Genomic DNA, 71,797 nt, shown 5'->3' with positions numbered 1-71,797 from the left:
TCGGCAATCTCCACTTTCTGTGACTCACCGCCCAGAAATCCACTCTGGTGGGTCTGAGCATACACACATAAACCAGACAAAATGACAAATCCTGGGCTTCCACTATTATGAGCTCATTGAAAAACAGCTGCCATAAACTCATAGGGGTCAAATGAGGGGGGAGGCCAAGGCCAACTCAATGCCTCCTCTCTCCCTATCTGACTCTTTTCCAATATGCTTTATGGCTACACACCCTGTGTAGCTTATTACTCCAGTTTTCTGTTAATTAGAAAAGAATAGTTGTGGTTTAGAATGCTTTAATCTAATTTTTGTAGCTGTGGGAATGGTTCAAAGGGGACGTCTCCACAACAAAACCAGGCAACAACAAGGGTCTTAACAGCCCAATAGATGTGCCAGAACATAAATGTTTAGTTAGATTGTAAATACAAAATTAAATGTATGCAATAATTACTTAACAGAGAGTAAGTAATAATAATCAGTTGTTTGTTCTTACCATACATATTGAGATCTAAAATGATCTTTCTTTGCATCTTTTGAGATTTTTTTACTGTGGAATTATAAATTTTAAAACAATTCTGCATGCTGGTTTTGATGCTGTGCTGCTGTAATGATTTATGTAGGTAACTCTGACACACTTTACATATGTTATCATGTATTACCATGGTAACAGGAAAGTTGTTTGTATGATGAAGCACCTGATTGAGCTTTCCAATTCCCAAGTAATGCCTGGAATAAGATCCCAACTCCAGATAAGTTAAAGAGCTGACATCTAGGATGCAGAGCACTGACAAAATGGAGAGAAATAAGGAAGAAATTTAAACCACTTCTTCCTTTGATCATCATGGGAAGTGTGAGATCACTGCCGGATAAAATAGATAAAGCTGAGATGAGGACACAGCTATAATATCAGGAAGGTGATATTTTTTCAATTACATGCCTGCAGGAACAACTCAAACATCTCTCTACTCAGCTTTATGACTTTACAGCCAGACATAGAATGCAGCCATGAAGGTAGGAGGGACTGCAGTGTTTGTTAACAACAGATGATGTAATCCTAGATATGTGATATTTGATAGAAAGCGTCTCTATACCCCAGTTGAACTGTTGGCTGAGTTTTAGTCAGCCAACAGCCAACACCAGTGGAAAGCAAGAGACTATGAAGTGCTGCTGTGGTTACACAGACACTGAGCAAAATTTTGCATCACCAGATAGTCCATTTGCCTTTCCCACTGTAAGCGAATCGTATCAGGGTTCACTTGCAAGTGAACCAAGACCCACATTTTCAGCAGGACCAGAGTTCGCTTGTTTGGTCCGTACCACAGTTTGGATAAGCTTTCACACCTGCCCGAACGAAGCATACTATCCAAGGAAACGAACTTTGGTTCATTTAACGAAGACCAAACAGCTCTGGTATGAAATTTTCCTAAATGTTTGTCTGCTCAGTTTTATTTTTATTATTTTATCTACCTATAACTGTCACAGTTTGCTCATCTCCTATCTGCTGGTATTTTTCCACTCACCTGTCACGAGTTCTGCCTGTTCCCTATTGTTTTTTTGTATGCTCGGCTCTGTGGCTACACGGCTCTTTACTGGACCTGTCAATAAGTTAAGCCGTTACCAACTTACTACCTTTCTGCTGCGTTTGGGTTCAAACCATATCTGTGACAATAAAAGTAGTATAATTTTAATAATAATTTATAATGCAGTAATATATTTCACACTGGGCATTAATAAAGTATAATTTAACTGAAATAAACTGAATACCCTTTACAAATGGCAGGAAAAGAATATAACACTTATGAGCTTTTCAACATCAGAGCAGTATATCTTTATACATCTTACATATCTTTATCTTTATTAGCAGTATATCTAAGTATGTGCACACACAATATACTGATAGAAAGCTGAGTTTCTTGCAATTTGATTGATGCAGAGAATTTTACAAAACTCCACAATGGGTACAATCGACAGCAAAAACAATCAAAGCAAAAATCCCTAAATGGACAGAACTCACATGAAAGGCCTTGAGGCCTATATTAAATCCAGTGATTAATATATTCCCAACAAAAACTTTTTTATTACATTTTCAGATTATTCACAAGCTTTATCAGACAAGAATGTTTGGAGAGCATCTGGACATACATTAAAGTAAGCAAAGAAAACCGTTCAAAGACATCGGGCTGTAGTTTGAGTCATTTATTCAATAGGTCACAACTACAATCAGCTATAGACAAAAAATTGGATTGACAAAAGAAAAAAATATTATCAGACAAACATTTGTAAGTGAGTCCTGGTACTATTCAGAGTGATTCTGACTGTTTAAGAAACAATAAGAGCATCAGCTTTCAAAAGAGACTATCATTTTCACTCCATGTGGTTTTAGAAAAGCTCTGTTTACTTTGGCTATGCCAAGGATAGATCTTTTAGGTAGTTTCCTCTGGAAAGGAGTTTTACTTATCTTTAGTTTTTTTTCCAACATTCTCTACTGCTACATTTATTTTGCGGGTGTATCGCATCTGTGTTATGATACCAAGGTAAGTCAGCGAGTTTCAACCTTTTAATTAAATGATTGTTTCAGATGGATGTCTGTGTATGTTTTCTCCATTGTGACTTTGTGCTCCTGTGTGGGTGTTAGTACGTGTAGATGTTTCTCCACAAGCATTTCAGATGGCTCAGCATCCTATCTGACTCAAAAACGATGCTCCTCCCTTCCCTTTGGGAGGAACACATTAGACACACAAACTCACACACACACACACATACAGAGGTGGACGCATCAAAAGGAAGGCTTTTCCCAGTGTGGTATGGTTAAATGATAGAGCATGAGCTCAACGGCGGTTAAGCGGGGGAATGGAGGGCAAAGAGGAAAGTAGAGTCAGCTGCTTGGACATGAGGGTAGAGAGGAAAAGATTCTAAAACCACATATCAAAGGCCATAAGAAGAACAAGAGTTGAATAGATACAGATGGGAAAGAACAAGCTTGTCTGCTCTTCATATTTCATATTTTTAACTGGCATATCCTTCTATCATGTGAAAAACCTCATGACAGTTCATGTGATTGCTACAAATCCAATTTTTCCTTTAGCTGACACCATTTTTGACAATGTCATCCAGTCGAGGCAATACATTACTTTAAGGCACTTTTCACAAACTTTTGTATCCTTTCTGTATTTTTCGCTCTTTCCCACCACTCTGTAAGACCACAAGAAGGTGTTGATACATGACTTGCGTATCTGAAACCCCCCTGTAATGACCCACAAAGGGATCCGGGTGTTTAAGGCAACACAGAGAGGGACTCTCTGGTTTGTTTTTGCTGGCTATGATTCATAAAGCCGTTCGCATCATAAATGAACCATAACTGGCTCCAGACCTCTCACAAAGATCTCACATTCTCACTGACATCCTGTTGGACTGAAACTAGGTTGAGATAAAGTTTACATGTGTAATTACAATACACTGTAATTTTTTTTTAAATTACAACATCACCAAGAATAAAAAAGCAAGATCTTGAACTCACTTGTTCATGGTGATTCATTCTGGACAAACCCTTGGCTTTGAAACTTCACAGCCAGCTTTATAAGTGCAGCTGCTTTGTTTGAACTCTTATTATCTTCTTTTTGTGTTTTCAATAATTTGTTACAGGATCAAAGCTTGTTGAGCTCTCTGTGAGAAGTGATTGAAAGATTCTCATCTTATTTGTCCATAGAAAGTCGGATATTTCCTTCCCTTTTGACATCTATTGATTTTTATATGGCGCAGCTCTGCAGTGATCTTCATGTTACTATTTGTACGCTATATCTGGGGAAAAACAAAATATTCTGAAACTTGGGGCCTCATTTGATGGACACTACATTTGTTTAAGAGACTGATGTGGAGGGGGATGGTAATGAGATAGTGATGGGGGCAGGAGGAAGATGAAATTAGAGAAGATATGGAGGAGGGAGAGGAGGTGAGAGCAGAGGAAGCAACTGTGGATAAGATAGATGTTTAAAAAAGGGAAAACTAAGAGAGGGAGGAAGTGAGGCATATGAAAGAATTGTAATGGAGGAGAAGGAGGGAGTCTGATATACAGATTGTGGAGAGAAGCTTAGTCTGGCAAACTTCCAGTCCTTAGACGGGGGGGAACCAGGCTCAGGGTCATTCTTTGCATGCAGACAAATCTGCCAGTTTGAATATGGAGCTACATCTCTTGTCTTTGTCCCAACTGCTTGGTAATGATCACATTCTCCTTTTCATCTGCTTCATCTAAAAACAGAAGAAAAAGGTCACATATCCAAGACTCGCAACCTTTCTATTTCTAGCAGGGTAAAAACCTCATAACTTTAAAAAGTTTAATGGGTTTTCTTCTGTTGCACATTAACTGAGATGTATTTGCAGGACAGACTACAGCAGAGTTCACACTTGTATTAAATTTAAAAAAGGATAAAGCTTTGCTTGAGGAAATGGTTTGCCTTTGTTTACAGAGGATGAAGCAACAGAACAAAAAGACAGAGAAATCTGGAGCAAAGGGGAGGAGGCCAGTCGATTAAAAGGGAAACAGTAGATAAAACATGACAAATGAGGACAGCTTCTTTTTCTCTTTGATGTTAAAAAAACTCTCAACGGGGGAAAAAAAGTGTTCTGCCTAGCAACCCCAGCAGAAGGCTAATTAAGTGCTTATCTTTAGCGGTAGTGCCCAACTCATGAGGTGATAGTTTTCCTGTACGAAACGCTCGCACTAACACACATTCAGACCCCACGCTGCTGTTATCATGATGTATTATCTGGGTGTAACCTGCAGACTTACAGAGATAGTTATGGTAGACACACAAAGTGTGCAACCATTCACACACACACAGAGTTCACATCCATACAGATGATCTCTTTTTATAGTGACTGTCATGTAGTTAGCATGATTAGAGGTTTAAGCTGAAGGATGAATAAAACACTAGAGCTCTCAGATCAACTTGGGTCATCCGGGCCGGGAGGAGGATGAAACTAATTACATACATAGAGAGCAAGGGACAATGGACAGGAAAAAAAAGGGTGGAGACAGTGGTTAAATGGAATATAGGAGAGACAAAAAGGAAAAGTTTGAAAGAAATTAAGCAATAGAAAGAAAAAAAGTGGGCAAAGGCAAGTGGTGAGATGGCACACATTAAAATATTTTAAGGTCACTAAAATCTTTCTGCAGCTTTTAATTGAAGTGTAAATATTTGGCAGTGGTGGCAGCATCAAAGGTGAACAAGAAATCAGTAAAAGCCATCATTATCATAATTTCAAACCATTTGTTGTCAATATATCTACAATATTTGCAGCAATGACATCAACTAATGTTACGGTCAAATCAAACGGTGGGGATTGCTGAAATGTGCATGAGCAGAAACATGTAGAGAAGTGAAGTTTGTGAGAAAAACTGTACGTGAGAAACCACACAAGCACGCCTGGGAATCTGGCCTGGAAATGGCAAGAGTGGGATGTGTGAGAGAATTTCCCCCTCAAAATAAAAGAGAGTGCCTCACAATGATTAGCTGGTACAGTGGCATGCATTTATGTATGTGTCTCTTCTTCAGGTTGCTTTAACTGCAGTTCTCTGGTCTTCATCATGTCACCATTAGAGCTTGCATATGATAACGTAATTTGCTCTTCTCACTCTTCTCTATAAAAAAAATCCCAACATTGCATCAGTATCAGTAACAGTGAAAAACATATGAGTTGCCTTGAGTTTCTTTCGTGCTTTACTTTCAGTTCTCTTTTATGAAAAAGAAATTCTAGTACTTTCACAAGAAAATAAACCACTAAAGGATTGCTGGAACTGTTTATATAGCTGCTGTTGTGTTTTTGCTGTCTATTTTGAGATTATACAAGTATGCATTAGGGAAAATAATGTTTTGTAAATCCCCTCATATTTAAAGCTTACTTGAACCACACCAAATGACCAATGTGTGTGGTGTCCTTTTCTAATGGTGAAATGATTTAAGAAACCATAGCTGGTGGATAGAAGTGAGGGGTTTGTTTTGAAAAAGTGTCATTTTACAATGGACATATGTTGTTTGAAAAAACAAAATGTTAATGCTGCAATGTCTAAGGCATGCACACACACACAAACACAAACAAACCGAGCCAGCAGACCATGTCCTTCTATGGTGGGAAAAGGGTCCCAAAGTCTGAAGAATGGGAGGCAAATCGGTCACCGTTTCATTCCCATAACACATAATCAGCTAAACTTTGTTGTTGTTGTTGTATCCGGTCGTGTGTTTGCTGTTTTATTGCAAAAATGATTTTTAAAAAAACAAACAAACAGACATCTTAAGGCTTGTCATGTCTTTCAGGCCAATCAGTTCTTTCAGGTTTAAAATCTATAGCAAAACAGGATGATTTGAATCACATGCTGGGACCAAACAAAAAACACAACTGTCCTCATCCACCACTGATTCAAAATGCATGGCTTTAATTTGAATTGGTGATTGGGGAAGGGGTGTAGAAGTGTGTGAAGTTTTCAAATTTTTTGCAGTTTTTCATCTAATTTTAGGTGCCTCTGTGTATCAATCAGAGATGTATCCAACCAAACCATTTACAGGGAAAATGAGACTAGCTGGGTGGATGTAACACAAAAATTAATCATTGTTTTGTTGCTTAAGAAAGAACTTTTGGGACATAGAATAATAACAAAAAAAATATGACATGACTTTTGACTGAAGACCATCTTTTTATTTGAACTTACTTGACCTAACTGCACTGATAAAGGCTTTTAAGGTAACAATCCAAAGTTGCCACAACAGGACTGTTCATCACAGTTAACGGGCAAAAAAGCTACCCGCCCCATTGTACTTCATCACCATCCTAAGGCGCTAACAACGTACTGCATCGAAATGTCTTTTCTCTGTATTACTGGGTTACAACCCTAACCCTCTTGGCAAAACAAAAACCAAATCTACCAATGTGATACCATACTTTTCCATTTTTGTTTTTACTTTTCAAAGTTGGCTGTCCACAGCCATGTACTGCTGCCTGATTTTCTTCCTTGACAAAACGTGGTTTTGCTGCCACCTGCACTAGTATGAATTATCATTTGTTGACCCTTGACGTACAACTTGCAGCTGTGCTTAAAGTTTTCCCATCTCTCTGCACCGTAAATCATCAGAGGGATTAATAAGGACAGTCAGAAGAGTGGGCTGGATGCCCTGAGTAATACAGTTGCTCTTCTGTTCTGATAGTGGAGTAGATATTTGGGGGCAGGTCAATGCACAACATCAAAAGACTTGACCTGATTCATCTGTCCTGGTTCAGTGGACAGGTAGCAAAGACACAGTCACTGCTAATAATGCAGCTCCTCTAAAAACCCTCTCTTGATCTCTTATTTACATTACACTCTAGCACATACCCTCCTTTGCCTTCATATAAGAGGTTTAAATCCCTCTCTTAAGCTGAGCTCCAACTCCATAGGAATTCAGACTGTTAAATCCAATTCTAACACAATTAGAAAGGAGTCTGTTTTATTTAAATATACAATCTTCATCCAATTATTACATAATTTTGAATTTCCATCCTTCCATTACCATTTACTTCCTCCCATCTCATGCACTTTTTTTCAGCATCATCTTGTCATTCTTTCCCTTTCTTACCAAGAAAATATTTTATTACTGTTTATTGCAAACCCAGATGTGTCCTAAGGTAACTGAATCCTAACAGTTTCATTGCTATTTTCTGCTCAGGAAAAAAAGAAATAAAACATACTTGTGTATGAAATCTTACACAAACAGTCTTGTATTTGACCACATCCATCATACAGTAAATCTGCCCTGATTGTTACATCAGCATGAACACACACAGCGTCTCGCTCACTGGTACCCCTGTCAAAGTAACAGATGTTTTTCCAATGCTGCCAGAGTGGCTGCACAGAGCATCTGGACGTCTGTGTGCCCATATGCATTTATTTCCCAGGTTTGTTTCCAGTGTCTGGTTTCCGCTCAGACCCAGTGGACTCGCGCAGGTTATGATGTAACACTCACATTCAGAGAGAGGAGAAAAGAAAACAGAGCTGCAATATCATCCTCCTTCCACACAAAAACCTCAAATGAAAGAGCTTATTGAACCAAAGCCATAATAAGACTATGGGACACTAAATAAACTCAGTGGCACAACTTAAAAAAATGATTAAAGGATCAGCTCACTCATGTTACACAATATAGAATCCCCTATGGTTTTCACTTCTCTCTACTGGTATTCCCCTTGCATACTTTAAATCCATCAGTCTTTTGAATTTCTGTCTCTACTTCTGTGAAATGGAGGGGAATTAAATCTTTGGGACATACAGCTCTGAAAAATACATTCAGAGCTGTTCACCAATATTCCTGGATCATCAACAGAAACCAGCTGGTAATCCGTCTTTGATTAAAAAAAAAGCACCAGTAATGTGAACACCTATAGAGAAAATATCTTTTGTGCTAAGATGAAAAGGTTACGATTGACCTGCAGCATGAGCATGTCTTACAAATACAGAAACTTCTGCAGTTCTGCATATGATTGAAATTGAAAGCAGTTAAACTATGGGATAAGCTGTGGTTAGTGTAAAACTGTGTCAAGTCTGATCAACTATTTCCATTATTTTAGCAACTGTCTTGGTTTCCTTTTCCATTATGGATGTGAGCTCGGAAAAAAAAGTGATGGAAGAAAGCAAGCAACATGATTCCACGACAGGGTGTTGCAACCCCAATTACTTTATTTTCCTTACTCTTTACCAGAACGGATTCATCAGCAGGTCATTGTCCTGTCTTTTCATACCAGCTTTCCACGATTTGCTAGTGTTTACTTGCCCACAAATGCCATAGAGGAGTGAGGGGATGGTGGCTACTATTATGACGTTTTCAACAGTTCTTGTACTTGCCTCCCTCTAATGATTCCTTCGGCTTCTTGTGTGCTCTCACCTGTGAATTGTTAGACTTAGGAGTAAAAAATGCAATGCTAAATTTAGAATTGCTGCGCATGTTTAGGTCTAAATGTAAAAAAATATATGGTTTGGCGGATAAATAAAATCTACCCGGTTATGGCTTTCACATTTTGAAATTAGTGCCTCGTGATTCCAATCATGTCATGTGAACACAGTCTGAGAGAAAACAAGAGCAAAGGGATTTCTTACCATCTCACATTTTAAAACCACAGAATGTGACACTGCTAGGTTTTGGACAAGTGGATGCATTATATGTTTTCTAGTGAGACTGTGCTGAAACAAGAGGGTTCTGGGTGTAGTATGCTCTTAGGTCATACGTAACTATGCCCACAGACGCACATGTGTCCTTCCAAAACATCTCCATCTGTAGTTATAAACCTCGATTTAGAACATTATGAGTCAGACGCTTGAGGGAATTCATCATTTCCCAGCTATCCTGACTTTCCGTGCCCTCTGTGCTTAGTAACTGTTTTTTAGCGGTATTGTAATGACTCAGGCAAACACTTTTAGGCATTATGGCTGTTGGAGGTTGCCTTCTTTCCTTCTCATGTCTGTTCTCTCTCTTATTCTTCCAAATCTTGCTCCACTCCCTCACAGCCCCCCAAAACACTTCTTTTCTCTCTCCCTGTTCTGGAGAAAAGTTATGACTCTCAAATTCCTCACCAGTGTTATGAAGTTACCATGGAAACCGCAGACTGAATACCCTTTGGTCTTCATAAAAGATTTTAACTTTCATTTAGTTTAAAGAAAACACTATTTCAATTTGACTAACGATAATGTTTAATTTTTAATCCTGGCAGTAAATAAAAATGTGGAACTTGTGATCTGTCATGTTATAGTTGACCTTAAGTTTTGTTTCCAATGATAAATGAAAACCTCATTCAGAGGAAAATACCATTAATACATTGTTCAGAAAGAGGAACATACACATATGGAAATGGGAATCTTAAATATGTGCAGGTCAGTCTGGGGACAGCAGGGCCAGACAGGTCATCGTCTGGCTCATACATCTTTGTTAAGGAGTCCAAAGAGCACCTTATCCATTCAACCACTGATAAATGGTAATGCTTGTCAAATTGCCTCGAAGTTAAGAAGCTAAACCCAGTTTTCAATTTTATTTTATTAATCAAAAGCTAGGAAAAGTACATAATCATATATATATATATATATATATATATATATATATATATATATATATATATATATATATTTATATATAGTTTGTATTTTGTGAAAATTAACACCTAATATGGAAGCAAAAAAGCCAGAAGTAAATCATTGCTAGGGTTGACAGCACCCAGATTTTATGCATGGGCCAGGCTTGTAAAGGCAAGTATTCCTACTTTATAAAGCGATTCCCCTTCAAGGAAATCTTCCCAACCCCTTTCGAGCCAAGAGTGTTTCCCTAGTTCAAGTCTCACCGAGGGATCACATCGGAAACCTCACATTTACACCCTTATATATATTCATCAGTGAAAGCATATTTAGAATCTGGCCAGACAAATTCTGAGACAACCCATATATGGATATCTCAGCCATTAAAAACGTATTTGGACAGTGAGAGGAAACCAAAACACCATCACAAAACCAACAAAGCCACAGGAGGAACATGTTAGAGGAACAGAGAGACCCTGACTGCCCAGCTGCTTTAGACTAAAAGAAAGATGTACTGACTGTTCTCTACAGTGTGGCTGATGTGGAACTGACTTAAAGTGACTCGGTGATGACTCCATATACTATCTTGCTCCAACAGAACCCCATTCAAAAAGCTTCAAGTTTACCCATGAAACATCAGATCAATCAAAATTTCCTCTGGAGCATTAGCTAATATAATAACTCAAAAACTAATTACATAGATAAAAAAGATATTTGGCCTTAGAGACTTGGGATTGGAGAGTGACTGGCTTGAATGACTTGACTGTGAGTCATTTTGGAATGACTGACAAGTGAAATGATGAGACGTGCACATTCACTTGGAACTCTGTTGGCATGCTAATTTGAGTTCTTGGCTGTAATTTGTCATTATTTGTCTTTTGGAGAAGGCAATGATTACCACTGAGATTTTTCTCTTTTTTTCTTAACTAAAAGTGCATTTCTAGTTTGTCAATGATTTCAGATTTGAACTAGGTTTGCAAGCAGTTCTAGCATTCAATAAATTGTGGAAAATGCACTTTGAGGTGGATTTTTACAAGAAAGGAGACAGTTGGCATGTCAGGTATTGTTACAATTACACGATCATGGATTTTAGCCCATTCTCATAAGAACACATTTGTTTTGTTTGTCCACACATTCTTTAGTGTCACAAGAAAGATCTGGAAATGGTGGGATAATAACATTTTACATTTCCTGTTGTTTTGTACAGGGAAGCTTTAAGGTGACCTGATGCAAACTTGTAGCCTATTATCAACATTTAAGTCTAAATATGTATTTATACATACCTAAACATTCAATTTATCATTACATAAACCCAGTCACATATTTACTATGCCTTATTCTAAACAATCATGAGTGGATATTCAGCTTTGCTTCCAAAACCTCAGCTTAATCTCAATAGAATGTCTGGGAGACCATTCCATAATGGGCAGGGTATAGAAATGCTCACTCACCAAGTATCTCTTTCATAACCTTTGGGACACTCGAAAAAGCACAGAGACCACATGACTTTACAAGGTCAGTTAAATATCCTGGTGTTCTGCCATTTAACTTATTTAAAATAAGTTAAAAGCAAGTCTTTAAAATCTTCTCTAACCTGTGAGGAAGCCAAGGAAGAGATGCCATCACAAGGTAGTGTGATCACATTTAAACAAACGTATCAGAATGTAAGCATTCTAAACCACCAGCAGATCTCTAAAGCTCTTTTTAGGCAGTCCTGTCAGCAGACCTTGATGTCACAAAGGCACACAATTTGTAGCTTGCAGCTATCACAACCAAAGTAAGAGTATACACATAGCCAGTGTTAAAAATATGTAGTATGGTGAATAAAAATATAACAGCTCTTGGACTTAGTAATACCAATAGATCTGTCTGGAAACTGCTGCTTTCTTCTTTTATGGTGCTGTTAGGATGGAGCCCAATTCACATCTGTCTGTGAGATCTGCTGGTTTAAACACACACCTCCACCCACACACAGACCACTATCCCCCCTGTGACTCTCCAAACTTCCTCCCCATCAGCCTGGTTCCCTGTGGGGGTTGACAAGCCCTTTGCATTATGGTCTGTCACCATGAGATAAACCAAATGCTGCAGCGATGGCATCATCTGTCTGTTTGCTTGTTGGAGGAGGGGAGAAGGGGGGGTGTGTGTGGGGTAATTCACAGGGGGAATCTAGAGAAGGGATGAAGGGAGAAGGAAAGATAAGGAACCAATGAAGAAAGCTGGGTGTTATAAAAGATGAAGAGAGACAGACTCAGACTGTCATAGAAAAGGGAAGGAATGAAACAGGATGCATAAAAAATCTTGAATAAGCAAATTTAACTCATGTTACCTTCTCGGTTTGTTTAACCCACAGTAGGCTCACTGAATAATCAAACACTGAAAGTTTACACTTACTGACTGTTTGCTTTAGGAGCATAGCTGCTTTGTGTATGGCTTTTTAATTGACTTTTACTTAGATATGTGTATTATTCTTTGAAGTCAATGGACATGTCAGCTCTAACTGGGTTATTGGGACTCTTCAGAAGCAACTCATTCAGGATTTAAAAAACACCAAATGTGTCTTGACATTTTGAAAATGCTGAGTTTGTGTGACATTTACTGACTGACATCTACTCAGTGCATATTGAACTTTTGTAAGAAATATACTGCACTGGCAATACTGTTTTATGATGTTGAATAAAGCAATGGTTTGCTAAACAATACAGAAATATTACTAATACTGGGATAATACAAGGAAATCATATAAAAACAAGACCATATTAACCTCAAATTTGAAATACATATCCATACAGTTATGTGAAAAAGAAACGACACCCTCTTTCAATTCTAAGCCAACATGTAAAGACAGTGGTTAAAAACTTTGAACATCCTTAGTGCTTTCATTAGAATTAAGAGGGTAAGTGGCAGCTACTAATCTTAACTGATTAACTGATCATCTGCAAGTGTAAGCGCTTCTATAAAAGTTGAGGTTGCAGCAGTTTGCTGATCTGGAGCATTCAGGTGTGTGTTAACACAATGCCAAGCATGAAAGACATCAGCAATGACCTGAGAAAAGCGATTGTTGCTTCCTGTCAATCTGGGAAGGGTTATGAGGCCATTCCAAACTATTAGGAGTCCATCGTTTGACAGAAAGAAAGATTATTCACAAGTGGAAAACATTAATCTGCCAATCTTCCCAGGAGTGAACGTCCCACTAAACTGACCCTAAAGTCAGATTATGCTATCCTCAGAGAAACTGCAAAGCAACACAAGAACTTCATTTCAGACTCTTCAGGTCTCAGTTGGCATGTTTAATGCTAAGATTCAGGGGCTTTCTCCTGACAACACTTCGGAACATGTTCATTAATGAATAACATCCACGTCCCACTTTCCAGGTGGTTTAAAAAAAAATCACTGCTTTTTCCCACGACAATGACAGTGGAAGTGGTCCATGAGGTGTACATGATGCATTCACAAGTTTCCTGCTGACAATTACCACCAACCTACGTGCTAACTCACTGGTCAGAGATCTGACACACTCATATTTGTGGTGTGCTGTGGCTAATGTTGAGGCCCTGTTGCTCTCACGCTCTTTTGGGCTATTATTCAATTTTCCAGCACGTCTCCACAGCAAATGACCATGACGGTGGCGATGCAGCAGACGCAGATACTTGAAACTTGAGGTGGTGTGTCACCCACAAAAACATAACTTTTTGTTTGTTTGAAATGAGAAAAGAGAATGCCTATGAGATCTGATACAGTCACATAACTTATGTATACAGCAGCTGCCTCTGGCAACTAATTCAGTTAAGGATTAGAGGACTACTTTTTGCTAACTCAGCTGATTGTTTTATGCAACATTTCAAGTCCTAAGAAAACTTTTGAGTCTGAGCTTCTAATCACTTCATCTTTCTTCAGACTGTGACCTCATCTCCCTAGATGAGACAGAGGGAGGAGGGAAAAAAGCCAAAGGAAAATTAGATGGAAAAAGAGAGATGCTAACAGAGATTAGGAGTGTATTTATTTCCCTTTGTACAATATATCTTTGAAAACAATAAGATTTCTGGTGAAATTTTAAAGGGTCACTAAAGATTTAAAATCAAATGCTTTACATTCTCTGAAAAAAAATGTAGGTTTATTCCACATCTTCCTGTGTCTCCTTTAACTTCTGCTCCTTTTTCCAAATCCCAATGTAAACAGCAAAGGATAGATAGAAGAGGGACAGTAGCAATGATACTTTGTGTAATTTTGATACATTGACTGTCCAACTTTTCGGTGGGTCATACAGAACTCTGCCAAACATGTAGCTCCTCCATGAAGTCAGATTAGTTGACTTTGGAGTAAAATAGTTTAACAACTACATGATTAATTTCTGGATGAACTGTGGTACTGAGACTTTTTATTAGTAGATGGGGAATATTTCATATGAGCGACCATAATATCTGGGTCACAACAAGGTGAGAGCCACAGAAAACTTCTAACTCTCGGCTGTATTTCCAAGACATCAGGACTCAGGAGCAGAGAAGAGGAGCAGTCCAACAGTCTACTTTGAGACGAGACGAATAACTAACAGAACAATAACAGTTCCAGCTGTACCGAGGCTTTTCAGCTGTGACTTCTTTCCTTGCATTTGTTCCCTTTCTCGGAATGATCACCCTGGATGATCTTGTGTGATGAAATCATAAAGCTACTGTATCATTTGCACACGTCAGCATTGAACTTAATTTACTCTGCAAAAACAGTTTTCTGACATAAGCTTCCCTCACTTTTCACTTACTACATCCCCAACAGCTGTTGGGATTATTCATACCTCTTGTGGCCATGTTCCTCTTTTCTTCTCTTCACTGTATTCTTTGCTAACATCAACTTGAGGACTTTGTCTTGCATAATCTGCAACTTTTCTTCTAATTGAGAATTTTATTTGCTTTAAAAATGCTAAAATCAGTCATACATTTTCATGCTGCACAAAAAAAGTCTTACCCTGTCATAGAAACAGCTATTTACTATTAACAGCTACTTGTTCTGAACAGTGTGTCATTGCCACACTGTACCCAAGTTGCAAAATGGCACTCACTGTTGCAATTTTCATTTTGATCATTCTGCGTGATTTGCTCCTGATGGAAAATTACCACTTAAAACCAGAGAATGTGTGTATTTATATGTGAAACCACATCAGGCAGTTAGGTTGCACAATAATGGCTTTACATTGGGTTTTCCAGCTTAATCATCGTCGCAACAGCAGTAGCAGATGAGGTGGTAACCACAGACATCAATTTAGTCTGTGCCCCTCAAGTGAGAATGATAAATTCATATTGTAAATAAATTGGTTGCACTTTTTAAATAAAGGCTTTGTTGTTGTTCTGGACAAACTTGTAATGAAATAGATTGACATTTTGTTGATGAAAAAGCCAAAATAGCACTGAAAGAGCTTACCTCACAGCTGAAGCATTCAATACGATGATTAACGGTTTCCAGTGGTTAGACTCATTTCAATGGATAGCTGCATTTTAATACAAAACATAACTCTCTCATTACATTTCATTGATATAATTATTCTAATATTATAGCATGATGCAGTGATGCATTTTGTTTTCCTCTTCTCTGCCACACAGCAGTTGTTTGTTCTCCGTTGTTGCTGTCATAAGCTCAAAATTTAAGTTCAACACAGAAACATAACATTGTCAACACCTACAGGAACAATGTAAAATTAATTTATAATGTAAAATGCAAAGCCTGACTGATAGCGATGAAAGATCCTCAAAACTGATCCAGCCAGTTGGTTCTGGCTGGATCAGTTTTGGACAATATTGGAAATTAGTGTATAGAGAATGTAAAGTTGATATACTGCCATTTTGAACTTTGGGTAATTTGGAAGTCATTGTTTGGGTTGAATATCATATTGCATAGATGCTGCTTGCACTAAGGCCATCTTTACTATGAAAGGATCCTTATGTATATGCATATATAAATTGTAACAACATGGTGGAATAAAAAAGCTTACAGCACATATGGAATACACAGAGATGTAAAGCTGTCCAATTCACCACCTGACTGTACCTATTTGCCGCTAAATATTTGGCAATTGTTTTGGTCTTTGAGTTAATAAATAAACGGGAGAAAGCCCATGACCAATGAACTGAAAAGGGATATATCTGTACCTATCATAATTGCCTACTCTCACTACAAACCATAACTCAACTTAAGTGTGCATCACGACATACTCACTGTAACTCCCACTGCACTGAGCGTACACATGGCTTTATGAAAGGGTTTAATCAGCTTAACTGAGCTTTTTTTTTAAATGTTTAGTCATATGTCAAAGTATATCAGCATCTGCCTTTAGATAGCATTGCCAGTTTTGAAGATCAGAGGAAGGACAACAGTGCTTGTGTCTAGAATGGCAGTTTTCCTCCCCTACATGTCAGTTTGGCTCTGTGACAGCTTCCCCTGCTTGCTCAGAGGTGCATCAACTTTGACCCCCGATTTCACCTTTGTTGTGTCTCAATGTTCAGTTTGTACAGTACAAACTGAACATTGAGACACAACAAAGCTGCGACAATCATGCCTTGGACAGATAGTTTGAAAAGGACTATTGGCCTTCATCTGGACAGAAATCCAGAGAGACAGTTGCTGGATCATTTTCTTGCCTCTAAGGCCCAATCCAAATTCTTTTCTTGGCCCTACCATCCATTTTTCATGCTGGCTCATTGGGTAATCCATTTTGGAGACTGAGGAGTAGCGGTCATCGAGCCATCCTGTGTTTTGGTTGCAGGGCTAGATGACCATAACTCCTTTATCCCTAAAAGACAGGGGCCCCATACCCTACAAAGCAGAAGGCTAAACCTGAGGGGTAGCACCAAGCGTTAGTGCTAAATGTGGGAACTGAGACTGGGTCTAAGTCTCTGAAAGGTAAATGTTCTATAAAGTCAACATGCCAGCTGACATTTTTCCCCTGCATGAGACAAACAGATGATTCTTTTTTTCTATGGTGTATCAGAATAAGTCCCCTGTAACTAATCCCTGTCTCCTGATGTGGAGCAAATGGTCAATAAAAAAATAGTCTTATGACAGATGTAAAAAAAAAAAAAAAAAAAAACAAGCAAAAAATATCTAACATTTAAAAAATGTGTCTACACTCCTTAGATTTCTTGACACGCAAAACTTGGTGGTTTGAAAGTCTTCTCTCACATTTCTCCACAATTTGATTGCCTTAATTTACCAGCTAACTGATGATTAATCTGTTTTACTGCAGTGACAGTTGAGCTAGTGAGACCACAACGAAAACAATGACACCCATAACTGTTAATGAGCTGTTTTTCATTTCTTGCAGGCTGTACCACTCAGTAAATTGGTTTTAAACATCAACTGTATGTCAAGGCTCAATGATTATCATAAGAAAAGTTAAAAATCCAATAATTTCAACATCAAATCTATCATACTTCTTATAAGTGCTCTCTGTTTAATGATACTGATGTTATTATTTAAAAATTGCAAACTAGAGGGTATTGAATTTTTTCTCAAAGGCCTCTAATGAGTGCCCCTATTTTAGTGTTTCAACAAAATCAAAATGCCTCAGAGAGCACAAATGACTGATTGACTTAAGATGGCTTTACCAAACACAGTTAAATAATTTTAGACAGTAATGTTAAGAGCAACACTAAACGGTTTTTTGTAATGACAAGTTCTGGTGCTGCTTTAAAAAAAAAAAATTTAAAAAGATGTTCATGAGTGTATTTTAGTCATAACCACGGTTGCTTTCTAACCCTACGCAAGCAGTTTTGATTCTTGAACCTAACCAAGTGTTATTATTGCCTGAAGCCAACCAAGAAGAAACAGTTTCTCTGTGACATGTTGTGTTTGTAACAAAGGCAGCAGGCCAAATGGCATCCACTGATGTGGCCGTGTTGTAAAAGGATTGTATTTTAGCCTAAATGATGATCGTTTTGTAACCTTAACCAAGTATAGACTGAGTTGTCATATGTTAATCTTGATCTCACTGTGGTTCAAAGCACTGCACACAGCCACAACATCCACCCCTATCCTGCTCTTCCTATAAAGATTCTTAGATGAATGATTTGAGGATGACATCTGCTCAGATATGGGAACGCTTCTATGAATCGCATGAGTCGTTTCCCTCTGTGGCTCATACAGGCAACACGTTACAGAAAGTCATCACATGTTGTGTCTAAGGGTATAAACAAACAACCTACATGGCTGTACAGTCACTGTGCACGTCCACCGTCTGGGCCAGACATGGTCACGGATAGATCCCCTCATGCTGGAAAAGCTCACAAACTGAAGCAAGAGCTAAAAAGAACCCTACAAAGGAGTTAAAAAAATTAAATCCGCTGCAATTCCTTTGGTGAGGATACAACGGGGGGTTCTTTCAGTATGAAAAGCTTCCTGCAGTCCAAGAGAATCTAAAATGTACAGTCATCCCCATGGGAACTGAACAAAATCGGTAACAGATGAAGAACTCTTTATGCAGCATGCACTGGCCAACTAATAATGGTTAAAAACAGATGCAACATTGTTCAGTCCGAGTTGAATAAGGCATACAAAGGAGCAGGAAATCAGCGGATTCACGTTAAGTGGAAGTACGGTGGGTGAGACGGGAGGACAATGAGCTTGCATCACAGAATAATCATTTCAATAAAGTACACAGACACACTGTATAAACACTTTCCAGACGCACAAACTTAAGGCTGTTGGAGACTTGTCAGACACTGACGCCATTTGACCTAATTCGTACAGATAAATGCTCTATATGTGCGAAATATATAGGCCAATACACATACTACACTGCATCAATGTCTTGCAGAAAAGACGAGTCATCTGAATAAATATGAATCGAATCAATTTGAGCAAAATTATGTGGAAGTAGCGGTCGTATCAAGCGTTTTCTGACAGCGAATATTAGACACACCTTAGGTGTGATTGTAATGGTGAAAGGTGTCATTTTAAGAGAAAGCAGCCGATAGCAGAACTCCAAGCCAGCATGCGGGGTATTTCTAGTTCGTTATAATTTCAGTGGTATTTTAAAAAACACTAACCTCGATGTTGCAGGTCGAACTAACACAACCATGTCTTTTTTAAAAAAAAAGTGTAATAGAAACTAAAATAATGACCACATCGTTTTAGAATATTCAACTTTATTTCAGTAGATTGTCAGTTTCACATACATGCTGCGTGGGTAGTCGGCTCATTGGACCTTCCTCCCTCCTCCGCCTAAAAACTAAGCCATGCCCAGATAAAGCACTCCCAGCCCATAGAGGTAACCTGCACTTTGGGGCCACAGGCTGGAGGGAAGCGGACTGAATGAGGAGGTTGGACAGCGGCATTAGACACATTTGCACTCTGGACTTCTTTCCGGTGATACAATTATAAACAAAAGTCGCACCTGTGACCGCGTTCTGTAGCACCCGAGCCACTTGGTTTTTAACAATATGTCCGGTCACGGCACCATAGCCAGGGTGCTGGTCGCTCTGTGTATCGGGACCGCGGTGAACTGCATGCCCAAAGGGACGCAGCGGGATCGGCGTCAGGCGCATCAGCATCACGTTTCCTCAGTCTCTCAAGGTAAGCTGGAATCTTTGAAACAATTATTCTCGGTTTTTCAACAAACCGCTGGCCATTCACAACTTTTCGATATAGAATTATTTAAAGGGGGAACACTAAGTTGCATATATTTTCGTGTGCTGCCTCTTGTGTTTCACTTCAGTTGCTTGCTGAAATCAAAAGCAATTTGATACCTACTCTGTTCAAGCATTTGATATCATTAACCTAATGATGACATTAAAAACTAATTGGCCTAATCAGTCTCTGAGTGACAAGATTAACCTTTAACCCCAGCTGTCTGCTTGATCCATGTGAAAACCGTAATGATCCAAGTTCACAAAGGGGGAGTGGGCCCTGGCATCCGTTTGAAGGTTGATAAAAGGGGATAAAAGAAGTTCATGGCAAGTCAGGAGATGTGCACAAAGAACGTTCCCGGTGGGGGAGGAAGAGAGTAAAAGTGGATAACTATTATTCTCCACCGTGTGCAAATGATTTATCACTGCCTTTGATGTCATGTTAACCCTGGCAAAGTCAGTTTCACAGATATGCGTGAAGTCTTACTAAAATTTAGATTTAAATTTTTTTTTTTAAATTATAAAGATTTAAAAAAAAAAAGTGTTTGTTTTAACCAGCAATAATGGACTACATGTGTAGCTGTGACCATTTTCCATCAAATGCATGGGTCTATCCACTGTGGTTACCCAAGACCCCCTCCCCCAAACAAACAACCCCACCTTCTGCTGCCTGTTCCAGCTTTTCATTATCTATGCTTTGTTTTCTCTTTGGTCAGATGGCTGTACAGAGAATGGTCACTTCTATAATGTCAATGAGCAGTGGGAGCGTCCATTTTTGGCCGGCACTCTCATCTGTACCTGCCATGGAGTTGCTGGGATTAAGTGCAAAAGCAAACCTGAAGGTAAGTTTGTGTGTAACTACTTGATATTTCTTTTATTCCCTCAAGACACATCTTTTGCATCAGAACACAATGTTTGTTTCCCCACAAAACCTACATGTCTTTAACAGTGTTTTCTTCCTGCAGCGGAGGAAAAGTGCTACGACAAACTCAATCAGAAGTACTACACTGTGGGAGAAACCTTTGAGAGACCCATGGACGGCATGATTTGGGACTGTACGTGTATTGGATCTGGAAAGGGCAAGATCAGTTGCACCATCGCAAGTATGTGCACATTGTTTCGAGGTTTTTGTATATAGTTTAATACGAGCCGCCTCTGTTTGGGACTTGCCGTCGGAGTTACTGTTCTAACCTCAGACCCCACATCCTGGCTCCAGTTTTTCTACTCTGGTCTAACAGACTGATTGCAATAAACTTGTTAATCTCTACATTCTCCCCAGTTGATTAACAACTGGTGCCATGCAGCTGTTTGCAGTTAGTTGCATGGTTAGATAATGGCGAACACTGTCTCAGTTTTTTTCATTTCCTTTGTTTGTTTGTTTTTTTTTTTCATGATTTGTACTCCTAACACACAAGAAGAAAAGTAATCTTTTATTTTTTTTCTTCCTTCTATCTACCCAGATCGCTGTCACGACAGTGGGGCTTCATATAAGATAGGAGACACCTGGAGGAGACCTCATGAAACAGGAGGCCACATGTTAGAGTGTGTCTGTCTGGGTAATGGCAAGGGAGAGTGGACATGTAAACCTGTCGGTGAGTCATTCAGACAGCTGACTAACAGATGACTGTATTTACCTGGTCGGAAAACCCTCTGAATTACTTGTTAGGTTGCCAGAAAAGTTTGACTGGATTCTCATTACGTATTAATCATTTTTATCTTTTGCCATCAATGCTTAACATTATTTTAGGGTTTATCAGTGTTGACACATGGGCATCGATGACTGGAAAAGTGTGTCTGTAATTGGTGAAGTTGTTCATGAGTCTGTATGTTGCAGCTGAACGTTGCTATGACAGTTCTGCGGGGACATCTCATAATGTTGGGGAGACGTGGGAGAAGCCATATCAGGGATGGATGGTAGTGGACTGCACCTGTCTTGGAGAGGGAGGTGGACTCATCACATGTACCTCCAGAAGTAAGGCACAGTTTTATCTTTATCTTTTGAAATTAATAAACTCCCCAATGTGTTTTATTTCCCCTGGCAATAATTCCATGTGGCTAAGCTTCATCTGTGATGCTAAGAGCTTAGAGTTTGAAAGGCCAGCTTTAACTGAAATCATGTGATTTGGGTGGGATAAATTCCTTCTCACTCTTCTGTCAAACGTTTGTATTAAAGACTTTACTTTGTGTATCAATAATGTCTGTGAAACCTGTTGGGCTAAACTGAGTCACAGAGATAAGCAGAAAATCTAATCATTTGCAGCTAAAATCCTACTAATTTGTAATCGCATGTTTATGCACGTGAGCTTAATCACAACCTTCACACACATGCTTTCTGCTGCCAGGACCAACAGCAAAGGATAGCTTGTGATTGTTGGAGGTTTTTTGCTTGATGCGCAGTAAAACGTTTACCAGCTGTGTCGCCAGTTCAAACCATTGCAAGCCTCCTTGATTATTCTGTCTAATGCAATAAATCAGAATGGACGTCATTGTTCTTATTGTTATTGTATCTTGTTGTTGCATGCAAGAATCAGGGTGGTCTTTGAGGCTTTTTTTAAAATTATTATTATGATTTTATTTTATTTTTTGGAGGTCATTGATTTATCATTCCATATGCTCTAGTTGACAGTGAAGTTGCAAGGCACAAACATGGAAACAGCTGTCATTTGGGGGGAATCAATTCCCACAGAGTATCTGAAAACTATACAAAGATTTGTACTAATTGTAAGCTCACATTGTCATTAAATTCATGTTCATTCTTCTTTCTTTTTTTTTCTTTCTTTTCCTTCCTCCTAGATCGCTGTAATGACCAAGAGACTCTTACCTCACACCGTATTGGTGATACGTGGACCAAGACAGATGCCAACGGCCACCAGCTACAGTGTCTGTGCACAGGCAATGGTCGTGGGGAATGGAAGTGTGAACGACATGTCTCACTTCACACCACCAGCCTGGGTGAGAAATGATAATATCCCTGTCCCTTTCCTCACCTCTGACTATGTGTGACGAGAAGAATGTATACCAGAGACAGATGTTGAGAGGAGGGAGAGATAAGAAGTGCCAAGTGTCCAAGTGATGATGTGAGAAAGAAGTTTTCTTGTAAGTTATGATCATGACCTCATGAGATGGAAAGACAGTTATGGCATGTGGGAACAAGTGATGTTGAGGGAGACATCCACATGGGAACACTGGTGAGAAAAATGTGCAGTGATTGAAGTGATTATGGGGTGTGACAGCAGAAACATGTTTTTGTCGTGACTTAAAGTAAGTTTTAAAAAAAAAGAATAATCTGGACAGCAGAGCTGTTGGAAGTTAAACCTTTTTTTTTGTCAGCATTGAACTGTACTGCAGTGGTGTTTATTTAAAGAGCTCATATGTGGCTAATTTGGTGAAGCGAGAGGCAGTCAAATTCTCTCAACCAGCCACAATGCAGGACTTAAATTAATGTTTATGCTTATGATTTAGAAAAATAACAGGATGAACGCCTCGACTGCCAGTACCATGTTGCAGGAGCGGTAAACTGTGTACACCATTTAGTTTGAACTTTGTTACTTTGCTGACCTTTTGCATATGCAAAGATATATGGATATGGTGACTCCCCAAAAGCACTATATTGGATCCTCAAAGATTATTGTTTTGTCTTATCTAAAAGGAGTTCACTGCTAATTTAAGTTTTCCACTCCCATGAAAAGCTGTAATCTGTCTGTGGCAATGTTCTGGTGAGCAAATATCTTATGGGCATCTGATTTAAGCTATGCATTACACTGTAGGCACTGGTTCTCGTGTGGTCACCAACCTTGAGACTGCACTCCAGACACCTATGACCGTAGTTCAGCTTCCAAAAGAGGGAACCTGTAGGACCGATACAGGACTGACATACTTTGTTGGACAGCGCTGGATGAAGAACCAGGGATCTAAGCAGATGATCTGTACCTGCCTTGGCAATGGAGTAAGCTGTGATCCATGGGGTGAGAACTGTTACTTTTTCTGTGCAAATTTAGAGCCTCTCAATGAAACTAGTTATGAGCACAGCTACCCTCAAAAACAGCGATCCTTTTGTAAACTTAAATGTACCTCTGAAGGTGTATGTAATTGGGGGAAAGGATCAATACACACATAATTTTAATCAAAACCACTGTTTAATTATTCTTATTTATCAATGTGATTAAATATCCTCATCCAGATGGACCAGCTCCAGTGTACGGTGGCAACTCTGGAGGCAAGCCCTGTGTGTTCCCTTTTGTCTACAAGAGGAAGACCTACCACTCTTGTACCTCTGATGGACGCAGTGACGGACAGCTGTGGTGTTCCACCTCCTCTGACTTTGAGACGGACCAGAAATATTCTTTCTGTACAGAGAAGAATGGTGAGCAGATGTGTTGGTATTGCTTAAGGTGGGACTTGTCTAAGAATTTTGAGATGTGGTGCTTGGAAACGGAAACGTAAGCTTGAGTTCAGAAAACTAGTAGCAACCCCACACTGCTACAGCTGATTTATAGTGCAAGCCTATCTGTAGTGTGAATATCTGTTTCAGAGCAGGTCTTTCAACTGACCACCTTTTTTAAATACTGAAATTAGGACTGGTGTTACCAGGCATTTTTATTCTGGAGCTACGTTTCCAATCAGTTTTAAGGGAAATTTCAAGCAAGCTTTTTTTAAATTTTGCTTTATAGAAAATTGTCATCAGGCTAGTTTTCATCACTCGGTTTTGAGCGACTGAACTCTGTTGCATAATGTCAGTGGATGGCGGAGACAATGTTGAGCATGGCTGTAATAAATAGTCACTAAAATTTGTCATCTGGGCCATATGTGGGGAAATTTGGAAGTCTTAAAAAAAAAATTCCGTTGTAGTTATTCTGTCAGATCAGATGTGTGTACTTGTTTATTCTTCATTGCTCGTAACATAGAAACATGACTTGTTAAGCTAATATTAGCCCAAACAGTTAAGGTGCGCAGCTGTGGAGTGTATGATTTAGGCCTGTCAGGGAGTTGTTGTTTTTTTTTTATTCATGACATTAGAAATGTTTTTCTGACAGTTTTTCAGAAAAAACTAATGGCTATTGTAATAACACTGTTCCTTTGCATTCTAATTGAAAGCTGCATCAAAGTGTGGACAATTGGCTTTTTCATAGAGAGGGTCAGGATGTGTGTCACACATATGTGAACTTTGGTGTTAAAAGATTCTCCCACAGACTTCTATGCAGGCTTTCTGAGACATCAGTGGCAGTACATTAACAATCTACTGCTAGACTCCCATTTTCTTAATTTGCTGAGACTTTTTCCAAAGTGAAAACAAGTCTTATCCACAGTATATCATGGCGATGACAAGCCTATGGTAATTATTACACTGTGCCTAAAAAAATAAGAGGCTGCGTTGGAGTTTTGGATAATAAATCACAATGATACCAAATTTATGATTTCCTTTTTTCTCCAACAGTGCTTGTGGTGACACGAGGCGGTAATTCTAATGGTGCTCTGTGTCAGTTCCCCTTCCTCTACAATGGGGAAAACTATACTGATTGTACTGCAGATGGACGTAGGGATGGCATGAAGTGGTGTGGAACCACAACAAACTATGATGTGGAACAACGTTTTGGGTTCTGTCCTATGGCTGGTAAGTGGGAGATGGAAAGAAAAGATGGTGGAGCTTAATGTTGTTTTTTGTGTATATGTGTGGTATTTAGAGACACTGTGGATAACTCAGCAGTTACACTTGTCATTATAGTGACATAAGCTGTGATGGTGACATCATTTTTGACCACAGGAGAATTTTCCAAGTTCTTTTATTTCTTTTCCTTCAACACCCCCACCCACCTACGATTTCCACCGCAGGAATCTGGGGCTAAACCAAGGAGATGTTTTAGCCCCAAAACTGCCCTGCGAGGGTGGTATCACTTTTGAAATAACCAGGAACCTTTGAGTTGGGGGTCACACCGATGAACCTCTCTGATTGGTCAATAATTCCTGCCTTTCTGTTGTGGTCATCTCACATTTGAATTCCACTATAGCTCATAACATATTTTACCTTAACCACAGGAATAATTGGTACTGTTGGTAAACACTGCATACAAACTCAACATGCAAACTTCAGTCAGCTAAGGAGACACAGTGAGTGCTGTGAAATGAGGTTTTTGAGCTAGCTTGAATGAATGAAGAGATGCAGCAGCCATCATAAAAATCCATCCATTTTCTATACCCGCTTAATTCAATTTAGGGTCGCTGGAGCCTATCCCAGCTGTCATTGGGCGAGAGGCAGGGTACACCCTGGAAAGGTCACCAGTCCAGACAAACGAGACACATAACCATGCACGCGCACACTCACTCCTAGGGACAATTTAATGTCGCCAATTAACCTAACATGCAGATTTTTGGGCGGTGGGAGGAAGCCGGAGTATGAAAATATCAATGAAAGAAAATAATAAAACATGCATTTCTAATTGTTTCATTGAGACAATGTTGTGAAAGATTAGTCAAAACTCCTTTAACCTGTAGAAATGATTGACATTAATACATTTAGAGTTAATACAGCTGAAGTACTCTTCCTTATTTGACTGCGCTGTGTAGGCAGCCCTGCCTAATGTTGCTGTCTCACAGTTGCTCCACACCTTGAATGAATGAATGGGGGGAAAAAAACAAACAAAGGCTGAAATAAAAAACCTTTTGGCTCTTTGAAATATGCCCTAGGACATTTAAATTCTATGTGCTTCTGGTCAAAATACACTTTAATACCTAGCACTGCTATTTGCAGCATCCTGCCCATTCTTGTGTGAAATGTATCTCCACCCCAGGCTGGATCATCTTATCAGAGAGATGTCTTATTTACATTTTTAACATACAGCCAAATTCACATTGAAGTTACCAATGCATTGTAATGTGTTGATGTCTGGATTCAGCCAAAAGAGGCTTAAGCATGTTGAAGTAGGGGGTCATACAATCCGAAGCTTAAACTGCAAACTGACCTCAATGACACCAAACATAAACTGTTTAAAGATCAGAGTCGACACATGTTGATGTTCAGGGAGCCTACTAGGTCTACACCACAATCATTATATCAGCTGTTTATAGGAAGGTGAATTGTAGTAGGGGCCTTTTAACAATTCAGAACAAGCAATTTATTTTCAAAACTTATTTTATGGCAGTGAATGTCTTCAGTCAGTGCGGTTCCATGCGGGCAATCGGATCGGATTAATGGCTAAATTACAATAAGATTGAGTTATTCAGCTCATGGAACAAGCTTAATCCGACAAGAAATCGGATCGGGTTACTTGCGATCGAATTAAGACCCCGAGATAACTCGATCCGATTGCGCACTTAACATGCCCGGATACGACAGTGGATAGGATCGAGCGTTCTGTGAATGTTCTAGATTTTTTTTCCCGCGATCAAGTCGAAGGAGACGATATTACTGTTGTTGTCACCACCATCAGAAAGAAACAAACAACGCCATGGAGAATGCGCCATTGTGCATCGCGTTTGTGCCATAACCAGCTCATCACACATGTAGAGGGACGTAGCATCATCTTGCTCTTCATTCGCCATCTTTCTTGAATGCCTTAGTTTTGTTGTCCTTGGTGGTGAAGACGTCAACCGGAAGTGGCTCTATTAGCGATAGTTGAAATGGGTACAGCGCCACTTATCTACTGTGGTATTGCATGCTTTGTGCCAGTGATTCGATTAATTCACCGCCATGTAACAAAGGATAATTACCTTTGCTCAGATAAGGAACAAAACCCAACTATAGCTATAATTGAGTTAATCTCATCATATAGACCCACTGACTGGTGGATCAGAGGAATCATTGTATGTATAAATATTGTTTAACGTTAATCTGAAGCAAATTGCTTCTGAGACATCCAGATGCTCTGAGGTGAGATGGCCCAAAAATACTCCACAAGATTCCCTTATATGTTAACTTCATCCTGGGACCACCTTTTGGCTGACACCTTGTTGTTGAAACTATCATGGCAGGTCTTAACAACTTAACTGCCATTGTCAGAGCTGTTTGTGTGTGGTAAACTCAGTTCAGTGATAAAAGTTGCAGGCGGTCTGTATATTGACATTAATTACTTCACAGGCATTCTCAAAACAAACGCAGTTATTGAGATGTTAATGGTGATGTTTAAACAGGTCTGGAGCCCCTGCTTTCTTTTCCATCTGTGGTAATCTTCTTCAAAGGCTCTAGATGGGCCAATCTGTTGTCTGTCATGAGCCCCTGGGATGGTCGAGCAGCAGCCTCCAGGTGTTACCCGACATTCAGGGTTGAATTCCATTATGCAGACTGCATCATTTGCATTATTGGATCAAGTATCCTAATCTAATCACTAACAAAAACAGAGGTTCCTAATTACTCCAAACCATTCTTTGGTTCTGCAGCTCAAGTTTCAGTTGATAGTTGATCTTTTTTGCATGGAAGGAATTATTATATCAGCAATACAACTGTAAGAGCCAGTGACACTTTAAATTGCCACATTATGACTAATTTGTGTCATGTGTGAATTTATTTGGAAACAATGAAACAAGTAGTGAAATCAGTTAGAGAAACTAATATGCTGTTTGAAAAAAGACTATCCAGATGGATTCTTTATGGGTGGGTTCTTTAAAACTGACTGAGTTGACACTGTTGATAACCTTTTGAAAAGATAAGTGATGTAAAGACATTCCATATTTGGAGAAAAGACTATTTAGTTTTTTTTTTAAATGGCAAAGAACCCTCCAGCTATGGGGCAGCAAAAAAAAAAGGGTTGAAGTCATGTCACTCAAAACAACTGAACACAAGCCAGAAGAGAAATGATTATTATTTTTTTTTTTTTTTGTTGCTTTGATGAAAAGGTATATCTTGACATGGGTTTCAAGTTTCCCTTTAGCCATTTATCCAGTTCTTCATAGGTCTAATTTTGGTTCAGCCTGGACATGGCTGCTTGGCTTAACTTGACATTGGCACTTGACTGTCTCATATTATCTCCAGCCCCTGTGTTTCTGCCCCAGCGACAACCTTAATGTGCAGCCATTAAACCAAGTCTGAGGGATTTCCAAGAGTCAGGAGGTCTGGCACAGATTGTACCAGGCAAATAAAAGCCTTGTCTGGACTCCAAGACTTTATTTGTATTTATCTTTTATTTAGCCAAGAAGGTCCCACGGAAATACAAGAAGAGTAAGAGGGGCTTGTCCAGATGGAAGTGCAAGTTCGTCCGGATCCTTATATCATTTATTTCTGTTCTTTCACCTGCTGTAAGGCAATGAAACGGTTTTCAGGCATCTCACCTGTGACTGATCAGTCTCAACAATAAATGCCTCGTTTTATGTTCAGGACTCATTGGAAGTTTTGCTCCTTTATCCCTTCCTTTATGCAGGTCAACACTCAGAAGAGGTTCAAACCTGCACTGAAATAAAGCCAGAGTGCCAATGACATTCTTTCCATCGCACACATGCACACCCCCATTAACGCAAGTCTCTGCTCATCCCACCCACGTTTGCTGGCTTTCTATCTCTCACACTCTTTTAATTAACATGTGGCGAACACACACACAGTCAAGGCAAGACAGCTGTTTCTAACTTTTAATCAAATTTTCTTTCCTTGGGACACAGGTGTTTTATGATGGTGATATCCTCAACAGCCTTCTGTGATGATTATAGGGTAAAGTCAGTGATCTCTTAGGGGAATGGTTCAGTGTGGTGTCTTTTCCTAAATATGTACAATTTTAGTTGATGCATTGTGTGCAGGTCTGTTACAGTTTCACTCTTAAAAATAAGTATTGCTTTCCAAAAGAAACGAGGAATGAAATTACTCTCCACTTGATTTGTGCTGAGTCAAGTTCCTGAAATAATAAATCTGTAATTTTCTGTGTTCAAGCTCATGAAGAAGTGTGCACTGCAAGTGAAGGGGTGATGTACCGTGTAGGTGACCAGTGGGATAAACGGCATGATGTGCTAGGTCACATGATGCAGTGTACGTGTGTTGGTAATGGACGAGGAGAATGGAGCTGTGTCGCTTACTCCCAACTCAAAGGTACGTGTGTGCGAGTGTGAGACCGACTAAACGCACAGGAAGATTGAGAGTGGCAGTGTGTACAGCATAATAATCAGCCACTAGTATAAGGAGTCCCTGAGTGAGGAGGTGAAGGGTCAGATTTGATGTAAGCACTCACCCACAAAAAAGGTCAAACATGAGCCAGAACACCTGTACTTTATATGGCCTCAGCTGCAGCTGAAAGATATGTGTACAAAAACTTAGTGTTCAAAATCAAAGATATTAAAAAAAAAAAAAAAAAAAAAGTTTGACCATGTTGGTGCATGTTTCACTGTATCTCTGCATGCCTGTTGCAGACCAGTGTACCGTGGATGGTCAGACCTACGACGTTAACCAGACCTTCACTAAACACCATGATGAGGGATATGTGATGAACTGCACCTGCATTGGATCAGGGCGCGGTCGCTGGAGGTGTGATCCAATTGGTGGGTTTATTACTTCACAGATTCCCATTGTACAGGCTGCAGTTTGTTAGTTTTTCTTCATTTATCACTTTGACTTATCCTTTTGTATGAAGGGTTAAAGAAAAGACACGCTCAGGCAAATTGAACTGTTATTTCTGCTGGAAACTGCATCTGTGCTTTACTTGTTGAATCTCATGAGTGTTTATTTTATAATTCTGCTCTCAGACCAGTGCCAGGAGCCAGAGACGAGAGCTTATTATCAGATCGGGGAGTCTTGGGAGAAACTCATCCATGGAATCAAGTTCAAGTGCTATTGCCATGGCAATGGAGTTGGAGAGCTCAGCTGTGACCCTCAGCAGTCATACCCTGGTAAGATTTAGGTTTTTCAAATTGAGTTATATAATGATGATGTAAGACGGATCAGAAGTTTTACTATATCATACCAAAATGTTTTGGCATATAAGGCCATAATGAGTCGTTGCAATGCAATCATCAAGACTATCCTCCACATGTAAGTTTTTTTTTTTGTCTTGATTGTGTTCTTTTATTACCCACCTGGTTACCTTTTGCACCATCCCCTTTTCAGAATTGTTTTACATCACGAACTGTGTTCCAGCTCTGAAAAATGTTTGTTTAAGTCACCTCAAAAATGAGGCCCTTGACTTTGATGTGAAATTGGCAGAGATGGGGGGGGTGTTCCATTTCCTCTTTTACAAGCACACACCCCTACTTTGAGCCTTTGTTCCTGCCAGCATGTGGCACATCCCCTGTGATGTTGCCACAGCTGCACTAAACACGGCATTCCCTTAACTTTTTGTAAAACCCTGATACAGAAGCATTTTCTTAAAAAGCTCATCGAACAATTTCAATTTAGTTTTATGGATTTTATGGAGCACACCAAGAATATCTTACTTTTTACTTTTAGTTTATTCTTTTCTCCTCCTGTGACTTCATGTTTTTTTGTGTTATATTCAGTAGTTATCTCTAAATACAACACTGTAAGTCATGTCATGTTGTTCCTGTTACTTTCCATTCTCTCTGAATCTGAGCACACATGGATGATGGGCTTCTGTGGAATGAATTTGGTGTCTTGAGGAGGGAAACTGTATGAATGAATAGATGGATAAATAAATATGACAGTAAATTTCCAAGTGAGGCTGTAAAATAATGCAAGTGGAAAACGGCTTCAGGTTCGTCAGGTCTTATGTAAAGGAACATTTTAACTGTTTCTTGTTTTGTGAAGCAGGTTGACGGGAGATGCGAAATGTAGGGCACCACTGTGCCATAAGTGGCCATAATAGCAACCATCTGTGAACTTGCTCTGTGTGTGTGTGTGTGTGTGTGTGTGTGTCTGCTCAGGCATACAAAATACAGCATACAATGATTTAAGGATAGAAAGACATCCAGACTTGAACTCTCTTGGCTCTCTCAGGAAAACACCATAAAAGGTAAAAATGGAAAACCCGAGTTAAGAATAATTTTCACAAGCCTCAAATTGAGCACATACACTGATAAGATCTTCTTTAAAAAAATGCTGCTCTCTTGTCTGCTATCAGTGTTTATCTCTTGTAGCCTGTGGTGTAATTTAATCTTTTGGGGCATTCTCATTGTCAGCATGACTTAGATTATTACCTCCCTTTACTGTTCCCCTTATCAGAACCTTAGTGTGCATCTGTCTGAGTGTCAAGAATAGATGTTATGTCTATGTGTGCAAAGTAAGGGTGGATGTGTGCATGCACGTGTGAGATGTCTGCAAGCAGCGCAGGGAGAATGTGTGTGTGTGTGTGTATCCACTCCGAGTGTGCATCTGTTCTTTAACCCCTCCCATATATGATTCTACATATCCCTTACCCTCGCCAGTGGCCTGCGGGTCTGTAATAGGCGGTAATTGGTCCCAGACTGTTTTTGAGGGTTGCGTATCTGCTCGCAACTTCTGGTTAACCGAGCCACTTGCTCAGAAACTTTGATTACAGGTCTGCTATTTGGAAAAGTGGTTAGAAAACCTCGATTCTTTATAGACGCTACCAGTTTCTATCAGCTTAGTATATGTCAGGAGTCTGCTCACCACATGACTTCTGTTTACACTGAAGAGAACTTGATACCCTTTTTTTAAATTTTTTTTGCTACTGTTCATAACACGTTTCATGTCTTGTAGCAGCTAACCTGTTCTGTAGTCAGCTTGTGTGTTAATTGCAGTATTTACAGGATTTGTACCCTACAACCTTGCTGCCACTTTTTGTATTGTTGTATTGTAGACCACAAGTCTATCAAGAGTGCTGTCGTTCAGAATAATGACCAACAGCACTCACGACTGGGAGGTTTCCCAAGAAGCCCACTAACTTGCTTTGACTGGATAGGGCAGCTGTTAAATGTTGTTTAGTGCCATTTCTGGTGAATTGCGAATTTACTGGATGGAATGTTTGTTGGATGGAAAATTGTTCATCCAGTACAATATCTTTGTACCTGGCTGTTTATCCAAATGTTTTTATTGCTTTTGGCAACACAAATATTTCCATGACATTGCTGGGCTACCTTGACAGCAGGACATGCAGTACTGTGCAAAGGTCTTGAGCCACCCCCGATTTATTTTTACATAGTCAGGTTGACAAGATATTAGAGCAGCAATTCTTGAAATAAGTGAATGGAAATGCATTATATGACGCAGAACAAGAGTTTATTTACATTTGAAGCAATCTTGAAAGTGAAAAGTCTTCAGGAATAGTTCTGAAGTCTCTCCAAGGACATTCCAAAGCTCTTCTTTGAATGTTGGCCGCTTTTTATTCCCTTCTCTGTCAAGATGATCCCACACTGCTTCAATGCTGTTGAGGTCTGGGCTCTGGGGAGGATCCATCCCTCCATAAGACCTGTTGCCACTGATTTTCAGTCCACTTCTTGTAATATTTGGCATACATCAGCCTTTTCTGCCCATTTTCTTTCCTTAAGAATGGCTTTGTCACAGCTGCACTTCCAGAAATGAAACACAGCAACCAGCTTGAGAAAGAGGACTGAACTGTTCTGATCATAAATTCCTTAGTTTCATAAAGTCTGCTGTTCATATTTGAGGTTTTTACTGCAGAAGTGTTTCATGCAAAAGAAAAGAAGAAAAAGGAGAGAGTTATGGATTTTATATAAGTTGATTGTCAACTATATTTTCACTTTTCATCTCCTTTTCCAAGGGGACAGGAAAGATTTGAAAACATGGTAAAGAACACGAAGAGTAAGTTTTTTTTCCCCGTCCAGCGATGGAAATCTGTGCTGGAATCTCACAGGGACCTGCTAGTTTTTTTTTTTCTTTTTTCCACTCTCTGTTTTCTGTTCAAAAAAAAAAAAAACAGCTGCACACCGACTCTCACTGTTAGGCTGGAATATCTACTGCAACAAGGTTTTTATCTGTCTTAGACTGTAGGACTGTAAATCTGTTGATATTGTAATAAATTTTATTTTTGATTTAATTTAACATACATTAGATAAAATAGACAGATTTAATCAATAGCCATCCTAATATCACATCATTAATATAGCTTTACCTCATGAAAAGTGTATTTGGGAGCAGCTGTGTTTACCCCTGTCTGTCTCTTTCTTTTACAGGTGGTCATCGTCCTGTTCAGGTGATCATAGCAGAGGCTGGAACCCAGCCCAACACTCATCCTCTTCAGTGGAACACCCCGTCGTCTGCACACATCACCCAATATATCCTTAAATGGAGAGTGGTGGGTTTTTAGTTAAATAAATTTGGCACCAATCCAGTGATTTAAATATTTCCATGAACATGTCAAACATTCAGTTGTTAATTTTTAAAACATCTCATCACAGAAAGACTCACGAACCCCGTGGAGGGAGGTGATTATTCCGGGCCATCTTAACTCCTACACCATCTCAAGTCTGAAACCAGGCATCACATATGAGGGTCAGTTGATCAGCGTGTTGCGGTTTGGACGCAGAGAGATCACACGGTTTGACTTCACCACTACTTATGGGTCATGTGAGTTCCCATAATAAATGTCCAATTAATTTCTCTGCTGTGTTTGTGTTGTATTGCTTATTCTCAGACAATATTCTTTCCACAAAGATTTTCCAACCTTATCTTTCTCTGGGTCCCCCTGTAGTGGCTACTGAACAAGGCGAGACCACCATGCCTCCACCTATGGTTGACATCTCAGAATCAGTGACCGAAATCACCTCCAACAGCTTTGTCATCTCTTGGGTTTCTGCCTCTGACACAGTTTCCGGTTTCAGGGTTGAGTATGAGCTCACCGAGCAGGGACAGGGTGCAGGACAACCCGTTATTGTCGGTATGTGCAGATACTCTTTAACAGTTTGGTTTTGTTCTGGAGTAGCACCAAACGTATTGTTGATTGTAATGATTTGTTACTATACACTTATGTATCTTGTCAGACCTGCCACGTACAGCTACCTCAGTGAACATTAACGAGCTTCTGCCCGGGAGAAAGTACACTGTTAACGTCTATGAAGTTACAGATGGGGAGGACGACAACCTCATTCTCACTACTTCACAAACAACTGGTGTGTAAATGCACATAAACTATGTTTCACCTTCTCTTACCTGGTGTTTTTTGCCTCATTCTCAGAGGCTGCAACTAGACTTAAATGTGGGCTTCTTTATAGTTAAGTGCAAGCAGCCTATCAGACATGTGCCAGGTCCATAGAGGAAGTGATAAAGTAAAGAAGCAGTGGTTTTCATTTTCTCTTTGCATTCTTTCACCTTATTTGTTCTGCAGCACCTGATGCTCCTCAGGAGCATGAAGTGAAGGAGGTGGGAGAAACCTCAATTATAATCAGCTGGGAAAAACCACTGGCTCCCATCACTGGTAAGGGACATCACGTCAGTCTTGTTATTCACAGCCAGTCTTTTACGGTTCTGCTGGTCTTTGCACCCCTCACCTGCCTGCACACAATCAACTCTATGTTGTCTCTCAGGCTACCGTGTGGTCTACTCGCCATCCGTAGAAGGTGAAAGCACAGAGCTAACTCTCCCAGATACGGCAACATATGTGACTCTGAGTGACCTTCTGCCTGGGAAGTTGTACAACATCAGTATCTATGCAGTGGAGGACAGCCTGGAGAGTGAACCAATCTTTGTTCAGGTCAACACCTCTGGAGAGTCACTCCCAGGTAAAGCACCAACATTATGCACAAGGTTACATGATCTCAATGTTTACTAGTAAGGCTTTTTTTCTCAGTGATTGCAAGTGAGATGGGCAAAGAGTCGAGTTAAATCTTTTGACCAGCTGAATACACTCTTTGACGAATATTCCCTACATGTTCATGTCATCTTCCCCTAATTAAAGTTAATTTTCATATTTCTATAATCTGCAACGCCAACTCAAGTCGTAGCATACCTGCAAAGGTGCGTTTCTGGGTTATACTTAGCAGAGCAGTTGTGTTGACCTGTGTTTCTCAAAGATGATGAAACTGATTTACTCATTTCTGAATGAGAACCTACAAGGAAATGCTCAGATAAATGTGACGTTCCTTTTATCGTTCAGGAACCCTCTTTAACCTATCTGCAATTCATCTTGTGGATTATTTAGTCATTCATTTTCCACTAGTTTCCAATTCCCAATACTAAAAGTAAAAAGAGTTGGATTGTGAAGTCAGTGAGTTCAAAGCTGTTCTGTTCCTATTCTGCTCGACTGGAGTTATGTAAAACTCCTCAGTCTGCCAAGTCGAACATTCAGTTGAGCCAGTTGTGCAGATGTTGGAGAGCTTTGTGAATGCTTATTTGTACAGTTTGTGTGATGAACTAAAGTGGCCTATTTGAGAGTGTCGTCATCTTTGGACACACTAGTCGAGCCAAATGTATTTGTATAGCACATTTCATGTACAAAACAATTCAAAGTGCTTTACATAAAATAAAAGCATTGCAGCGGGGAGTGGAAGAAGCATTAAAAATACATAAAAAAATATAAAGAGAAATAAATCAAATTGAATTAATATTATTAAAAACAAGCAACAGTCCAGATAAATTAAAAGAGATCATGCAGATTTCATGCATAGACACATGAGAAAAGAACTGTTTTTAACCTGGATTTAAAAATGTTTACATTTGGTGAAGGTTTAATCTCCACTGGCAGTTTGTTCCACTTGTTTGCAGCATAACATGTAGCATTTAGCTAGCAAACCCTCCTCTGAGGTACATTGTCTAGTAATGCTAATAAACTGTTTTTTTCTTTTTTTTAAAAGCAGTTGTAAGAGAAATTACAGGCTCGGCACAGAAAAATAAATGTTACATCCTCAGCCAAGCATTTTGCTGTGGTTGCCTTACTTTGATCTTTGCGTCTGCACAAGCTCAAACTGACAAAATGTTAGTCAGCCCAGACATCCCGCTTTAATTACCTTAGCCTTTTCTTTTAATTCTTATTTCTGTTTATCTTTCTCATGTCCTTCAGATGTCAGATATCTCTGCTTTCTGTCTTTGCTCCCTTTCAAGCTCTTCTTCTTTTTTGTCCATCCCATCACTGGGTATTCTCTGCGTTCGCCAGCTTTATTCCCCACATATGTAAATAAAACATATTCCAACTATTCCAGATTCAGACGGAGAAGAACTGTCGTTCATATTTGAGGTTAAAGTTACTTAGCTGTATGTTTCTTAAACTATAGAAAGGGGGAAGACATTAATGGGTTCTATTGAGTATATTTGTTGTTGAAGAGGTCAGAATGAAGGGGATGGCATGTTTGGACATATCTGCCACTCAGTACATCAATGTGCTTTGCTGTCAGATTCATCAAATTAAAGTAATTTTTTGCTCTAGGCTCTACTGTGTTATTTGTTCAATTCATGTGACCAAATGTTGTAAATATTTTTCATGTTAGTGGAATTTTACAGAATGGCCATGGGGGATTTTTCTTCAAAGTTTTATTTATTTTTTTCTTCTCCACAGATGAAGTGGCTTCCCCCACTGACCTGCAGTTCTTCGAAGTGTCTGATAAAAAAATAGTTCTGACCTGGTCCCGCCCAACTGGTGCTGTCTCAGGTTACCGGGTCACCGTGGTCCCCATTGAGGAGTCTGTTTCTCCTCAGAGGGAAATGACACTGCCTATCAGTCAGAACTCCTACACTGAAGTAACGCAGCTGCAGCCAGGCACACTGTACCGCTTCAGTGTCTATGCCATTCACAACGGAGAGGAAAGTTTACCCCTAATTGGGGAGCAAACTACTAGTGAGTATGAGAAATGTTGTCAGAAAGACCACTCTGGTTTGGTTGGCAGAAGTAATAATCACAGGGATTCATCTCTAGCATCTTTGCAGTCTAAAGTGGTTAATTTACAGTATACTTGCATGACCCCAAACATTCACACTATTAAAAAGCTATTACTACAATCCAGAAACATTTTCAGGCTTTGGAAAGTATTAATCATTACTGTGCAAATGTTTCATTGCCAAAAGTAAAATAACTATGCTTTCAATAATAGTGCCTTGATTGCTGTCATGCAAAATGCATTAAGAAGCATTCAGTATCTGTTTTGGCCACAGCTTGCTATCATAATGGCACCATATCTCCTGGTTACAGTAGTTCAGTTTTCGGGGTGCGTGGCAAGAAGCTTGTTACATGCAGCTGGGACAAGTTTCAAAAGTTCTAATGGATTTAGGCTTTTATCCTTTTTGACCTGCTTTTGAGATCAGTCTCCCGTGTGGGTTGTACCATCTGTTGTACGGCTCTTTGTTCTTTTTCTTGATGACAGTTTGTTGTGTCTTTGGCTGCAGCATGGTTTTTATAGCTGTGCAGGATGAATCTGAGACTGATAAGATGGCTAGTATTGTATGTTTGATGAGAATGCAAACATTTAAAGTGCCTCATCTTTTTCAGCGCACTGCTTACATATGAACAATGCCTGTGATGTAAAACAACATGACTTGCACATTAGCTAAAACTGTTTTTGAATTTGAACTGTCGATATATTCCTGTAAATGGTAGTATTTCCCTTGTTTTAATTCAAACTGCTATACATCTTACAATGTTTTCTGACTCCTTTCTTTTTAGAGCCAGATGCCCCCACAGACATCCATTTTACCAACATCACTGATGTGAGCGCAGTGATGCTGTGGTTTCCACCCCATGCCAAAATCACCGGCTATCGTCTCTTCCTCACCGTCGAGGGCTCAAACCCCAAACAGCTGCGCCTGCCTGGCCGCTTGACTCAGTACACCCTCCTCAACCTGAAGCCTGATACGGAGTACTCTGTCACACTGCACTCAGAGCAAGACAATACACTGAGTGTGGGAGAGAGTTCTGAGTTTATCACTAGTGAGTGTCTGGCACATTAATTACAGCCTATAAAGCACTGTGGTCAGTTTGTGTATACCTAACAGGAGCTGGATTGTTTTTAAGCTCTTTCAAGAGAAAAGAATAATTAGAATCTGTCTGCTAAGATCAGACATTATAAGAACGCAATTTAAATACTTTGAGAGGAACATGAAAGGATAGTAATGTGGCCTTGTGTGAATGCAAACATGCATAACCTGCATGTTAACACGAGGGGATTTGTTTGTATATTTTATTCCCATGCTGCCCAGTTAACTAAAATTCAAAACACATCTTTACTCCGCTGTTTCTAGGCACACAAATGGATAATGCTCCTCAATTCAACACTGATGTGACTGACACCTCCATAATAATCTCTTGGAATCCGGTTCCTCGCGTTAGCTACAAGGTATACTCACTGCTTATGCATAACACACAACTGTACATGTTGAGAGGCACAACTTACTCATTGGTCTGATTTTTATATCTCAATTCTACCTATTTATGAGTCTGATCATGTCGTTCATGTTTCTTTAAAGCAGCTACAGCATTTTGCAAGCACATTTTAGTTTTCCTCTGTTCAGTGCAAGCATCTTTACAGTTGTTCAAATGGAAACTGCAAACCTCAGAGATGCATCTTATTGGTCAGAACATGACAAAACCAGATATGACAATGTTCTGTTGGCTTCATTTTCTTGGGAAAACACTGACCTCTGACCTTTACCTCCCATATCTCCAACCAATGACTCTGTTTCTTCTGTCTGACTCTGTGTCCATTTGTCTTTCAGCTGACAGTACGGCCCAGTCTGGGTGGGGAAGCCCCCAGAGATGTGACCTCTGACTCTGGAAGTATTTACGTTTCCGGTCTGTCTCCGGGAGTAGAGTACACCTACAGTGTCCAGTCAATTGTTAATGGCCAAGAGGAAGGAACCCCAGTCACCCACCGTGTTGTCACGCGTAAGTAAACAATAAATCTTGACAATAAACGCCTGAGTATTTACTGTCACCTTTTTTTTTTTCTTACATTGACTACCTTTTTCTTCCTCTTCTTTTCCACATTTTATTGTTCTTACTCTTTTTATTTTTCTTCATTGGAACCTCTTTTTACCTTCAGCTCTGTCTCCTCCCACTGATCTGAACTTGGAGTCCAACCCTGGCACTGGTGAGCTCACAGTCCAATGGAATGGAGCCAGTACACCAGGTACACAATCATATATCAATATCAACCATAGAAGATGAATTACTTTTCACATCAAATAAAGATTATCAGTCTAACAGCTGTATGCACCACTCTTACCTGACTTTCTCTGAATCCCTACCCTTTAAAGACATCACAGGCTACAGAGTGACTTGCACTCCCACCAATGGGCAACAAGGAAACAGTGTGGAGGAATTTGTGGAGGCTGGACAGAATTCCTGCACCCTGGAAAACCTTAGTCCAGGCGTGGAGTATAATGTCAGTGTTGTCTCTGTTAAGGACGATATGGAGAGCACTCCTGTATCAACTGTCATTACACCAGGTGAGTTCAAGAAGTTGCCAAAAGGGTTTGAGAGGGTTGGATGCGTTTTTGAGCCAGATGAGGAAGTCTGGAAGCCAGATGGAAATATTTCTATGCACAAAAACTGTTTGTTTGGACAGATAAGAACAGGCTGTCTTTTGCATTGGCAACATTTCTCGCAATAACTCTATGTTGAAAGTTTTTTCAACATTTAGCATTGTGCTAACTCTTTTGGTCAATACTAGCTGCTTAGTGACTGCAATACTGATGCTTCGTTATCTGTTTTACATATTGAGAACTTTTAATGACGCCATTTCATTCAGTAACCTAACTGAATGTTAATATACGAGAGAAACTCTTCCATCACCGTTGAAAGCAACGAGCTGCTGGAAGTGGACAGTTTTTATTCCTTTGCCTAACCACTGACTCTTGGGTGTCTCTGCTGCTTTCTTCTTTCTTTTTGTCCAAACCTTTTTCTTTTTGTTGGCCTTTTGCCTCTTGTTTGTTTTTGTTTGCGTCTGTTTCTCTCCCCCCCCCCCCCCCCCAAATCCTCTTTCCACCAATCCAGAAGTCCCACAGCTGACAGACCTCAGCTTTGAGGGTGTGAGCGACACCACCATCAGTCTCAGCTGGTCACCGCTCAACACAACAGTCATCACTGGTTACAAGATCACAGTGGTTGCAGCTGGCGAGAGCATCCCCATCTTTGAAGATGTGGTCATACCAAGCACTGGTCATTACACGGTCTACGGACTGGAACCTGGCATCGACTATGACATCAGTGTGATCACCATGACGGAGAACGGCGAGAGTGAACCCATCACTGTCACTCAACAGACCTGTAAGAGTTCATGCCTAAATGAGAAAAACTTTTTCACTGGTGGTAGAGCACTTTATGAGTAAGAACAATAAAGGTTTATGGTGTGATTTGAGTTGCTCATGAGGAAATCACAAATGACAGTGTGTGTGTTAAGATTATATAATGTAATCTGGTTCTTATTAACCCTGTGACATGGCTCTTCAAACACAAAAGCCTTTTAAGTCGCTGATGTAATTGCTTTGCATGCTGTGTTGTCAGTTTAATAAGCCTCTGTGTCTCTGTGTACGCGTGGACCATCTGGTTTTAGTTGAGAGGTTTTGTCATACTGAGGCTTATTTTGCCCCCCAGTGCAAGCTTTGCTTGTTCTTTAACTTTTAAGATGTTGTAAAATGTCAGCCTCACACATAAAACACAGACTCATCACAGTCTTTTCAAGGTTGATAAAGTTCCACTCTTATATATATTTTTTTCTTCATAAATTATTCTCTTGCCTCATCACTCTTTCATGAAATGATTACAGCTTACCAATCAGCTCCTCAGATATGTAAAGATGTTCTAGATCTGATTTGCCTTTTGGAAACGCACTGAACTAAGCTGCTCTCTTCTCTGAATAGCTGTGCCTGCACCCACTGGCTTGGGCTTTGGCGAGGTTGGGCCAGACAGCATTGAAGTCACCTGGGTCTCTCCTCGAGTCCCAAACACTGCTGACATTAACAACTTCTACATCAGGTACAAGAAAAACAGAACCTTGAGCTGGGGGAACATTTTATGAGTTTTCTCATTCAGCTGTCATCTTATTTATTTTTTTATTTATTTTTTTAGATTTTAGCATCCTCACATGTTGCTTTTATCTTTATCATGAAGGTATCACCCTATTGATGATGAGGATGAAATTACAGAGACCAGTGTGGGAGGCGGGACTAACACAGTGGTGCTAAGAAGTAAGTTGCTGCAGGCGCATAAAATGCACAGCTGCACATACACACACACCCAAACAGATGGCTACATTTATGTTTGAATTCTCTTTTCTGTCCTCAGATTTGCTGCCTAACACAGAGTATCTGGTGAGCGTGGTGTGTGTGTATGAGCAGAGGGAGAGCTCGCCACTTGTTGGAACCCGAAAAACAGGTGATTTGACAAATCATTTACAGAATCAGTTTAAGTAATCTATTTTTTTTCCTGACCTTTATCCATCCTTCTCTGTCCTCAGCTCTGGATTCACCAGTTGGCCTCCGTTTCTCTGAAATCTTTACCAACTCCTTCACCATCCACTGGCTCGCTCCCCAGAGCAAAATCACTGGTTACCGCATCCGTTACCAGATGGCAAGTGGTGGGAGGGCCAAGGATGAGAGGCTGCCCCCATCCAGAACCCACTTCACTCTGACAGGACTCAATCCAGACACGGAATACTTGGTCAACATTTACGCCGTGAGCGGAATCCAAGAGAGCCTGCCGCTCAGCGGGAAACAGAAAACAAGTATGGATGCAGGATTTGTTGCCATTATTAATCCATTTACGCATCATGATGTCATTATAATGCAGAGTATTGTGTTAAATTTGTGGCTTTACAGTTTCTGATGCTCCCACTGATCTGGAAGTGTTGGAGTCGACCCCCATGAGTATCACAGTTCGCTGGGCTGCTCCTCCTGTCACTGTGCGCTACTACAGGATCACTCACGGAGAGTCAGGTAGACATAAGTAGAATATATAATATGAGTTTATCTAACTGAGTTGGTACTCATTAACGTCTGAATAATTATTTAATTATTATTTTTATCATTGTCATGCTTTTGCCAAAAGAATATTTAATTAGCAGCTTTGACATTTAAATCTATCCACCACACGGCCTCTTTTGACTCAGGAGGTAACAGCAGTCCCAAGGAGTTCACCGTGCCTGGCTCTCAGTCCACTGCTACGATCAACAACTTGAAGCCTGGCACTGATTATACTATCACTGTATACGCTGTGACTGGCAGAGGAGATAGCCCCGCATCCAGCATTCCCATCTACGTCACGCACAAGACGGGTACAGACACACATGTTGCACTCTTTTTTGAATGCACACCAATTTACTGTTTTTTTTTTTATTGTGCCAGATTTAGCCTCCTCAGCTTTTCTTTCTCCTTCGCCAGGTGTCGATTCCCCCTCTGAAATGGAGGTGACAAATGTGGACGACAACAGTGTCACAGTAAGATGGAGCCCAACCCAGGGCCCGATCAAAGGATACAGAGTAACCGGGGTCCCCAGAAATGGACAGGGATCAACTTTCTCTGAACTGGTTGCCCCAGGTATGGCATTCAAGTTCACACATTTTTAAAAAAGATTTTTTATTTATTTTATGTGCGTGCAAGCTTTTCATTTCAAGACTGAAAACCTTTTTTTCTTCTCTGCTCCAGACCAGACAGAGTTTACTTTTACAGGTCTGATGCCTTCAGCAGAATATACTTTCAGTGTGTACACTCTTGGACAAGATGAAGAGAGCTCTCCACTAGTGGTGAATGCTGTAACAAGTAAGGACTTGACATTTCCACAATTATATTTGGGAGGATTGGAAAAACCATAAACTCTCCCTCGTCTGCAGCACTGTTACCTTGCTCTTTTTTTCTGCTCTTTTAGATGTCGATCATCCCAAGGACCTGACTTTCTCAGACATTGACTCCACCTCCCTGCAGATCACTTGGGACAGTCCTGATGGAATTGTTACATATTACCGGGTCTTGTATTCAAGTCCAGAAGAGGGTGAGAGAGAGCTGTTTCCCACTCCTACAGGAGATGCCGAGTCCACTGTTATCTATGGACTTCAGCCAGGCACTGAATACACTGTGAAAGTCATTGCCATGTATGGTGACACAGCCAGTACAGCACTTGTCGGGACACAAGCTACAGGTAACTTTTTTTTGTTTTTCTAGAAGATTTTACAAAAAGGATTACACATTACAGGGAACATACCTCTAGGGTAACAAACCTGAGTAAAATTTAATTATTTTCATAATCTGTCATCAGAACTTTTTATACTATGTCCCCACTAACTTTTCTCACTTTGTTTTTTCTTCCCTGTTCCCCAGCGATATCTCCTCCTACTAATCTCCAATTCTCCCAGGTTGGCCCCACATCATTCACAATGCACTGGGCTGCACCGGGTCAGGGAAATCGAATTACTGGCCTTACCGGCCTCACAGGCTACCGTGTGGTGGTGAACCCGAAGAGCAAGAGCGGACCCACCAAAGAGATCAACCTGGCCCCAGACACCACTCAGGCACACATATCTGGTCTCATGGTGGGTGCGAATAAAATCCACTTGCAACGACTTGAAATCCATCATTGAGACTTATTACATAGAATGCTGTCGCTGCTTGCCTTACGGTAGCAGACTAGCTAAGAAAGATGTGCACTGTTCATTGGTCAAGTATGTTGTAATTGGTGTAATTAATCTGCCACTTTTGTAAAAAAAATAAAAATAAATAGATTAAAAAAGATTATCCCTATGGAACTTTTCCACATTAGCACACTTGTTTGTAAAATAACTAACACACACATACACACACAGAGGTCCATAGAGTTGTTTATCATGATTTGGAGACAAAAAAGGATGCTTAAGCAGACTAATACCTGAGGATAACAGTTCAGATTGCCACTGCTCCGTGTGTACTCAGATCTGTGAAGTCTGTGACAGTCTCTTTTTTTTCTTTCTCTCCATTAGCTTGCAACAACCTATGAAGTACATGTTTATGCCTTGAAAAACTCTCTGACCAGCAGGCCAGTCCAAGGAGAGGTCACCACTCAGGAGAGTGAGTCTTTTAACATTGACATTCTGACAAAGTGATGCAGTTTTGGTATATAACCCTTTCTTACTAATACTTTTTCCCCGTTACTCGTTTACTTAGGTATCAGCCCCCCCCGGCGTGTTCGCATCTCTGACGTTAACGATTCCACCATCACTCTGACCTGGCGGTCGAAGACCGACACGATCTCTGGGTTCCTTATCGAAGCCACACCCACCTTGTCCTCTTCGGGATACACCCCCATTCAAAAGACAATCGGCCCTGAGTCGCGCTCATACTCTATCACGGGTAAGCAATTATCAGAAGTTTAACGCATAAAACTGAAACCTGTAGTTGTAAGAGGAAAGCACAATTTAGATGTGATATTCATCATCACAAAGTGCTCATACAGACACACTGTGTCTCACTAACCTCTGCATGTCTATACTTAAGGTCTGGAGCCTGGAACCACTTATAAGATTAGTGTCTATACGCTGAAAGGCAATGGACGCAGCGTGCCTCTCACACTCACTGCTACCACAGGTAAATAAACTCTTTCCTGCATTGTCAGTAAGGAACTATGCCTCTCTAGGACATTACTTTGACATTTTTCTGACATATAACACTTTCACTGGGATAAAGACTATATATTATATTCATCCATTCAAATATTTATTTAGCTAAATTACTTTCACTGACCACATTGTGATTAAAATCTGCCTCAAATCTTAAAATTCAAAAATCCAATAAACCATGTTTAGATGCATCCAACTAGTGTTTAGTAGCTGTCAGATGTTATACTTTAGTGTTGTTGATAGTTCTTTCAGTATTATGTTGTTACATTGGAAGAAAGTGTGGTATCTGCTGTTTAGCCAAACATGTCGCTCAAAGCAGCATGAATTCAATCTGTTTTCCTGACTAATGATTCACATATCTGTCTTTTAGCTCAACCACTGGTCATCCCGCCCACCAATATCCGCTTTACCTCCCTGAATCCTAACAGCATTTCTTTCATGTGGGAGCCATCACGCAGTCCAAAGGTCACTGGCTATTACGTCACCTATGAGGAGGCTGGAGGTTTGCCTCGAGAAGTCACTCCTAGGCCCCACGCAGGCCAGAGTTACGCTACTATCAATGGTGAGTGTACAGGAGATTTAAGCATACAGATGGTAAATTCGCACTATTTGTTAATTTTTTGTAAATGCTTTTAACTTTTTCTGAAATGTTTTTTTAATTTTTTATCTTAGGTCTAAAACCAGGCACAGAGTATGTCATCAAGATTGTAGCACTGCAGAATGCTTTGAGAAGCACGCCACTTGTTGGCAAAGCCAGAACCCGTAAGTGCAGACAAATTGACCTATATTTTTTTTCTTTTATTAGTTATAGATTTTATCAAAGTGTTACTTTGCCTTCTGTCTTTTTTCCCCACAAAGTGTAATCTCATCATCCTTTCATCTTAAATCACGATATGGTAAAACTATGACAAACTACTAGTGCTGTCGATTGATAAACTGAGATGAGGTTAAGTCTTTCCTCAAAATTCATAATGAACAGGCCATTAAATAAAGTAATAAAGACCGTTTATATGATATCCAATTGCACAATTTATGCCAAAGCTTTCAATGAATAGGTGAAGTAATTTTCTATTTAAACTTAAGAACACCAAATTGAAATTCGGTTATGCGTCATTGTGGTGCTTTTATTTTATAAAAGGGAACTTTTCTTATGAATAGACAAAACTGCATGTCTTAACTCTTAACTACTACATGTTTGCCTTTAGTTTGTCTGTTTTTTAGATCTATTGTCTGCTTCCCTCTACTGGCCTTTTTTCTAACTACAAAAATGCACCGACAACATGTTGCCCTTACGTTGACTGCGCCATTTATGCAGTTTAATTGCATATTTAAACCGATGTTAAGAGGAAGACAGGTAGTTGTTATGATTGTTTTATCTTATATATAAATTAAACTTTATTTAAACAGTGTCTTTATATACAGTACTTCTACTTTTAACCGAATGCACCACATCTATAACCAATGGCAGAACTGGAAACGAGCTTTCTGGGCACTCGCAGCTTGTTTAGATTCATCAGATGCATGTTTACCCTTTTAAAGTCATTACTCTTCTGGTTTTAATTTGTAACTGCTTCTTAAGCATTTGTCTTTATGAACTGTATGCATTCTTTGAGAGTAACAGTTTCCTGCCATCTAAACTGGAACACAGTCGAAACCATCTTGTGGTTTTTGCCTGCCTCTCAGTCAGCCTACTAAAGTATGTTTTACCATGTTTGCTTCTAACAGCCAGCATACACATGTCTCTCTTGTATTTAGAACCAGCTACAGACTATTCAATTGTTCCTGGACTACTGGTGCCTGAGCTGCCACAGCTTCCTGATTCTCATCGACCCAGCATTGACATCCTGGATGTTCCAGAGTCCAATGACAAGATGTAAGCATCTGGATGGTCAAACTAAAATTTTTACATCAAAGCTATACAATTTGTTTGTTGAAAAGCTGGGCTTTTCTTCTTTTTTTATTGTTAATTTCTTTTCACCATTTGCATCTTTTTTTTCTCCTTTTTTATGTCTAGTTTTGACTCTAACCATGTTCACTTGGGTGGTTCAAGTGGACAGAACCTACCAGGCCAGCAAGGTCAGCATATCTATACAGAGTATCAGAACCTCGGCCCCCATACTGGATTTCGTGGACCCTTTAACGGACCCAGTGAAGGCCAGAGACCTATTCTCAGAGAGCCCCTGGTTTACATTCCTGTAGCAGGCCCTGATGGAAACAGAGTACCACTGGTTAAGGTGTGTGAGGCTTTAATTAACTCCCATAAAACTGATCTATCGCAATGCTTATTTTTTCCCTAAGCTTGTAAAGATATTTTTCATTCATATTGTAATAAATAATACATTAGAATGTTAGGATAAAAAAAACGGGTTATAGAGTATTTTTCTTAAGTTCAGGATTGATGAGTGACAGCAAACCTACCTGAAGGACGTGTTTTAAATTAAATTGAGACCTGTGCTTATAGAACCTACTATTTTTTTATTTCTGTTATGTACAAGTACAACTGTCTTTGTTAAAATTTTTCATTGTTATTTAGACCTTTAGAATTTCAAGAGAGCCTGAACACCAGGATATAAGCTGCTGTTCTTTAAGTATAGATACATTTTTGGGATTCATTGTCACTTTAACGTCTGACCCTGCAGGTGAGCGACAACCCTCTCCCAGGTCTTGCTTTTGGTTTCCCTGACAACGAAACAGAGTTGCCCCATGAAGCAAAAACTATCACAGCCATATCCTGGCAACCCATCCCAGAAACTTCAGAGTATGAGGTTTCCTGTACCCCAATTACACATATGGAGGAAAGAGGCTTTCAGGTATGCAAACACTCACACACACTCTCAACCTGCATGTATGTCAAACACTGATGAAGGATGCCAACATAGCTTTTTTTCTCTTTGGCCACACAGATGCGCCTCCCTGGAACCTCCAACAGCGCCACGCTGATTGGACTGACATCCGGAGCATCCTATAATGTTCTAGTAGAGGCCATGAAAGACGGAGCTAAAGAGAGGGTCCTGGAGGAAGTCGTAACAGTTGGCAATACTGGTATAGTAGTGCTCGTTGACAGACTTTCCTGTCACCACAGAAAATTGAAGACTCAACTTTGTTAATATAAAACTTGCGCACGTGCACAGAAAATTGCTTAATATATAAATCAGACACAAGTAGCACATGAACTACAAGGAAGTAAACTTAGTCTTTCAAATGATAGATCCCACTAAGACACAAATAATAGTAAAATGGTGAGTCTTCATAGAAATAAAGTTTATTGCATATACCACCTACATGTCTCTGCAAACTAAATCTGTTGGTTTTATTTGAAACGTTATTTTTCCTTCCCTTTAGTTCCAGATGACATCCCTGTTACCACCAACCGGGATGTGTGTTATGACACATTCACACACGCCTACCATGAGGTGGGCTCAGAGTGGGAGCGCATGTCTGAGACGGGCTTCAAGCTGTGGTGCCACTGCCTGGGTCTGGGCAGTGGTCATTTTAGATGTGATTCATCCAGTGAGTGGCTTATTAACCCCATCCCATCCTGCTTTGCAAACACTCAGCAGCACACCATGGAATTAAAAAAAAAATCAGATCCAATAATTCTATGTGATTAACTCAAGGGGAATTTATAAGAGGCATTTAAAGGAGTAATACTCAATAATTAAAACAAAAGCTTTTTTTTCCCTGTCATATGCATTATAAATTCCTTAGCAACAGTTCACATGCCATAGAATGAAACAGCTTATGCTCTATGTGCTGCAGCTTTGAAAAATAAAAAAAACAGCATGGGCAGCCTCGTCAGTGACAATGGAATCATTTACAGCTATTATTTTTTTTGTCTTCTGTAGATACTCGGATGTAGTTTGTATAAAACTTAATCATAAAGATGAGATTTTTTTTCCACTGTTGTGAGTCTGCCCATGCTGATTCCTCTTCCTGAGGAAGAAAGCTCAGCTCACACTCACTCTGAGTAACACGCGTTGTCCATAACTGTGCATAACTAACATCAGAAAACCAGGGAGCCAGACCATATGGCAGGTTCACGTTCAGTATCAGTGCAGTATTACTGGGATGACGTGTTGTTCGTTACACTGGGAATCAGTACTATTCAAAAAAGGTTTTGTGTTTTTGAAACAGAATGTGAATGTTTTTTTTCCCTGTGAGGAGTGCCCGTTTTATACTTTTTGCATCACTCTACAAATGGTTTGATATGGTGCTGGTATTATAGACACCAATCTGCTTATTGAATTATGTTTGACTGCTCTTCAAACAAACTGATGAACATATTTCCTCTTATATATCCACTTTAATCCGCTACCTTCCTACTATTTCCACCCTTTCTCTTCTTTTATCTCTGTTCCAATGTGTCTTCCTCTCTCGTTATCCTCCGTTTCTGTCCCTCTTGTTTCCCACCACTCCCTTCTACAGAGTGGTGCCACGACAACGGTAATAACTACCGCGTTGGAGAGAAGTGGGACCGCCGCACTGAGAACGGTCATATGATGAGCTGCACCTGCCTTGGCAACGGCAAGGGAGAATTCAAATGTGAACCTCGTAAGTACTCGCTGGTATACACAGTTGATATCAAGCAGTGCTTTCAGTGAATATCAGGCTACGAGATTCCCTGTTTCTTATCTTTTATGAAATTTATTTCATGTTTATGTTTCGCATGGAATACTTGGTTTACACACACTCCGGCCTAATCTTTGGCGTAGATACCAACCTACAGTTTATGAACAGGATTAGAATACTTCATCACTGCTGATCCCTAATAAATGAGTGTCCTTGTCCAGATGAGTCGACATGCTATGACGATGGGAAAATGTATCAGGTTGGAAATCAGTGGCAGAAGGAATACTTGGGTACCATCTGTACCTGTACCTGCTATGGAGGACAACAGGTAAGACTGTTTCCTGCACCCTGCTGCTTTGGGAATGTAATAAGGTGGTAAAATGTGAATTATCTCTTAATTGTGATATTCAGGTATGCAAAAAGTCCCAGACCTGCATGATTATGGAACTGTAGACTGTTTTTGTCTGTGTGTGAATTGTATGCTCATTAACCTCTTCTTGCTCTAAAGGGTTGGCGATGTGAAAACTGTAGGAGGCCCGGAGGACAGACTAATATGGAAGCCGACCTCCTGCATCCTGTGCCCTCAGATGCCTTCGACCGTTACAGAGAAAATGCTCTACGTAAACTGGTCAGTGTCAGAAACAAAATTGCAAAACGGATGTTAAATTCAAATGCTCTAAAATACTCATTTTTACAAACTGATCCATTATGTAAAACTCCAAAATTTGAATCTTCCTCTGGAAAATATGTCTTCTATGCATGAGGTCATTAAGCATCTTTAGAAATACCATGCAAAAAATCTATTTTTCTGTGATATTGAGTTTGCAGCCTTTAAAAATGGCTAAACTTTGTGGCTGGTGTGCACCTCTGAAAACATAAAAAACCCACCTAATTTTTTTCTTTCCTTCTTTTATTGCCCTCCTCCCTCTTCCAGAACATCCACTGTCCGATTGAATGTCTAAGGCCAGAGCTGCTTGCAGATGCTCAAAGCCCCTCAGAGTAGAGGAGCAGTAGGAGTGTGAAGAAAGGAGGATACAAAAAGTGGGACACCTTCTAATGTCGTCACTTCAAGAAAGAAGCCTCCTCGTGCTGCATTAAAAGACGTTTCCATAAGATTTGTGCCTAAAATTCACCACACCAGAGTGTAGTGCCTTAACAAGACTTTTCTACTCCAAACTCTGTGCCTTATCTATGAGCTGCCCGACTTTTCATGTGGGTGTTTATCGTCTCCTTTCTAAGAGAAACAGGATTTCTTCATCAAATTACTGCACAAATCCTGCTGCTCCCTCATCTTGAACATGCCCTCACAAGCACACTGTTCTGTCCACACACACATACATGCACACCAAATGCAACACTGTTGTGTATTTTTACTGACTCCTTGGAGCTTTTGTTGATATCAGAATATTCCACAACATTTGTTCACCTTTAACCAAAACCAAGAGCATCCATGAAAATCTGTAAAAGAAATGCTTATTTTTGACAATAAGTGCGGCCACATTTGTTTTGTCATTCTCGGCCGAAACATTTCCAAAATCAGAAGAAAATTTGAAAAGAACATTCACAGCCATGCAGTGTTTTCATTGGTCTCTAAAACTGCTTTAACAACTCTCATCTTCGCTGTACTGAACCACATAGACATGGCAGTAAATAAGATTAAAAATGAACTGTTTTGATGTTTCTTGTTACCTTGAGTCGGCATTCTTTTTTTTTTTTAAAAAGGGCCACCTTAAGTGTCCTGTCTTTGTGATCAATGTTCTACTAATTCTGCCTTTTAAGTCACAGCAAATTTTAAAATATGAGCACTGTTACTATTGAAGTGATATTATTTTGCCCAGCTGTTATTGTATAGACTTTCATCATGTTGTGGTCATGTCATATGCAATGTGGGTGTAAATATGAAAAAAATATAGCACCTGTCGGACTGTTAAACCAAAGCTGACTGACCAAACGTTAAAACTGTTATTTCAAAGCTGAATTAAGAAATTTGTTTTAAAGTGATATTGATTTTAAATACATATGTGTTGGTATTTTTAAAGTCATTTCTTTTATTTATCCCTTTTTATTCAGGCATTTTGCTCTATGCTATTTGGGGTGTACACTTTATTTTTTGATTTAACTTGTTTTTATATTGTTGGTGCCAGACTCTGAACTACTGTGGACTGAATCTTTTTAATAAACTGAAAAAAATATGCCATTTGGTGGTGTCACTTGCCATATTTGTTAAATTGTCTTTTTTTGTGGAGATTTGTAGGCCCTCTCTGAGGTACAGTAGTACACAAATGTCTTGGCTGCTTCAAGGCTTTGCAAGTTAATATAAGACGTGCAAGATGTGGGTTGTCAAGTACAGATGTTGTGTTAATATGTTGGCTATGTATAGTTTGAACACGTGCATAGTCATTACTGGAATTGCTACCAAGAAGTCTACGGAGTTAGTTGGCTGCCCTTTTTCAGTGTTGATATTCAAATATTGGAAAAATACACTCCCGAATTAAAAGGTTGCTAGGACCAACCTGCCTAAAGTGTAGAATAATTTTGTCAAGAGAAAATGATTGTGCTACTAGGTATTTTCTGTTGGAAGGACGTTGATTTCTTCTTCTTTTTCTTCCTGTTCTTCTTCTTATTTTTTTATTGGCGGTTGGCAAATAACAAAATAGCGCATTACCGCCACCAACTGCTATGTTGTGTGGATCACTATGACGCAAGGTTTCTTATTATTATTCTCTTGAAAAAAGGGGGAAAAAATATACAAGTGCAGGGTGCGATTTGTGAAAAAAAACAGGGGGGGGGGGGGGTCATTTTTAGAAACATTTTTCAGAAAAATTACCACACAACAGTGTGAAAATATGAAAACTGTTAATTCTTGTGTATATAAACCTTACACTTAGGCTACATAACGTAGGCGGTAGGCCTATTTTGAAGGTGAATTTGACCACTGCATTTGCAGAAATATTTTTCTCAAAATATTGTTTTTAAATTTGTCAAATAGAAATAAAATAAAACTGTCAAGGTGTTTTTTTTAATGGCTAATCTGAGAGACTATAGGTCAGACTATGAAAACAGTATATATTTTTGTTATGGTCCTGTAAAATATGACGATATGCTGCTCTGGATTCTTTTAATTTTTCTCCATTTGATTTAAGCTTTTATTTTGGCGCGGATGACGCAGACAGGAAGTTAGACTTGTGAAACTATTTATATATATAAAACAAATATATATATATATATGTCTATGGGCAGTCGCGGTCGATAGGAACAGTGTTATTCTGATTAATCAGAATGTAGCCTACTTCGTTAAAGACGCAGCAGCCTTCGTGGAAATTAAACACTTATAATTTAGTGGTAGTAACAAACAAAAAAACATTGATAATGCACAAATGTTGCTGTATTTGTGCAAACCTTCCGTTCAACGCTATTCAATTTATCCTCCCGAGAGTCGAGCCGTTTATTCTGAAGAACCTTGAACGGAAGTATTGTGTCGTCACTTCCACCTACCACGAGAGCGCCATTCAGTGATTGAATTCAGAGCAAAGGTGGAGCTGAATCTCCAAAATACTCAAGAATGGCCGACGTTACCATTGACAGTTTGATCCTGAAGCTCCACGATGTGAACGCGGTGAAGTTTGGAGAATACAAGCTGAAGACCGGCTTGCTGACTCCGATTTATATTGATCTGAGGGTGCTCGTGTCCCACCCCACACTTATGAACCAGGTAAGCACGTGCTGTTTTTAACGCAGCGCTGCGTGTTCTGAATTGAGAACAACTTTAAGTATAGAAACAACCGCTAAACATCACAAAACTTAACTATCAAGTAGCTAAAGCTCATTATATTCTTTGAAAATGACCCGTTCCTCCTTACTGGATGTGATATCAACACAAACGTGGGCGTATCACTATTTGAAAGTCCAACAAATGAATGGATTCTCAATATTTCGCTCCATTCATTGACGCTTTAAGAATCCACCAGAAAACTTAAGATTAAGGTTCTTGAAACTCTTTATCTTTGTTCATTCAGCAGTCAATATCTGACAGTGTCAACAACATGACAGAAGCACAGCTTATCGCCTCTTGTTTATTTTGTTGTTGTCGTATGACTCTAAAAGTAGGCTTTGCTTCTTCTGTAACTGTGAAAAATAGCAGACACCAGGGCCTGCACCGCCTTGTGTAAATGTTCTTAAGGCAAGGTGGTGTCCTTCTACGTATAAGTTTGATGCCCCAGATCAGTCTTTGTTGGCAGGCAGTAATCCTCAAAGATGTCTTTCAAGTGCTGTCTTGCATTCCTCACAAGAATGGATCTACGAACATTTTAATTCATGTTGTACATCTACAGTATTAATAGTGACTTTTTCCAACAGCAGATCTCTCTCCTTCTCTTTGCAGGTGTCAAGCCTCATATATCAGCGCGTGCAAGAAGAGGGCCTCCAGTTTGACTCTGTGTGTGGGGTTCCATACACGGCCCTGCCTTTAGCCACTATTATCTGCTCCAGACATGAAATACCCATGCTTATCAGGCGAAAGGAAGCCAAGGACTACGGTGAGTCAGGCTGAATTCATCAAGCTCTTAAAATACAAAGTGACCTTTGAGCAATCGTGGTGTTAATGGGTTATGATAGATAGAGCATAGTTGTGGGTCAGTTTGTCTTCTGTAGAGGCTGATAATCCTCATGTATCCTCTAGGAACCAAGCGGATGGTGGAAGGCTCATTCAGGGAAGGGGACACGTGTCTGATCATTGAGGACACAGTGACCAGCGGCAGCAGCATCCTGGAGACAGCAGAAGTGCTCCACAAAGAAGGCCTGAAGGTGGAGAATCATGAGAAGATTTCAATAGTTAGAATGATATGAGAGTATTCAACTAGAACCAAAGTTGGCCCCACAAGGCGTGACCTTCTCGAATGTTTTGTTTATTTGCTCAAGGTGACAGATGCCGTTGTACTAATGGATAGAGAGCAAGGTGGCGTGGAGATGTTGGCCTCTCGGGGAATCAGGCTCTTTCCCATCATCTCCTTATTTAAGCTGCTCAATGTGCTGCTCGCAGCCAAACGCATCGACGACCAAACCGCCAAAAGTGTCCACAAGTTCATTCTGAACAATAACACTTTCAGGTACACTTGATCCGTATTTCCCCTTTGATGGTGAAGGATTTTCAGTGTTTTACCCCAAAAAACCTCCAAAGCAACACTTCTATATTGCCTCTTTTAGCCCCAAGAAGCAGAATGGAAGCGATGCTCCAGTCACAAAGAAGTCATGTGTGGAACCAAAACGGGAGCTGAGCTACGCAGATAGAGCAGAGTTACCATGTATGTAGTCTTTCTGCTTCATCGAATGCCCAACAAAGCATAGCAAGCTGAAAATTGCATTCTGTCTGCAGGTGTTCACCCTCTGGCATCAAAGCTGCTGAAGATCATGGAGGAGAAGCAGTCTAACCTCTGTGTGTCCGCTGACATGACCAGCAGCGAGGAGCTGCTCCAGCTGGCAGAGTCTCTCGGTCCAAAGATCTGCATGTTGAAGACCCACGTAGACATCCTGAAGGTGCGAGAGGAGCGGTTTGTTACATGGAATGCTTTGTCAGAGCAAATAAACTGATGTCATTGTTGTGTGTGCTGACAGGACTTCACAGTGGTTTTCACTCAGAAGCTACAGGCTTTGGCCAAGAAACACAACTTCCTTGTGTTTGAAGATCGAAAGTTTGCTGACATCGGGAACACGGTAAAGCATCAATACGACGGTGAGAGGATCTTGCTTATTTGTATCATGTCATTTGTTCCCTTATGTGTAAAATACACACAGACTTGTTCATGTTTAAAGTAGCCTAACATTGTTATTTCATATCTGCTCTCCAGGAGGTGTGTACCAGATCTCCTCATGGTCCCACATAGTGAATGCTCACGCTGTGCCGGGGCCCGGGGTCGTGCAGGGTCTGGGAGGTGTCGGGAAGCCTATGGGTCGAGGCTGTTTGCTCATTGCTCAGATGAGCTCCCAGGGGTCTCTTGCTACAGGCGAATACACAAAGGCTGTGGTGAGCACATCTCCACTGAGGCCTCGTTCTGCCATTGCTCACTGCATCGACGCCTGTCTGCTCACAGCTGTTTGCGTCTTTTCTGTCTGTCCAGCTGAAGATGGCAGAGGAGCACTCGGACTTTGTGATCGGATTCATCTGCAACTCGAAGATTGCTGAGAGGCCAGAGTTCATCCACATGACCCCTGGGGTGCAGTTACAAGCAGGAGGTAATTTTTTCTGCATTTTGATATATTCTAAGGTAATTTTAATAATATTCAAATAGCATTATATACAGACAAATTTATACTTATTGTTCTTCAAAGGACACATTGATTGGCATGATGCACTTTATGGTTTACCTGTTGTTTTAACAAAAGGAGAACGGTCCTGTATGTGAAGATCAAGAAATGCACCACAACAGCAAATTTTACGCCGACACGTTTCTATAGTCCTCCTCTTTTGTGTTTTTCCACACACCACACCACTACAATGATGTGCAATGATTATTGTATAGTTGCAGTGCTTTTTTTTAAGGCTTAAAGTACTATTACATAACAATGTTGATGAAGGAAGTCAATATTTCATTGCTATTTAACTTTAGACTAATTAATTGAATACAGAGTCAATACGTTCATGAAATTTACCCATCTTTTATTAAAAGGCCTGATTTAAAAAAATAATAATAAAAAAATTAATATCTTATAGCTCTTCTTCATTGTGTGTAATGACACCTGTCTAACACAGGGTGGTGCTGTAGTACTAGAAATTATAACTAACTGTACAAGTGGTCCTTGTAGTTCTCTTCCTCACCCATGTTTCCCTTTTCCTTGTGTCTCACTCCACCCTCCAGGAGACTCGTTGGGCCAACAGTACACCACCCCAGAGGAAGTTATCTACAGCAAAGGCTCGGATGTCATCATTGTGGGACGAGGCGTCTTGGAGGCCTCTGATAGGCTGGAAGCCGCTGAGTCGTATAGAAAGTCAGGCTGGGAAGCCTACACAAAAAGAGTGAGCCAGAGTGTTCAGTGAGAGCTCATGGGTGAAATCTGGGTCACTGTATCTCATTTCTAACTAAAACTTGACATTGTCCAGCACACAGAGGATCACTGACTTCACTACTATTTAACACTTCAAATTACGGGTGTTTTGCGTCAGTGCAATGCATTTTGAGCTCCAGCTTTACAAAGTGTCACTATTTCTTTGATTAATGAGCTGATCAGAGTTTAGATATTTTCATTCATCTTTCTGAGACTTTTGTGCAGCCGTTGCACCTCGATGACAGTTAAGTTTCCTGACTTATTATAGCACCGTTGCAATATTACAGCGGAGCAGTTGGACAAAGAGTGGTTGACCTGTGTGACTGCCGTGAGATCAATGTGACCTCAGCTTGTCGTGAATAAAGAGGAGGGAAGTCCTAATCATATACTGTTTTAATGAGGAAAAGAGTTTGCCGTCCATAATTTGATCTTAAATAACAGAAACTGAAATTGGGACAATGTCACATGATCTGTGATTTGGTTAAATAAATGAGTGTGTGCACGTGATAAGACTGTTTGTGTTACCTCCTTTGGGGGGGGGGGTAATTTTATGTTTTTTTTTTTTATTTTTTTATTTTAAATAGCCCCGGGCTGAATTTTGTGCCACAGCAGCTGCGATACGGGAACTACATGCAGTGCAGCAGTTTTTTTGACTCTGGTGTTCTCCTGGTTTTATGTGAAGTTTAATTTTTCAGCTATGATCTTGTTTAAACGTCTTCCTTTTTTTAAAATGATTCTTAATACATCCAGCATAAGAAAATAAGTAGATTATTTTTTTTATTATAGTAGCATGATATTTTTATTTACTTTTGCTGGACAGTATTACATATTTCCAACCTCTGGGAGAAAGTATTTCACTCTGGTGTTCATTTAGAAATTTGATAAATCAGAATTTCTGGATTGGATTGAAATAAAGTCATGTTTCAATAATGAGCCGGTGCTGAAAAATTCATGGAATAAATGCCATTTTTTTGTTTATCTAAGATCCATGAGCTGATCTGAGTGAAACACCAGTGGGCGTCCTAAGATCAAGGTTTTGTTTTGAGTTTTTCTGAAAATGCATCAAATGGAGCTGAGCAATGCAGTTCAGTGAAATGTTACAATATTCATAATCAGTTTGTTTGATATAAAGCTGTATGGCAGACTTTGTCCAAACCTGTCAAATCTACAGAAATTATATTGAGTGCAGTGAATAATTTAATGTAGAACATCAAACTTGTGAGCGAGGTACTTTGCCTGATATGGAAATGTACAAATAAAGCATAACAAAATCAACAATTTATCAGTTTATTTATTTTATTGTTATTTCTAAGGGTACATTTTCTAGGATGTTTATCTGTGTACTCCACTTGATTGAGGCAGCAAGGCCACAATCAACTTTCTATACTGTACTTTGGACACATTAAGTGAGGAAAACAATTGTCAAAATGGTCAGATTTCACGCTCCCAATCGTCTTTTTTTTTTTTTTCTTTTTTTTTTTTTTTTAAATCTCCCTTTTTGACATGGACAGATTGTAGATTATCCAAACTCCAGGTTCATCAGTAACAATATACATTAAAACTTCTCAGGTACATATAAATACTAACTATTATGCCTGAAAATAGATTACATGCAGCTCACTGATTGGCCTGCTGGCATTGTGACTGAATGGAACAATTTCTCTTCCCGAGTAACAAGTAGCCTACCTCAAACCATATTTTAGCCTTTTTTTTTTCTGTATCAAACTGGCATATTCTGGACATGTAGTGTATAGCCACCTTCAGTGGATTGGAAGTCTTGATCCTCTGATTCTTTGGAATTATGTAGGCTTTGTATGTGTATGTGGATTACAACAACGTTTACTGTCTCAGAGAGGATTTTACCGTCACTGACACATCTGAACTGATCACACTTTCCTCCACACAACCAACAAGATTCCAGAGTAAGCCTCTTCCACAAAAAAGTTGTGAAGCAAAGTAGGCCGTCCAGCACCAGATAAGGCATTTGCAAGGCAAACTGTATGGAAATTATGCCCGATCCGACGCTGAGTCAGACGAAATGAGTAGGTCGCCAGGTAGTTACGTTACAATGAGGGTTTTACAGCTCAGTGCAGACGCAGAGGTCACACACGTCGTTGCCTGGCACAGAGGAGGAAGATGGAGGGAAGGCGCTTTAAAGTAATTCATTTCGCGCGCACGCGCGTGATCATGTCCATGTGTTTGTCTGTGAAACCGTCCCCCTACCCCGCCCTTGCACCCCTCCCTCTTTATGTCAATATTGGATCAGAGCAACGCACCGTGCGACAGGTGTCTGTGCGCGCCCCGAGGATCCACTTCAAGGGGTGGAGAAAGAATAGAGGGAGCGCGCGCGCGCGCGCGTATGAAGGTATAAAACATGTATACCTGTCACACTGATCACATTCAGCGCGTGTAAAAGGTGAGGACCAAGTTACTGCTTTGTTTCTTCTGAAGGTAGGCCATCATTGCATGCATCTATCTATCCTCCTCATGACTTTTGCTCGGTGATCTAACTTTTTCTTTTCTCCCCCCCCTCAAAAAAAATCTTCCTCCCAAAGGCTGACAAATGAGAGACCAGCCGTTACGCAGCACGGCACATCTGTGGAGCAGCATTACCCTGATGGGTTTTGTGACTTTTCCCCTTTGTCCGTATTTGCTTCACGTTGAGCCTCACGTACAATACCTGAAGATGAAGTTTTGTTCGTTCGGCTCGCGTTACGCAGGTACGGGTGGGCAGCTGGAAAAGACGCAACGTTTGTTTTCAGTCACACAAGAAGATGAGTGTTATCTACACTTTCAAGACTTAATACAAACAATAGAAATTGTTCTAGAGGGGGTGTTCTCCCAATATCCCGCTATTAGTTCAGAGTATTTGGTTGTGTAGAGTAGGTACGACCAGGTGCTGCAGGAGCACAGAGGAGTCAAAAGGTTATCTAAAGCCTACAAAGTTTTATTAGACATATCTAAGACAATGCACCAACACTCGAGTCAGGGCAATTGCCTCATCTAAGATAGCATAATGATAAAACCACATTCAGTAACTGACAACAGGTGTGTTGAAGCTTATACTCCACTGAATAGGTAGATTATCATATTTGCATACAGCTGGCTGCAGGCAATGCTATACTGAAAGAGGACAGAGCAACTTGCTGGCTCCTTTAAACAAAATTTGAAGGGTAATGACTAGCTCAGAGGATGTTTGTACTGAGTAAATTGAGAATATAATGAAAACAGAACTCAGATTCACAATTAGCAGCTTGTGTTGAACATGCTCTGTGCATTCTAGTTTTTACTGAAAATGCAAACGCAAGACTGTTAATCCTGGCCTCCAATCAATCCATATGTCCATGCAAAACCTGATTCTTTTAGGCTAGTAGAGACATACATTATACTTGTAGCTGACGCTGGTAAAAAAGTCCAAGAGCTCTGTAATTTTTAAGTGACAGGTTGTACCTGTTTGCATGAGTTTGCTTGATTGCCCCATTGACATTTACCATGATAGGGGTGATAATCTCTTTATCTCCCTTTAGTGCACTTTTGCTAATCATTTTCCCTTTGGCACATTCATGATGACAGCATGTTTTTTCCACTGTGAGGGTGGGGGCTCAACTTTCATCACTACCCATCTCCTACGTCAGGAAGCCAGACCTCGTGCAAGCTTCAGAGTGCAGAGAGATGGGCTTAATGGGAGGTTATGTTAATCATTAACTAAACATTAACCACACATGCACAGCAGACATCTAATACAAGCCATCTGTCATCTGGATGCTAAGATGAAGTATTCAACCATAGCACTTCTGACATTCATTACTCATTGTTTCTTACATGGATCATTATATATGCCTTAAAATGAAGCAAATTTTCTCCATGGTTTGACAATGAACTGATGCTCCTGATACAGACTGTGCTGCTTTGCTACAAATGAGTCTTTTTTTTTTTCGTATTGCTTATCTAAAACAGGAGATGACACATTAACCATCTAATAGAACATGTTCTGTACCACTCTGACAAAGAGCCAAAGCACATATGTGTCATAAATCTAACCATCATTAAATACATTTGAATTTAAACTGATACTTTGTATTACTTCTCATTTATATACTTATGCATCTCTTGAAACATAAGAGTAAACAAGAGCCATGTTGGGTTTTCAATGTTTAAAAATGATCTTGGTAAAAGTGAAACGGTAATCGATCAAATTAAAAGTTATTTTCAGTGTTGCCTCTCCAGCGTTTGCCTGTCTCAGTGTGAAAAGTGAAAATACGCACATGTTGTCCAACAGTACAGCTTGTCTATCGTTTCCGGAGAGATCAATCATGTTCACGCACAGATTTTGTATTTTTGCACTTGTGCTTCTGTGATGCAGATTATTATATTTCCTTTGTTTTTGTGTCCCTCCCAAATGCCCCCCCCCCCCCCCCCCACACACACACACACACTCCTCATTAAGTTAAAAACAAAAAATAAACAAACAACCCCTCATGCATGTTTCACCACCTTCCATGCAACTTCATGAAAAAGCCTAGCCTTCCATGTCACTCTTTACCTGAGAGCCTATTTGCCTCTACTTAAATCTCCAGTCAATATTTGCTTAAAGGCAGAGGACAGCAAGGCTCACACTCCTCAGTATCCTGGTTACCCTGCTCCAAGTTAGAATGACTGTTCCAACTGGTCCTGCGGTTGCTACACCCAAGAGTTGTGTTAGCGTGGAGATAATTTGTTTAGGATTGAACATGGAGGCTTGGCCACCTGTCACCTGGCCACCCAAAGTCCTACCATGAACAGAAGCATTGTGATCTGATGTTTTGTTCATTGGCAGTGGCAAATATACCCAAATTAAACACCATGGGGAGAGGCTGGCTATTGAATTATTGCATTGCTGTTCATGTTGTAATGTTAGAATCCTTTTCTCCTTTTTTTTGCATGAGACAACTGAGAGTATATCAAGTAGACCAAAATATTTGTGGGAAAGCTGCATTGACAACTGGTGTATAGTAATGCTATAATGGAAACTGCTTGTCCTTACGTGACAATGTAAAACAAAATATTTCAATATACTGTTGGTCTCAGTGCCTGAAGAGGTTGGTTCTTTAGATTAAAAAAAAATGTTAATACCCATGAGGAGAGAATGCAATCTGCTGTTACCCTCTGTATCTTTTTTGGATAGTTTAAATAAGTTTAATTTTGAATTACCTAGAATATTTCAACATTGCAAACATTTGACATTTCTAGATGAAAAAGTGTGCAATATCCACATAAATCTAATATATATAAAATGTTAAATTATGAAGTTTGAAAGATATGTGACAGTATAAAAGTGTAACCCAGGAAATATATTTCAAACACCACATTTTACACACCAGAGCCCTCCATTTCTTTATATTACATACAATCTCCAGTGATTCTGTTTTATCATTCAAACCGAATACAGTTACCGAAGATGATGTTTATCTAAAAAGTTACCAGCAAATATTTTCTGGGCTTTATGTATACGCTTCACAAAACCTGACTCTTCCAAACACTGGCATTGTCTCATTTCAAGACGCCTGCTGCCTCAGCGATGAGCCTGTAAACTCTGTTCTGCTGGGTCATACTGTATCATTAACAGCCCCATTTGTATCTGTGCAACAGGAACATGATTGCATTTGTGGTGCCTGCACAACTCTGGTGCTATCTGTAAATGGAGAGGAGCCAGTGCTTCCCAGAGGTTGTGTGCGTATGTGTGTTCGTGTGTGCTGCCTGTAGGCTATGTGCTGTTTCCTCTGACAGTTACTGATAATGGACTCATGCAAATGCCCAAGGCCTGTTCCCTCTTCCAGGTGGCTCTTCACCTTTGCTCTCAGACTTTTTGTCAGTAAATGAGAACAACTGGATTATACCAAAAAGTCAACATTTGAGAGAACACAGAAAAATGTGCTAAATAAGTTGTTCAGGTATTCTGTATGTCTCAATGAAGGATATTTTTGCATTGATATCTAAAATTGTCTCCATTCTGCATGAACCATATGTCCACACAACTGACTGTCAATGGCTTTGTGTGTGTGCCTGTCATCACAGTGTACTACTGACTTGCCTTTCTATCTTCATGTTTACCTCACCAATACAAAACAAAACCATAGAAAATGTCATAACCTATATACGGTTTCTTCATGTTTTTGTGTCATGCTGCTTAGGTGTCCGGTCAGAGAACATCGGGGACAAGTGGAGGCGGCACGAGCAGATGTCCTGCTCACATCACCCTTACCTGGATTAGTCTCCATGGTAACGTTCCACCTGAAGGAGAGCCTTTATTCAGTGTAATCTGCATGTCAGCGTGCTTGTGTATAGATATACTGACATGTGTGAGCTTTCGTCTGCGTGTGCGTATATATGTATTCACTCATATAAATATATATATATATATATATATATATATATATATATATATATATATATGTGTGTGTGTGTGTATCTGTTTGCATGCAAGTGCATTCACTAACTAATCAAATAATTCAGGCTCACATCTAAAACTCAGCAGTAATAATACAGGTGTTTCACTGTGTCTTAAATATACAGTCTAAGTATTAGATTAGGAATTCACCCAGTTTGATCATGATTGTATGTATGTGAATATATCATTTACAGATGGTTGTCTTGAAATTTTGTGCTATATTTTCCAAATGAACACATTAGTAAACAGACAATGAAAGCATTTTCATAAAGAATCCCAGGGAAGACAGACAGCAGCTGCCTACTATGGATTCAGGCAAAAATAAAGGGAAGGGTTGAGCATGGGAGGATAATTCTTGACATTACAACGTAAAGTAGATAATATCTGGCTGTTAACCCATTTCTTCTCAACCATTTTTCACAAACTCCAATTTTGTTTCCTAGTGCTGTGCCGTACAGTATTTCTACAGGGAAACAGAAGTTAAGTATTATTCAGACAGATGAGACTAAAGTGGAGATGTTTGGAAAAACACTAAACACAGCATAATAGGACAGGATGGAGTCATCTGACCAGTTCAAACACATGTAAGGATTTGTAAAACCAGATGATAAGGATTCAAAGTAGAATCATATAGTGAGCGCACTGTTCTGGACTACCCTGACCTCACACATGCAAATTCTTCCTTTCAGTTGTATTTAACAAGGAAATGAGGTGCACTTGTGTCTATGTGAGTGGGTGTGTGTACTCATTTGTGTCACCTCAATGGGACAGTTTCTACCATAGACTGAAGACTAGTAATCCTCATGGGGATCAAAGCCAGGCAAGGCATTATTTATGAGGTTCTGGTGAGGGTTAGGAGTAAGAGATGAATTGAAGTTATGATTATAAATTAAACGGTTATTATGAAGCTTAGTGATAGTGCTTGGATGAGACTTTCCATTGAGTATGAAATTGAATACATTGTCTCAATACGGATAGCTGCACAACCTTTTGTGTGTTTGTGTGTTTATGTGCCAGTGAGGATCTCTAACTGATTACTCAGATCTGGAATTAAAATTTTCAAAAAAAGAGAAGAAACGGAAAAGACCATCTTTCTACATCCACAAATACATACATGTACACACATTTGTATATACGGTTCAGGCTGTAGCACATGCACACACACTACTCATGTTTTACATCACTTCAGAGGACATTACTTCAGAATCTAATGATTTGCAATTTATTTTCTGACTCCAAAAGGGAGGTAGGTTGACACAATGTGTCAAGATAAAGGGAGTTATAGCCCACCCTTTGAGTAATGAAATTATACGCACGTATACACAAACACACATATATAACATCTGTGTCTATATAAGCCTTTCCTTTCACCTGCCCGTCACCTGCTCTGGGGGCAAGCAGGGTGACACACACTAAAGCACACAGATGTAGAGACAGGGACAATGAATGGGTTAACAGAGGACAAAGAGAAAGCTGTTCATACAAGTAAACAGCACACATGCCCCACAGGTGGAGCACACGCACAAACACTCGCTCTGCATATGACCAAAGTAACTCAGGGCTGCATTGTATACAGTATTCAGTGATAAAAGACATTATATCCCAGTAATATCCCTTGGGCTCCACACATGGCTGGATAGTTGTTATTCTTGATATATTCATTTCTGGCAGCAGGCAGCGCAGGAAATTGGCTGATCGCCTAAATGTTTAGTAAATAATACACTAGTATATTCATGTAAGCAAAATTACAGCAAATTAACTTTCAATTTTAAAGAAACAGACCTGTTTTCATTACTTTCATTACCGTTCACTTGAAACAACATTAGCGGCATGAACATAAACAGACCTTGTGAATAATATGAATTCAGAGCTTGATTAACAAGATCTAAAAATTCACTGGTTTTTTGGCCAGTGAGTTAAATGTAATAAATATATTTGCCACTAGATGTCACTACTGCTACAGGATAATACATCACTAAGCTCAACACGGTCTTTCCACACACAACACTTGGGGATATTGTTATTCTTCTCGTGAAATCAAAAACTGCAAATTTTTAACATAGTAAAAGTACTCATACATTTACACATATACATATAAGTTTACATATATGCAAAGAGACAAAGAAACTTAGAATAAATTTAAACATGCCACAGAAAACACAGAAATTCAAAGCCCAGATTTTCAATTTTGTTCTCTTCTCAAAATCGGTTATACATCTATCAAAACATTAACTTCACTTAACAATATTATTTATTTTTCAAAGGATTTAAAAGATGCAACTTCTCTGAATCATGCAGAAAATATGTCCAGACAGGATTACTACAGCTTTAACATACATGTCACTTCCATAGTAACAAAAATCCCCTTTAAATTTAAAGCTGGAATTATGCTGAAAAAGCTTTGGTTGAATTAGTGTATTGTTAAGTAAAACACAAACATTTAAGTACTTTTGGTGTTTGCTATTTCCCCTCATTTTAAATACTCTGTGCCTTTATTTAGACTATTTTATGTGTGACTCAACTGAACCATCTAACTGCCATGGTTATACCTATATTTTCCTAGATCTTATGACAAAATATCAGGGTGATATTTGGGTCTTTCATCACAGAGGACTAGAGGCTATATTTTCCAAAAGGTATTGGTAGAAAAACGGCAGCTTTTTCACCGAAGAACTTCATCCAGCTGACTCTTTCCAGGTTCTCTGGGAAAGAGGGAGATATGCACTCTAGATGACATTGTACACCCAAGCAGTCACTATGTGGAATGCCTTGGACCCTTTTCCCATCTTTAGGATCCAGTTTACCTACAGCAGAGTGAGAGACAGAGAGTGGGGATCAGCTCCCAGAATGTGTCTATTATCCTGCTTCACCAATCAAACTGTTGTGTCAGTGTGTTGCCATTGTATAGTCCTGGGTCAGGTTGCCACTGACCATGGCTGCCATATTGATGACTAAGTCAGTTTGGGGCTCTGAGGACAATAGTGCTCTGGAGCCTCCACAAAGCGCGAGACTAATGCACCCCTTTCAGCCAGCCCGCTCAGCTGCTGAGTGTGCAAGGCTGCTCGGCAAATGGAGTGGCCCAGGTCCAGGGGGCCCGGCCCTATAAAAACACAGGCGAGGCTCTCCTGACCGACATTGATTATACTGGATCTGTCCCACCTCAGTACCGTCTGTAAGTATATCAACACACTGCCTTAGAGTTAGCTTTAAGACAACTGCATACAGGGGGAACGGCTGTGTACTGGGGTGGAGCCCAACAGCCACCAAGATGCTACCCATATCGTGTATTTTTTAGATAGACTGCTGTGGGTGTAGTTTGATTTACTTACAGTAAAAATATAGAAGTCACTCCATACTTTTGTTTCTATTTCAAGGGCCAAAACTAATGGGATGATCCCTTACTGGTGTGCTTGTGTTTGGCCTGTAAAGAAGACAAAAGCAAATTTCTCACATCAGTTATTTATTTATTTTTCTAAGAACTTTGACCAAAGACTTTTAGCTTTCCTTAAAAATGAAAAAAATCCTGTCTTGCTGAGAAAGCTGGTGTACTTTCTTGCTTTAATTTACATATATTTAGTTGGTGGTTATCATGTTTGTGACATAGCATGGAGAAATATCTGTGGTTGCTGACTCAGTTGAGTTGATGAGACAAATATCTGCTGAGGGGAAATGGAAAGATGGTGGAGTGGAACTTTTCTGTTCTTGTGAGACAATTTGAGGGTGATCTTTGTGTCGATTCCATATACTTTTTGTTAATTACTCACTAGTTTTTGTTTTAACGGCAAGTATTATATTTCAGCTTAAAGGGAATCAGCAGGGGTGTACTTTAGGACAGTTTCTAATATGAAGACACTTTTTCTGTGTTATGCTGACTCAAGGCACGCAGGCCTTTAGTCGTGGCCGTCATTTGTTTCGTCAACCATTTTATATTTGAGTGTCTTCTTCTGCAGAGAGTAACCCCTGCGGGAGAAGCAGCAGCCATGAACACTCAACAGATGGAGCAGATGGGTCAGTTCAAGATCACAATCTGGGAGGAGGAGAACTTCCAGGGAAAGCGCTGTGAGTTCATGCTGGAGTGCCCAAACATCATGGAGAGAGGCTTCAACAAGATCCGCTCCATCAAGGTTGAGAATGGACCGTAAGTCAGCACTGTCAATGTACTTCCGGATTTCCCCGCGCTCCATCCCAATCTAAGTTCTAAATTTCTAATTGCTTTAACCACTTGACTGCTAGAACTCCTCACTTTCTGTTTTTTTTTTTTTTTTGCTTTTGTGTGGATCCTGTTTGGTTTGTAAGTCTGTATTTTCCTACAATTAGCTAATGAATATGAAGATATGTTGAATGTGGATAAAGTTAAAGCCGACCATATAAAGAATGCATTAAAAAAGGAGTTTTCCTCATACGTTTTTAAATATCTGTGGAAAACTAAGAGCCAAAGCAACATCTGATAGATTCATATTATTTACTTCTATTGATATTTGATCTGCCAAAAATAAAAACTGATTAAAATAGACATGGTTCAGACACTGACTCTAATCAAAAAGTAGAAAAGACAAGTAACAAAAAATATAGACAAATTACAACCTGCTGTGTTATTACTTTGCTAGCTGGCACGTATTGCCTATGTGCGTGTGTGTGTGCATGCATCCAAGTGTGACGCTGTTGCGATATGAGTTGGCTGTGTGCAGCTGCTGGCTACGAGCCAGCATGGCTGGCTGACTGACTGACTGGCGATCAGATAAAGCGCCCTGGGTGCAGCAGCAACGGCAGCAGCAGCAATCCTTAATGTTTGCTTTGTGCCTCTAAGTGACAAAAGAGGCTGCGTGTGCTTTTCACATGAGGCTATTCTTCGGGTGTTGGGCTCTGCTTAATCACAATATGACAGTTTAAAGTCATTAGTTGTTCTTTATAATTGTGGATGTATTTAGGAGTTTCTCCTTTTTTGTTTTGGGACTATTTTTCCTCCTTTCTGGTTCTTCATTCACTTTCAGCACAGTCAATATTTCTCTCCTCATTTCTCCTCTCCAGTTGGGTGGGTTATGAGTACCCAGAGTTCCAGGGACAGCAGTTTGTCCTGGAGAAGGGAGACTATCCTCGCTATGAGGCTTGGAGTGGAAATAGCAGCTACAGAACTGAGCACATGCTTTCCTTCAGACCCATCAAGTGCGCCGTAAGTCCCCCAAATCCTTTCATTCATCCATTCCCTCTTTTTACCAGGCAGCCTAACTCAACTGCCAAGAGTAGTTTACCTCCCTGCCCCTCCCCTTCTTGATGTTAACCTACCCTTCATCGTCCCTGTGAGTCCCCAAAATGTGTTAAAATGATTTCTTCTTACCCTTTCTTAGCTTCAGTGATTTGGGCTTATTTTCTGTCTGCTGTATTCCATTCAGCTCTGTTCTAAAAATCAAAAGAAGCGATTCAAATCGAAACATCACAAAGTCTACAGAAATGTATAGCAGTAGTTTAGTAATAGTTTCTCAAGTTTAATTTCTCCTTTTTTATCTAATTACTTAGCATTTGCAGAGGGATATCAGTGATTACATTGATCTCCTGCAGCACCCTCATATATTTCCTTCTTTCTTTGCAGAAACACAGTGACAGCAAGGTGACCATGTTCGAGTGTGAGGACTTCCAGGGCCGTAAGTTTGAGCTGTGCGATGACTACCCCTCCCTACAGGCCATGGGCTGGTGTTCCAAGGAGGTGCCCTCCATGAAAGTCAACCAGGGAGCGTAAGTCACTCACCTTCCTTTTTTACAGGCATTACTTTTATCTCCATGGTGCTTGTTATTTTAAAAAATTCAAACATTCCAGATAAATGTAGATATAGCTTGATCTAACTTTTAAAAGCAAAATAGTGCCTTCTGGAGTGTCTGTTTCTATGTCATGTTGACTAATTTGCTCTAACCTTGATTTAACCCCTCCTCCTTCTCTGCAGCTGGGTGGCCTACCAGTTCCCTGGTTACCGTGGCTACCAGTACATCCTGGAGAGAGACAGACGCCAAGGCGAGTACAGAAACTACAATGAGTACAGCACCCAGGCTCACACCAACCAGGTGCAGTCCATTCGTAGGATCCAGCACTAAGCTTGCACTCTGCCTGCCTGGCCTGACCTGAAAAGGAAAAAATGAAAGAAACTCTCCTCTAATCGCCTCCCTAACTTGGACCCACAAAACAGTGGATGGACAAATTCTTTCTATCACTCTGTGGCTCTGCATGTATGGATATTTAGGTACCTACTTCTACTATCATGCTAAAGCATGTTATTGAAATAGGAAATAAAGGCTTTTCTTCAAAACTAGAGACTCTTTGTCGGTATTTTTTTTTCTACATTGATATTTCCATATTTTCCATTGATATTACAAATTATAATAGAATATGAGAAATTGTAACAGTTGGCGCTATTGCGTTATCAAACATTATGTACCTGTGGTAATGACAATAGGTCATACTACACATGTACAAGAATTGCAAAGTCAGAGCCCCTTTTAGCTCTGCCAACAAGGCTGTTGGCAGACAGATTTTGTTTTGTATTTTCTGAAGACATACCAAGCCCTTTGGTGAAATTTCATGGAAAGATTTGATTCTGTTAGGCTTTAGGATGTGTAATATTGTTCTTGTCAGACTGTTGTCTTATTTCCAATAAACAAGAGCATGAGATTATATTTGTTTCTATTATTTGTTTTACAACAGTTAGGTGCGCCGAACTTCATAGTAAAGTGAAGCTGTGAGGAAAGCACCAGGCATCTTATGATATTTGACTATTTCACAGCTGTTCACTTTAGATTGTTGACTGCTGTGGGAAACGTCTTTTTTTTTCTTACTTAGTTTGGATTTGTGTGTTTGCTCTTGCTTTATTGGCCTTTATGTAGTAAAAGTACTGCACAGCTTTATTGGTCCAATCAAAAGTGGGCACAGAGGCATTAATAACAGTGCAACTCAAAATTTTAGTGCACAGGAGTAGTGCTGTTCCATTTGACTCTTGGTCGGTAGTCAGTACTGATGATGATGTCATACCAAAGTTGCAAGTCAGAAAAACATTTTAATCTATTCAGTTATCAGGCTAATATGCTGTTCATGTTCATTCTAATGCATTATTTCAACCTCATGCTAGTTTGTGTACCCTGCAACTTTCAGAATCAGTAAGACCTTTCTTTTTGTTCATAAATGTATGTATAGATGTATGATTGCAGTAATTTGTTAAATACTGATTTAGTAGTCTTGAGATAATATAAAATAACTTAGAAGCGCAACACTAAGCTATTCAATCTAGCCTTTTGGTGAGGAACTTTTTGTTCTTTCTTTATTGACCACACAAATTTTCTCCCTTTCTACGCCTATGTCTGAATGAACTGAATGAACATATTGCTTAGTTGCCACACGTAAGCCTCACTGGTGACAAAACCGTGCCTTTGTTTGACATATTTGTTGGTTTGACAAAAGTGAAAATCATTGTTCCTATCGTTGTTAATTTCTTAATGGTTTACTTAAAGTAACACTGGAGAATTTAACCAGTTTTGCTCTGTGCCCCCTCTACAGCTGTGGGATATAACACCACTGTCTTGAAAATAAAAATCTCTGTGTGACCCCTGCACATATACAGTCACACACATTTATTTTTCTTCTGTTGGGGAGGCCATAAAGACATTGTCAGAATCTGACAAAAATGTCAAGTGATCAAAAAACAGAACGGTGTGTGCTTTAATGAGGAGATGCAGATGTGAAGAAGAAAAGCAGATAGCTCTTTTAATGCCTTTCGAGCTGCTGAATACAAACTGAGGCTGTCAATAAATTCAATTCTGGCAGAAAGTTCAAGCTCCAAAAAGAAAAACCAACAAACAAAAAAAAAAGGGGTCATTGTACTTCCTTGAAAGTCTAGTAGTTTAGCTTTTGTTTGCTAATTCTACAACAACTCATTCATGTTTATCCTAGACATCCGCCAGGATCCTAGAGTGTGTTTACCTCCACGCACACACCTGTTGCTGGTCCAGGACATGAGATTCCACGTCACACACCTCATCTGTTCATCTTCTCACTGTCCCACACCCAAAAAACAACAGGATCTCCTCATAAATGTGTAACCCTGCACACACACCTTTCTCAAACATACATTCCTCTACACACTGATTAAAGCAGCTGCATCGTGGCTCACAGAGGAGTGACATCTGAGTGGTGTGGTGAGTTACAACCTGCAGCCACATAATTTAGAGCCTGAAGGTAAGTTAAGACTTTACAGAAGTGTTTATTTGAAATGATAGCTTTTCTTTGAGACTGACAGAATGGATTGATCTATTTATTAGATTCCCAATATGCTTGCCAGGTCGTTGTCTGAATTAGTTTTAAGTTTATTTGATACTGCAAGAGAAACATATTTTTATTATTACATATTACTTTTTTATAGCTAAGATAAGTAAGTTTAAATGACAGTGAAGCAAATACAACTGCGCTGCAGTTATACAAAAAAACATGCCATCTTTTAAATTTTGTGGATTCTTCTGTGGATTTCTGTCTTCATGGGGATCAGTGACTAGAAGCTCCCGGCTAGTTGTTCTCCCACTTCATCAATGAAGTCCAGCTCCCGTGGCTTGTTTTAAGTTGCCTGCGACTTGTACTTTTACACAGGCAGCTAAAGCAAGTCTCGGACGCCGGAGACATGCCTACAAGGACACCTTTAATGTGAAGGATGAAACACAAAAACTGTTCTTGGCGATAAAGACATTTGC

The 71,797-nt window shown here is 39.8% G+C and overlaps 3 protein-coding genes across 4 annotated transcripts; all 3 read left to right on the top strand.

Annotated features, from left to right (window-relative positions):
- The first annotated feature begins 19,338 nt into the window (after positions 1-19,338).
- fn1a (fibronectin 1a) lies at positions 19,339-51,808 on the top strand. The gene is made up of 49 exons (XM_072397341.1): positions 19,339-19,642; positions 20,412-20,537; positions 20,661-20,798; positions 21,156-21,287; positions 21,530-21,667; positions 22,489-22,647; positions 23,463-23,660; positions 23,876-24,058; positions 25,130-25,306; positions 29,543-29,698; positions 30,016-30,144; positions 30,349-30,492; positions 33,712-33,833; positions 33,937-34,105; positions 34,230-34,415; positions 34,519-34,647; positions 34,863-34,952; positions 35,062-35,256; positions 37,026-37,304; positions 38,127-38,390; positions 38,702-38,796; positions 39,176-39,344; positions 39,502-39,588; positions 39,716-39,907; positions 40,455-40,727; positions 41,321-41,435; positions 41,571-41,647; positions 41,745-41,834; positions 41,917-42,183; positions 42,278-42,394; positions 42,568-42,732; positions 42,839-42,994; positions 43,103-43,216; positions 43,323-43,592; positions 43,772-43,983; positions 44,407-44,494; positions 44,591-44,776; positions 44,921-45,010; positions 45,413-45,604; positions 45,715-45,804; positions 46,798-46,915; positions 47,057-47,276; positions 47,682-47,852; positions 47,946-48,084; positions 48,385-48,552; positions 49,468-49,593; positions 49,833-49,939; positions 50,120-50,239; positions 50,546-51,808. Exons 1-49 carry the CDS (start codon positions 19,510-19,512, stop codon positions 50,612-50,614), a joined length of 7,530 nt encoding a protein of 2,509 aa, XP_072253442.1. The 5' UTR covers positions 19,339-19,509; the 3' UTR covers positions 50,615-51,808.
- Positions 51,809-53,046: 1,238 nt separating this feature from the next.
- On the top strand, positions 53,047-57,189 carry umps (uridine monophosphate synthetase). The gene is made up of 10 exons (XM_072397340.1): positions 53,047-53,323; positions 53,993-54,146; positions 54,290-54,414; positions 54,529-54,716; positions 54,814-54,911; positions 54,983-55,143; positions 55,222-55,339; positions 55,455-55,630; positions 55,725-55,839; positions 56,463-57,189. Exons 1-10 carry the CDS (start codon positions 53,174-53,176, stop codon positions 56,639-56,641), a joined length of 1,464 nt encoding a protein of 487 aa, XP_072253441.1. The 5' UTR covers positions 53,047-53,173; the 3' UTR covers positions 56,642-57,189.
- A 2,130-nt stretch (positions 57,190-59,319) lies between these two features.
- cryba2b (crystallin, beta A2b) lies at positions 59,320-69,377 on the top strand. Of its 2 annotated transcripts, none has more exons than XM_072397338.1 (5): positions 59,320-62,907; positions 67,027-67,214; positions 68,105-68,246; positions 68,664-68,806; positions 69,013-69,377. In XM_072397338.1, exons 1-5 carry the CDS (start codon positions 62,674-62,676, stop codon positions 69,158-69,160), a joined length of 855 nt encoding a protein of 284 aa, XP_072253439.1. In that variant the 5' UTR covers positions 59,320-62,673; the 3' UTR covers positions 69,161-69,377. The 2 variants fall into 2 exon arrangements, with proteins under 2 accessions (XP_072253439.1, XP_072253440.1); XM_072397339.1 differs by lacking the exon at positions 59,320-62,907 and adding an exon at positions 65,328-66,248.
- Positions 69,378-71,797: the final 2,420 nt, after the last annotated feature.

Source organism: Leuresthes tenuis, unplaced genomic scaffold (genome assembly GCF_036924035.1).
Source record: "Leuresthes tenuis unplaced genomic scaffold, fLeuTen1.0.hap1 SCAF_12, whole genome shotgun sequence".
Taxonomy (NCBI): domain Eukaryota; kingdom Metazoa; phylum Chordata; class Actinopteri; order Atheriniformes; family Atherinopsidae; genus Leuresthes; species Leuresthes tenuis.
This window is presented reverse-complemented; position numbering and strand designations above follow the sequence as displayed.

What these genes read in the sequence shown, in the direction of transcription:
- fn1a (XM_072397341.1), top strand. Translation starts at nt 19,510, where the DNA reads ATGTCCGGTCACGGCACCATAGCCAGGGTGCTGGTCGCTCTGTGTATC. An exon ending in CACCACTACTTATGGGTCAT is followed by an intron (nt 34,106 to 34,229) that starts GTGAGTTCCCAT and finishes GTCCCCCTGTAG; the next exon opens with TGGCTACTGAACAAGGCGAG. An exon ending in AAAATGCTCTACGTAAACTG is followed by an intron (nt 50,240 to 50,545) that starts GTCAGTGTCAGA and finishes TCCCTCTTCCAG; the next exon opens with AACATCCACTGTCCGATTGA.
- umps (XM_072397340.1), top strand. Translation starts at nt 53,174, where the DNA reads ATGGCCGACGTTACCATTGACAGTTTGATCCTGAAGCTCCACGATGTG. An exon ending in AGATAGAGCAGAGTTACCAT is followed by an intron (nt 54,912 to 54,982) that starts GTATGTAGTCTT and finishes TTCTGTCTGCAG; the next exon opens with GTGTTCACCCTCTGGCATCA. An exon ending in GCGAATACACAAAGGCTGTG is followed by an intron (nt 55,631 to 55,724) that starts GTGAGCACATCT and finishes CTGTCTGTCCAG; the next exon opens with CTGAAGATGGCAGAGGAGCA.
- cryba2b (XM_072397338.1), top strand. Translation starts at nt 62,674, where the DNA reads ATGGCTTTGTGTGTGTGCCTGTCATCACAGTGTACTACTGACTTGCCT. An exon ending in TACCTGGATTAGTCTCCATG is followed by an intron (nt 62,908 to 67,026) that starts GTAACGTTCCAC and finishes CTTCTTCTGCAG; the next exon opens with AGAGTAACCCCTGCGGGAGA. An exon ending in TCAGACCCATCAAGTGCGCC is followed by an intron (nt 68,247 to 68,663) that starts GTAAGTCCCCCA and finishes CTTTCTTTGCAG; the next exon opens with AAACACAGTGACAGCAAGGT.